The sequence below is a fragment of the Catharus ustulatus genome, chromosome 6 (assembly GCF_009819885.2).
Source record: "Catharus ustulatus isolate bCatUst1 chromosome 6, bCatUst1.pri.v2, whole genome shotgun sequence".
Classification (NCBI taxonomy): domain Eukaryota; kingdom Metazoa; phylum Chordata; class Aves; order Passeriformes; family Turdidae; genus Catharus; species Catharus ustulatus.
In genome coordinates, this window is record NC_046226.1 from 20,579,574 (window position 1) to 20,651,662 (window position 72,089).

Here is a 72,089-nt window from a genome sequence, read left to right on the forward strand (position 1 = left end):
TGGACTGCAAGGTCATGGCTGCTCGGCAGATGAGGACTGCATCCACCTTAGCTTTTCAACATTTGGTGAGGGATAAGTATTCTGAGGGGATGAGTATCTGTCTCCTCTTAGCTGCTATGAGACACATATTATTACTGAATTTAATCAACAAATTCAGAACAAGAAATGCACATTCCAGCAGAATACAGTTTTGCCCTGGAAGGCAGGAAGTGATATTTATGAAAGGTAGTTAGTGGCCTGTCCTATCTGTCTGGCCTCCCTAAACCATTCCCATATTCCTTTCACGACTGAGCTGTGTCCAAAGCCCCTCCTCACTGGGCCTGAACCTGATTTTCTACAACTTGACGCTGGACCTGTCACCTAACTGTGGACTTCTGTGATTGCTGAGACTCTGAGCTGACTCTGGGTGCATCTCCAACCAGGCTTCTGCTGATGCCTTGTGTAACACCTATGCTGAACCACCAGAAAAAAAGAGGTTACTTCAGATCTGCAGCCTTTTCAGAGGCTGATCAGGAGAGTCTCAGCTTACCCAGGATGGAGCCCCACTGCTGGAGTGGGATGATGGTTTCTCCACAGAGACATCAAGAGTCTGCTGTAGGTACAGTCCATGTCCTGCCACAGTGAAGTGCAGAGCAGCAGCCTCAGGAAACTGCCAGGATCCAGCCACAGCAGACTTGTTATGGGTCATTCCAGAGATACACAGGTGGTAAAGAGTCAGGGTGACATCCAGGCACAGTCAAATTATAGGGTACTGGGGATACCCAAAGACTTCATAACCCAGTTTTATAAAAATTCAGGTGTTTCTCCTTTAACTAGTCTATACAGGTTTTCCCATTCCTAGTCTTCCAGTGACTAGGTGACACTTACTTGTTCGCAGACCTGGATTTTGGGATCCCAGCAAACCCAAACCAGTACTGTAGATGAAACTAAACTTTTTGGGAGGTTTATTTGTTTTAACATGTAATGGGATGCCAATCCTGACAATATTTGCTAGTCTGCCTTCTTTTTCTCATCTGTCACCTGTCATGGCTGCAAACTCCATGGTTAGAAGATTCTGTTGCTCTGCCACTGTCTGAAGGATCACAGGCAATGAAGTGTACACCAGAAGAAAGCTCTATGCTGAACCGGTTAAATGAGCTTCAAAATCAGTTTCCTTCAGATACTTTGGCTCTGTAAGAACTTCACATTTGCATCACCTGATTCAGCTCATTTCTGTGACCTGACTTGTGCTCCTGTTACTGCCACTCCTTTGGACGTAGAGCTCACTGTCTTCCATAATCTTTTCCATGAGCGCTACTTCAAAGTCTCTATTCTAGGGACTAAATGGCTGTAGCTCATTCTTAGGATCCCAGTACACCCATTCAAATATTTTTAAAATATGTATGGACCATATCTGCCAGAGCAACTTGGTAACTGAACTGATTTAAAGTCCAAGTCTAAGCACAGATTTGCTTCATCTCTCCCCCACAAAACTGTCAAATAAAATACGGACAACTGGATTTTTTTAAATACAAGGTACCACATTCTCCTACTACCTTCCCCCACCTTCACCTTTTAATTGCTTTCACTAAATTAATCATGTCATTTTAATGTCTAATGAATACCATCAAAACCCATTAATAAGTCCAATAAATCATCTCAGAAGTCAGGTAATCTCAATTTGAACAGAAAGAGCAGATCTCCTAGGATGGTTCCATTATTATTCAGCACAGACTCACACTTTAAAGCTCTTGACAGAAATACAATGATTTTTTTTTTTCCAAAACAGACAGCCACAAATATGTTAAATATTTACTTTGTTGCCTTTGTAATTTTTCATTCTTTTGGATTAAATTCCACTCCTGCCTTGTGGGTCAAAGCAGTCCAGAAGCTATGCTGCTCTGAAAAACAGCATTGTTGGTTCTTATGTGACCTGTACCCTACACACACTTGCATTGACTTTAATAATTTAAATAACTACATGGCAGTTTTCTGGACTTTGGTGAAGCCTACAAAACTGAATCTTATTATTTTTTAATTTAACATAATATTTTCACAGAAAATAATAGCTGATTTTCTTTCTCTCCTTCTGTTACCCCTCCCACTTTTTTGGTTAGTAAAACCTGTACTTGGTTTAATTTGAGATTTGATGGAAGATAGTCTGATGGAAATATTTGTGTGGATTGTCTTTAATTGTAACTAAACTTAGAAACTGCTTAGAGTCCTACTTGTCAGAAGCACAACTGTACCTTAATTATTCCAGAGTCAAAAGAAGATTAAAATTTGCATGTGGAAACCAATGAACATCTTCAGCATGTAGGTAAATACTAGGTTTGGTTAGTCGACAGTTTGGTACATAGCATAAGTGATCTTGACAACACTGTGTTCTGCCTCAGTGGAAGGACAATGAAATTTCAGCTGACAAAGAACACAGGTAGTGGGAGCTTTAGGTTTCACTTGCAACAGAAATGGAATCATAGGACTGAGATATTTAACTTTGAAGACATCAGATTCTTTGTTCAGATGTAATTCTGAGCAGTGCATGTTGCCAGGGGCTAGAGTGAACTGTGAGAAAGAAGAGAGGAGCAGATCCAAGCTCCATGAGGGCTTAAATCCTCCAAAACTGCAGAAAATGAAAATATCCAAACAGCTTTTTGTGCTGCACCTGCAAGGAATACATGATAATAAAAAAACGTATCCCATACTTCACAATGAGCGACCTTTGAATCATTTGATGCAGTTTAGCAGCTTCCATTAACTCAAAGTAGGCTTTTTATTAAATCCTAATACACAATCATGAATTCCAGGCAAAACAAAACACAAAGGCTACAAAAACAAAAAGGGAATACAGGAGATTTGGTAACTGAGGGGAAGCCAAGGAATAGATCTCTCTGAGACTAAACACTAAAGAAAGATATTCTCACACCAATATGACCCAAAGGAGGCACTAGCAACTGTTGACAAAGAAACTATCCAGCACAGGCAGTCACCCAGTCCCACAATAAAGTGGTTTAGAAGACAGTAACATTCTGGCAATAATTAGTCTTACATTGAGTCTTGTTAAATAATTGGTAATTTTTCATGTGCTTAAAAATCTAGTTTTGTTAAAAATCTCTACTGAAATTCTCTATGACTTCAAAGGAATGATATATGGAAGGCAAGTACAGGTGCATAAGAAAAGAAAAATCTCTTGATTACTATATCTTGAAACAGTACATTCAATCCATCATAATGAATAAAATAACCTACAATTTAACAGCATACCAACAGCATTTTTAAGGAACCAGGTGGAGAATCTACAAGCACAGCTGAAAAGTTGTGTGGCATGTTTCATCAGGATTGATCATGAATATTCATATCACATATTTAGACTAATGTAAAAGGCCACTGTCAAGCAGAAAGCATGAGTCAGATCCCAGGAGCCTATTCAAAGTTCCAGGCTTCTTTTTCAATTTTGATATTGTTTACTTTGCACCTTTCAGTCATCTTGATATACAACCCTAGGCCTCATCTTGTTCTGCCCACAGTACAGATGGCCAGAATCAGCACCTAAATTCAAGTTACATTTGGTAGACATAGGATGGATTAGAGGTAATTAGGGCCTCGTTTTGTTGCAGTAATTATAATTCTGACATGCTAGAAAATTCTATCGCTAAGTCATTTTTATTCCTAAGGGGAAATAATCCCCACCCAATGATTTACTGTTGTCTCATACAATTTCAGCTTGACTCACACTTTTTTACAGAATCCACCAAAAAATAAAAATCTGTATATTCAGTATGGTGTTTATCTTGAGTACTGAACTACGGAATGTGTTTTAAAAAAGAGCTAGGACTTGTGCCACTGCCCCATAGATAGCTGGCAGGAAGGATACTTGTGCAGTGATGCAGAGCCGTATGGGGAAACCAGCAGGTAGACTGCAAGTCTGGAAATTACTTCACTGACATCACTAGACAAAAAAACCCCCTCCACCACCTGAGCAAATTCTGGAGTAGAGAAGATTAAAAGTTTGGAGACCAACAGGATAAACCCCATTCTTTCTGCTCTAGAGGGAGCAAGTTAAAAGCACTCTTATATGGCTATAGGGAATCACAGGCAGAACTTCCAACCCCTTCTTATGACAAAAGATCACAAGCCAGTCCACTTTATCTGAAGAACAATGCAGCAGGAATATCAGATCAGATGATTATATGGAAACTATTTTGATCAAAACCACAAGCACACACGAGCCAGTCTCCCTAACATTGTTTCTTAAGTTGATAGTTGCTGGCTGCATTTCCATCCTCTGATTTACCTTAGAATTATGCAATTATAGAATTTTTTAGGTTGGAAAAGGCTCTCTAGGTCACCAAGTCCAATCACTTACCTACGACTGCCAAGTCCACCATTAAACCATGACCCTGAGCAACACATTTTAAGTATCTCAAAGAATGGTGACTCAGCCACTTCCCTGGAACAGCCCATTCCAATGCTTGACAACTCTTTCAGTGAAGCAATTTTTCCAAATATCCCATCTAAACTTCCCCCAGTGCCACTTGAAGCCATTTCTTCTTGTCCTACTAATTATTACTGGAGAGAAGAGACTGACCTCCACCTCACTGCAGCTTCCTTTCACAAAGCTATAGAGAGTGATAAGTCTCCCCTGAGCTTCCTATTCTCCAGGTTAAACAACCCCAGCTCTAAGCTGGTCCTCATAAGACTTGTGCTACAGACCTTTCACCACCTCATTGCCCTTCTCTGGACACACTCTGGCACCTCAAGGCCTGAATCATAGGGAGGGGCCCAAAACTGAACACAGGATTCAAGGTTTGGCCTTACCAGAGCCAAGTACAGGGAGGACCATCCCTTCCCTTGCCCTGCTGGTCACACTATTTCTGATAGAGGCCAGGATGCCATTGGCCTTCCTGGCTACCTGAGGACAGACTCGTTCAGATAGCTGTTGACCAGCACCCCACGTCCTTTCTCACAGGGCAGGTTTCCAACCATTCCTCCCCAGCCTAGAGCAGTTTATGGGGTCGTTGTGACCCAAGTACAGAACCTGGCACTTTGCTTTGTTGAGCCTCTTACAACTGGCCTTGGCCCACTGGCCTATCCAGATCCTTCTGCAGAGCCTTCTTACGCTCCAGCAGATCAACATTCCCACCCAACTTGGTGTTACCTGTCACTGACTGAGGGTGCACTTGATCCCCATATTCAGACCACTGATAAAGACATTGAACAGGACTGGTCCCAATACTGAGTCTTGAAGAAAACCACTAATCACCGACCCCCAGCTGGATATACAGTAATTTCACAAATACAAGCTGCACCGTTTTGACCAAAATTTTGCTCCCACACCGGAAATGCAGCTAATACTCAGGAGCAGCCAATATGTGAATAATTTTCTGACATTTTCAACCCCGGCAGTGCAAACCAAGTCAGTGCAAACTGCAAAGTCGAGCATCCTTCCAGTAAAACCCTGCATTTACGCGGTTGTTACAAATTGGTTACAGTAATTTCACGAATACAAGCCGCACCAATTTGACCAAAATTTTGGTGGAAACCCGGAAGTGCGGCTAATATTCCGGGGCGGCTAATCTATTAACAAAATTCTAAAAGCTGCCAACACGGAAGTGAGAGCCCGCGGCAGCCAGTAAACCCCACCCTGCCACGATTCTGTTACTATTTGGCAACTTTGTTGCACGCAGGTCCTCGCTGCGAACGACAGAGCGGCTTATACTCAAGTGTGGCTTATTTATGGACAAAGAACAAAATGTTTGCCAACACCCGGTGATGCGGCTTATACTCAGTGCGGCTTGTATTCGTAAAATTACTGTAACTCCATTCACCACCATTCTTTGGACCCATCCATTCAGACGGATTTTAATTCAGTGATGAGTGCATCCATCTAAGCTATGGACAGCCTTTTATTATTATAGTTAAGAAAAGAAAGTTAGCTCCTCTCTTCCACACTCTTTTTTGTTACAATGCTAGAGATTAACTACTGATAAAACAGACAAATTAAAACAGATCTGTAATGCATTTGATATTCTGATGTGTCATGCCCTTCTCTGCAGTAAGCTGACACTCTACCACAGTATTTCCCATTTTTCACTGTAGACAGTTTGTAACTAACACAGTGATTTTAATTACACATTCCTCTGAATACAGCAAAGAATGTATATTAAACTAGAAACACTGGCAGCTTGCTCGGCCCTAGAGTAAACCGCTGCTTGCTCAATTCAGCACCATCACAGCTGCATGGCAATAACAGTCACTAGTGTTACAAAAAAATAAGAAGGGATCAAGGCCAAATCCAATCAATGTAACTGCCATGTATCCCAGGTACCTTCTAGATAATGTACCATTGAGTAATCTCTTTAAATCATTGCACAAGTTTTGCTTGTCCCTGAAAAAAGACACTTTTATGCTGTTCACTTTCCACACAAGTTCAGCTAGTAAACCTAAATCTGCTTCCATTACTCCATGCAATTTGGGAAACCATGGAGTAATCTTCAGGTGGAGACCAAAACTTACAAGGCAAAGGAAGTGTTCCACCACAATCTAAGCCTTGTGCTACAGAGGACAGAATTCTAGCTGTGCATTCAGAGAAGAAATAATAGTGAATAAAAAGGTAGAAATGAAGGGGCGAGGAACCTCTGCTTAGACACTGCAACCAAATCTAAGCATTTCCCATAGGTGTCATTATGGGTTCTTTATACTGTATTTTATTTGCCCAACAAAGCATAAAGAGAAGCAGAATGGATAGTATTTAGGATAGTAGTTGTTCGAATATGAGAGACTATGCCAAATACAGTGTTCCAGTCAATGTGAATCTCATGGCTCTTTATAATCATAGTGAAAATATCTCTATTGTCACTTCTATCTTCCCAAAATGTGCTTCCTTTTCTTCCTGAAAAACTCTAATGTGCATTATGGTAGCTGAGCCAAAACAGAATCAGGGAAGAACTTCAAGAGAAGAAATGCAGTTACATGTTTAGGATTCAATCTTGCCACAAATCTTCCTATCTTACATTGCTCTTCTAAGAAAAGTTCGAAAACACAACATCCACAATTTGAGTGCTGAAGTTGTACTTAATTTCTCACATTATTTTTTTCCTAACAATGATATTGAAGGAAGGCAACACCTTATGAATCTGCTGCAGTGACAAAAAATATATGGAACAACTGTTGGCATCTTCATGTTTCAATGATGTTAATTATGTGAAATGAAATGACAAATGTTTTCATGCAAAGCTTCACTAGGGAGAGATCGAATACAGACAGATCCAGCCCATCTTCTGAGTTACTGAACAGGCTCATTGGTTCAGGGAACAGACTTAAGTTCTGATTTTAATTCACAAATAGAAACGCAAAGAGATTGGGTTTCGTTTGTTTGTTGCTAAGTGTAAATTACTATAAATGAACTTAATGTAATTTCTTGGCCAAAATCCAGTTACAAAGAAAAGGAGTTGCTAATCAAGCAGTGTAGAATGACTAGAATTTAGAGATGTACAAATCTCAGCCAGGCTTTTTATCTAAATTATTTTGCACAGTACTGTAACAATACACTGGACAACAGTCAGTTCCATTCTCTGGGCCACTATAAAGATGATGCCTAAAATACGTGTTTAAAGCTTCTTACCTGTGAATTATTTAGTTCCATGGATTAACAACCCTAGAAATTAACAGCTTCTGTATGTTGTAGAACAAGCAGCACCAGCCAAACACAATGTAGGGAAATTCCTTTCCTGGCTTGTGAGTACACACAGGTTTCCACTTGGAGATACCAATACATGCCAATAGACAGAATAATTTTTTTATGTTAATCTAAATATTGCTTTCCTAATATTCAAATGGAAATGATCCATTTGATCCCTTGCAGCATTTACATTGATCTAAACAGATAATGTAAAGTGGAAAGGTTGCATAAATCTCAGACACAACCCTGTCTATTTTTCATTCAGAAGTATTTTGACATGCTACTGTGGATTGTATTTCATAATGACACATGCTGTGATTTTGGCAGATGATGGCTTGTACCCATCTGGCAAAACATGAATCACAGTCAGAAACACAGCTTAACTGTTGTTATGAATTTAGGACAAGTCAAAGCTACAGAATTAAATGAAGCTTTCAAATTTCCCCTGGATGAACTGGTCTCCTAAGCTTCAGTGTGTAAGTTCAAGCCTATGTTTATTATAGGTTCATTTAAACAGTACTAGCAAACATTGTGTCACTTCGAGATTTTAGCAGTCAGTAGGGATAGGTGACTACAGGAAGCAGAACAAAAAAATAATTGCCTTTGAGTCTATTCAGTAAGTTGAAAACCTAATTTGTTTCTTCAAAGCTGAAACTGGTCACAGAACCAGAGAATAATGTTTCCACATTATCTGTGGTATTTATGGCTTTCAATTAGAGACAAATGTGAAAATCAATTAGTTGAAATGGAGAGAAATAGTGCAGGTTCACACTGGCTTTTGAATAAGGATTTAACCACAATTTGGCTGCTACAACCCATATCTGAGACAAGTAACAGCTGACCAGTACCTTTTTCAGTCATTTCAAGCATGTAAAGGGCTTGCAGTACATTTTTAAAGGCTTTATATCACATAAAAAGAGAGATCTCTTTTTTCCTCTATACTATCTCCCTGGTTATTTCCATCAATGATGATATAGCAATATCTGCTTTTATTTGCTACAGGAGGCAGTAGACTGATTTTTTTATTTGCTACAGGAGGTGGCAGACTGATTTATCCCAGAGAAAGTTCTTGCTTTCTCCAGTAAATTTATCCCCTGAGTAACATCACAGATTTCATAACATTATATTAAGAAAAAAAACTGGCCTATCCTCATACTATATCATTTATTTGGTGTCTTGAGTATAAATCTAATTTCAGATTAGTTGGAAAACTAAGATAGTGACACAAAAGTTAACCAACAATTATTTTCCATTCACTTTGGCACATATTTTTGAATTTTTAAAATTATTCCTCATTCAAAAAATGCAAGAAAATAAAAACTAAATACTTTTTGAGTTACATGTATTAACACCACACAGCAATGGCATATAGTTAAACAGTATTTCTTGCAGAGTAATTACACAGCCATAAATGTTTTCAGAGTATTTTGCATAGGATATCTTACTTCTAGTTAGAGCACACACTAATACTTTCAACAACAGCAAAGAATGCAATAAAAACATGGGAACTGGAGTATGTTGGTCAAGTTCTAAACTTACTTGACTGGAATACTGAGATTGAAAATATACCCTACCCTTACCCTTATAGAAATGGACCCACTATTAAATATGGTCTGACAGACAGTGATCTTTTAAAGAAAGAAGACTGAAGCCTAAAATGTACAAAACACAGAGGCAATTTAGCTTTGCGCATTTAATAGGATGCTTCCTTCATCTTAAAGTAAGACCACTTAGGATTAAGCCAATTTAAAAAGGATACAGACTAAGCCTTCCAAATCTAAGATAAATCATTTGGAAGCCCAAAAGTATTCTGCACATCACAACAGGAAGAGGAAATTTGCTGCAGCCAAGATTGAGACTCGGGTGATATTCAGAAGCTACCAGTGAAAAATAAACATGGACCATTATTTATATAGCTTGAACTGAACTCCAAAAGCTAAAATTCAGCAGAAAAACATTAATAGCATTGAACAGTAAAAAGATTTAACTCAACAGGACTTTGCCACTGAAATTTTTACACCCAGATGAACTGCAATCTCTAGGTCCAGAGAAGTTAAGCTTATTCTTTACTTGCTCAATTGGGTATCTGGGGTAGAAAGAGTTGAGCAAGATGCTCCTACTTTCTCACATGCTCTATCTCCCACAACAGGACTAAGCTCATAGCTTAATCATGCTGTCCATGCGCAAGTCTGTAAAGAGGTGAAGTTGGGGGTCTTCAATAATTAATGTTCCAATTATGCCTTTTTTTTCAATGAAATTACTAATTTTTCATTTGAATATATTATTGTCATTGTTCTTACCCATGCGTTATTTGCACTGTGACTTGGTTTTAATTCTAAATTCATTTACTTCCTAGGATTTTCTAAATATCTTATTCCCCATGCTCAGGGGGCTGTATTTTACGAGTTTTAAAATTCTATTAAAACCAAAATAATTGGTTACTTGTAGTATTAGAGTGTGCCTGTAGGTATAATCTAGTATAAGTTCCAAACCCCTAGAAATCATACAAATTAAATTATGTATATACTGCTAAAATCCTGAGTCACAAAGCTTTACAACATCATTTTAGTATTTGCAACAATGAGTTGAATTCTCTTAATATTTTGCCTTGAGATTTAAAAAATAATAGAAAAGGCTGCAATTTTGCTTTATTGGGTACCTTTTCCACCTGCAGGTAAGGGGCAGTAAAGTTACCCAGGAGAGCAAGGAGAAGCTCATTGAACAGTCATAGCAAAATAACATCCTTTTAAAGAATTTTGCTTCAGCAGAAGAAGCCTAGAAGATAGATAGGAGCAAATAAAGCTGTTTCAATGTAAAGAGGTCCATTAAATGCTTGAATGGCCCTTCCTAATGAATAAAGCTCTCTGGGATGGAGTAGTAAGTCAGTAAAGCAGGTGCCACGCTGAGGGGCAAACAGTGGAATGCAATTGTCAGTTAGGTTGTCTTTTTCTGCCCATTCAAGATAATCACTTCAGTGCCCATAATGTATCTTTGTGGAAGTTATTGCCACAAATCAAGAGTTTTAAACCCTTTAGCAACAGCTGAAATTGTTCAGTTTGCAGACAGAATGGAGAACACTGAGGAAATACAAATAGCAGAACAGAGGCAATTCAGTTCTGCTACAGTTTTTCTGAGAAACAAATGGGCAGACCAGGATTAAAAAAGCTAATATTACACAGTGCTTTGTCCTTCTCCAGTAGTTTCCATCTGAGCTTCAGCATTTCCTTGAGGAAGGAAAGCATTTATTTCCCTTTTGTGTTTGGACAGCTAAAGAACAAGAAATGAAAGTTATTTGTTCAAAGCTGCAAATTAGTTTCAAAATTAGCTGAATTCATAACCCTCAAATCCAAATTCCCTTTCTCTAAGTTCACCAGCACTTCCAGAAGCGCAGCACTAATACTCTTATCACACCATATACACTGTTCAATTAAGAATACAAAAATTGGTTGATTGTTTTATGAAAAAAAAAAAAATCACAAAAATTTGTGAGAAGGCAAGTGTCAATAAATTTGTTAATGTTCAACAAAACTAAATTAAACTTTTAATTTCATATTGACATTTATATGTATAGGAAGGATTTATTTGGGCACTTTTGTTGTTTTTGTTAAAGTTTTTTTCAAGTGTTTAAAATCAAGAAATGAAAGCTGATTTTTCCACTGAAACAAAATAAGGCATACTTTTTAATTAATATCATACCTTGCCACTTTCACATTTCCTGCATAAAAAAAACACACACAACACTCATTAGTTCTCAGAAACTGTTGGGTTTGTATTAATAACTTGATTCAACTGCAGCTATTTTGTCCAATAAGAAAACTGGCATCATGAAAGAGCCCAATTCCTTGTGCTGTAAGTAGCTCCGTAAGTAGCTCAGTAACTCACTAAAGCACTGTGTGATAATGCAGTTCAGCAGTCTCATCCTAGCTCTGAATATTAAGGAGCTATGGAGCAAGACTGATACTGGGAGCCTTTGCCATAAGCCTAATAATTTTCAGAATCAATTCACCTTCAAAAAGCTCTCAAAAATAAGGCTCCCACTGAAAAAAAAGCATCTCTCATTCTACTATGATGGCAATCCTGTTCACAAAGGCAGAGAAACCTGTTGAACTCAAAGCCAAAGGATGCTTCTCACTTTCTTATATACAAACCATGGCCCAAATATTTTTAAAATCAGCTTAAAGTTTGTAATTTATACTTATTAGTCTAAATTAATTTGAATTTGTGTTAAAATAGAAGTAATTCCAGGTAACACCGTCAAGCAGGATTTAAATTCTGATAGCAGATTAATCTTTTGAGAATCAATTAATACTTTCTTTTTTGGTTTTGTTTATATTTAGAATGGTTCAATTGCTGTTTCTTGGGGAAAAGAATAATTCCACTCCTCTAATACATATTAGAAGACATGTTGGATAAGAACTTAAATTCTACCTCAGAACTTCTCTTGCAATCTGGGATTTATAATTTTACACTGCATTTCCATTTCTTTGTCTCCAAAATGCAAATAATAAATGTGACTATGTAGCTTGCATGGATTTATCAGCATACAGGATGCTTTGGGAAATCCTACTGACTAATCTATTTTTAAAATACACTTAACTCTACTTAAACCTTTTGAGCATTTATTTGATTACAGCAGAAAATCTTGTATGCGTTGGTATCAATTCTCTGTGACGTGCACATCCCTACTGCACCTGCATTATATCTATGGGTTTTGTTGATACCTTTCATCATATCAACAATTCTGTTAATCTTGCTATTTTCTTAAACCAGCATTTTTCTCATCAGCTGCTACTCCTCTCTTACATGGCACCCTGTTTTGTGCATAAACTCTAATTACTGGTCTCTCTTGGCACCTCAACACTTTTCAGACATGATGGAACTTCTGCTGTCCCACATTTCCTTTCAAAGCATAAGCTGGTTATCTTATCACAGATGAAATCTTTGAATGCTTTTAAAAGTAAATAATATCCTTCAAGCTTGGAAATTGAGAAAGTATGGCAGTGATCAGTGATTCACTGTGTAGGATTTTTAAACACTTCCTTTTCATCTTACTTGAATTATTTGATGTCTTTGAAATAAAGAAGCTAACATGAATTATCTTTCTGCCTAACAGCAGTGTGTCTTGTATTAATGACCAATTACACCTACACCCAAGAACAGACTTGAGCTAAGAAAAGTAATAGGATTTAAACTTGAAATTACATTGAATACAACTGTAGCACTTTTGCATCTCTCACTAATATGAGATCTTACAACTGGTATCATAATTCTATATTTAACACAAGGCAACATCTTCTAAGTTTAAAGTTGTATTCAATGATCTTAAGGGGTTTTCAACACTAAATTAGTTTATGATTTTTCCAAGAAAAAATGTCAAGTAGTGTTTTTTAAACCCATGACATGACCAGCTAATTCTTTCAGGGCATCAACCAGAGAACCCAAGAAACTGAGCTTTTGGGCTTCTGGGTTCAGTTTTTCCTTAGACTCACATTAATTCCCTAATGTCACTTAGTGTGTCTCTTTTCTCCTCTGTGGAAAGAGGACACTACTTTGTCAACACACTTCTACAAGTCCTACTCGATAGTACTGGTATCTTCAAGTGTAAGGCACACAAAACACTTTGGCCAGCAGTTGCTGTTACACAGAAGGAAGGTACACTGCAGTTCCAGATGCCTTTTAAGATGTACATACTTCAGTAATTTTTCTCCCTCACTGACTTACTAAGTCTAATACAGACTTAAATACAGACTTTTTGAAATACTGTGTCTTTCTTTCTCTATACACAGGTGGAATCTTTATTTCCTTTTCAATGCAAAAATACTTGTGCTCTCCTTGACAATAATTTGGGAAAAAATACGTATTTTCCTGAGAAAGTATGGAGTACAGAGAAGTATTATAAAAGAGTATTAAACCAGGGAAAATGGTAGTTTTGTGCAATTTTAAAATGAAATTAAACATATTAATTATATTATCATTAGAATAACAAGAGGAATTTGTTTCACACAGATTCCTATAGGAAAATGGTACTTTTTACCATAAGATTCTTTCAGTCTAACTCAGAAAGACAAATTAAGAAGTAGCAGATTGCTATTTTTTTCCATGAACATTTTTTTGAGTTAATAAACTTCAGTCCAGCACAAGGTGCTAAATTCAACACTAGAAAATCCATGACAGCCTAACTGATCCAAGATATACACAGGGCTAGACAGAATGATCCTTCCTGGGTAAAGAAAACTATGAATACATCTTATCTCCAGCACCCCTCCTAAAAACTCACCTGAGAAGACATGGCTCCTTCATATTCTAATGAAATTTTTAACTAAAAAAATATTTAGCACAGATTTTTCCCAATGACAGGTCACTTAAATGACTGGATTGTGCCTCCACAGATTCCAGAGCATCTGTTGATAAAGGCCATCTCTTATTCCCATGCTGTCAACTTAGTAATGGAATCCTTATTCAGACAAAACTCCAGCTGTTCTCATGGAATAAGGCCTGAGTGGGGAAAATTACTCACAGTCCTTCTGTGAACAAATAGACACCTACATTTCTCTCCTGAAGCAGCAGGCTGCACTGTATAAACTGCATCCATTATCAGACAAGTTGAGAGTTTTGCCTGTCATTATAATGAAAATCGTCTGGCAGCCTTAGAGGCTACACTGACATGTCACTTACATGGCCCGAAAATAAGTCTGAATGCCAGGTATCTGCCAGGCTGACCACCATTAGTGCTGTGTAACAAATGAAAAGTTAACCAAAGCCTGTTTCTGAGAATATATCCAAAGGAAAATATTTCGTTGTATTAAGATGTTATTGTGGCTGTAATGTATTGCCATCCTGCTTTGACTTGGACACTGAAGTTTGGAAGGGAAGCTGAGGAATTTCATTTGCAGAGAGTTGGTCTCTACAGACCTTAGAAAAACTTGTCAAAACTGAAGCTCTCATTCTCACCAAGAACATATTTTAGCAACTCGAAATTTCCAAAAGCCCAAATTCTAAAAAAATTTTCCATCATCTTGGAGGCCCTTCTGTGGAGTCTCTGCCCTGTTCATACATCCCATGCTTGTGGTTTGTCAAACAGGAAAGTTTAGACTACACCTGCACCAGAATATACCTGATGAGGGCAGTTCCATGCGTTTGTTTCACCACAGCCTTTGTAATCTTTCAGTGATGTGCTCAGAGAGATTCAGATTCTGCTCCTTTTTCTTCTAGTCACACTAATGATGGTATTAAGCTCCCAATGCATCCATGGTTCCTGAAAGATAAAAAAATCTTAATTTAGAAAATAGTTAACAAATCAAACATCCAAAAATATTGCTGGATCTACAGTTAGTTACCACTGGAATAAGAAAGGATGACAGTAGTTTAGGGACACTTGAGGACCCACTGAAAAATTGAAAAAACAATTATGTCAATATTTTATCTTCTTACAAAAATGAGCCATTTTCAGCAGTTACAGGTAACTCCAAATATTTTCTCTGAGAATGTTTTCTCTCTTATTTGCTTTTCTTCACCCTTCTCCTCTACATCTAGGTTATGTCCTTAAATGGTCAAAGTTGAATGGCATGGGTTCTGAAATCTGATTCTGTCTGAGTTTCAACAATGGAAATGAAATTACTTTGGCACTCATAAAACGATTTCATTGCACTCAGAGCAGTCTTCAGATTCACCACAGACACATTCCAGATTTATAGTGCAAAGAGGCAAAGTAAATAGATATCTTAATCCTGGGATAGGGATACAGTAAAATCAGCTCCTTGGGTAATTATTATAGTGGTGAGTCAAAGCAGTGGAAGATTCATTGCAGTGCAACTCAGACAATTGACATTGCATATTTAGGGACAGAACACTGTCGTTTCAAACCCAGTTCCTGAATCACACTTAGATTTAAAACAAATCACCTTAAATATACAGGTGTGTACAGATGTAGATTTTATTTTTGCGATCACCCTTCTTTTTTATTGCCAGAACCTACAAACATGACATATCAGCCAAACTGCTTCTACAGAAGGTGAACTTTGCAGTACTTTTGAAGGTAGCACTTCTGCTACATTTTCAGTAGGACATTCACCCAGCACGATTGATTCCATGCATTCATACTACTTATGTGTGGCCTTTCCCTGAGATCAGTCACCCTACCTTCATTCACACTGATACCACAGAGATTCAAGTCCAGAAAGAACACACTCAGAATTCAGACTTTTGCGGCACCGGAGGGCAGGCTGAAACACTCCAGACAACTGAGTTGGAGGGCTAATAGCAATGAGACTAGAAAATTATCTGAGCAGTACAGTTCTGAACAGTCTCTGAGTCCATCATTAGATCATGTCCTTAAGCACTACAGGTTTAGCGCTGGACTTCACAGTGCTGGGTTAGCAGTTGGATTCAATTATCTAAAAGCTCTGCAATTCCATGAATTTCTTTCCTACTGTAACGTTTGGACAACTGAACATAACATCTATAGGACACCATATCCATAAATTTTCAATGTTTTGAGAGGGTAAACACATAATTCGTAGCAGGATTTATTGATCCCTGCTTGTGGCCTAACCATCCTTTTCTCACTTACTTGTTAGTAGAATTTTCAAGGACAAATTCAGCCCCAACATAAACAGGGAGAGGTACCTATTGAGCTCTGCCAGGCTGTTACATTTTATCCACATAATTATGATTTCATGGAGATCTGGCTATTTCTGCCTCAGATACATCTCTATTACAGGAATCCCTGAAAGAAATGTCATTGCTAAGAAGAATATGTTTTGACTTTTTTACCTTCAGTTATTCCATAGCTGCTAATCAGTTACAACTTGAAACTACTGAAGATACACAAACATTAGAAAGAAATAGAGCATCAGGAGTCAATGGCATGAAACATGAAGATAAATTTAAAACAAAACAAAACAAAAAAGACCCACCAGAAATCCATTAAAGAGATCACTTTCACAGTGATCACAGAATTGTTTCCAATGCTGATCCATCTTGTGTGATCCTAATATTTCAACAGGAGGAATGAACATCTGAGGTTTTCACTATAACACACACACATTTTTGACAGACTATTTGGACATCCTTTTTGAAAAACTGGTATCCTCTAATTTTAACCAAATACTATTTTGTAGCCTCCAATGCTCTACATCTATTAAACAGATAATTTGTAAGTTTCCTGCTGACACTAGGAGTGATGACATGAAATACCACTGAAACTAAGAACATGTGCATGGTTTTTCATGTGTCTGCAATTTAGCCCAGCATTTCCAGAATCCCAGCCTTCTCATCTCCAATTAGCAAGTATGCCAACAGAATTATCTCCATTAAGACTAAAAGATCTAGTTTGATGGTGAAATTAGATTTACTAGATTTTCAAAACAGTATTTTTATAAAACCAAAGCACTCATATGCCTGCTTGTGTGAGCAGATGGAAAGCACATCTGTTTTACTTCCATCAATGACCTTATTTTAAAGCAATTAACTATTCCTGCATAGTATGTGAGATATAAGCAGTAGAGCTACATGCAAGTGCACCAAAACAGGGAATTAAAACCAGTGATTAATCAACAGGCGGATTATTTCCATTGCTGAAACTGAGAGATATGAAAGAACAAACTGCAAAAGATGAACTTTTTTAACCATTTCCATTACAAAAAAAGATATATATTCTAGTTTTATTATAAACAAATATATCTGTATTAGACTGAATGAATAAATAAATAGAAACTTATTAGTTTCTTACAGCCTAAGTCTTGCAACTTCACATGTAAAAGCCCAAGCCTCAATACCAATCCAGAGTACCACAAAATTACAGTCTTCAGGAAAGAGCCAGGCAGACATAATTCTCATTTAATTTTTTTCTAAGAGTTTCAATTTTTCTCCATTTTCATGAAGTGCTCATGATCTGGTCCTGAAAGAGGGCAATTCTTGTGATTATATAAACTTTATAGAACAGAACCTTTAGCACTTAGACAATATATCAACTACACAAACATGAGAGTGGGAAGTGAAATTTTATTCTCTGTAAAACTGAATGTTCAAAAAGCAGCTAATGATAATGCCCAAGAGGTAGGCAGACGAGTAAGAGAGAATCATGAAAGCACATAAAATCTCGAGCCTTTAGTCTTGTTTTCTTGGGCTATTTTCCCACAGTTAACACTATGCAGCATCAAGGATTAGCAATTCTTATTTTATTGTTCTTATTGCAACCTTTACCTCTTAGACTGAAGAGGAATTTAGACAAGCTTTCAGTATACTTAATGGAGAATAATGCACCTCTTGGGATAATTAATAGCATCACAAGAAATCCTTGAAAAAACATAAGCCTGCTTCCTATGATGAATTCAGTTTTCCTTCAGTATACTTCAACAGAGTATGCTGAGCATTAAATGAGTTTCTGATCACCCAGGGCAAGGTCAGTGAGACTGTCACTGGTGTCCCAAGCAGAATAATAGAGCTATCAATAACAGTTAGATCAGGGTTAATAAGTGGAAGATAATGAGAAGGAATGGGAGGTCACATTGAAACACACTGCAAATGCTTTGGTTTACAAAGATGTTCTCTAGCAGGGCTGGCCCTTATTTCCACCTTGTCCATAGACAAAGTCTACTTTTAGTATGCTTTTAAACTGATTCAATCTTCATCATCTTCTTCATTTTTCTTTCAGCTTCAGGCAAATAATGGCCAAATCGTGCTGCATAATTGAGTTGCCCCTGTTCAAAAAAGAAGGAAATCTCTTTTCAAGCCTCCCCAGTGCTCTGCATGTAAGAACAGTGAAAACTTCACCAGTAAGTTATTTACAGTAATTTCATGACTATTAAGGCACACCCTTTTGACTAAAATTTTGGCCCAAAGCCGGAAGTGCGCCTTATAGTCCGCTGTGCCTTATATAATGTACAAAATTGTGACATCTGCCAACCCAGAAGTGGGAGCTGCAATTGGGAGGCAGCACCGCGGGAGTGCCGAGTAGCGATGGGGGGGCAGCCGCGGGCGGCCCCAGGTGCCAGGAGCAGCGTGGGCAGGGAGGCGGGGGGCGGGAGCAGCGCTGGCAGGGAGGCGGGGGATGGCCCCAAGCGCCGGGAGCAGCGTGGGCAGGGAGGCGAGGGGCAACCCCTGGCGGCCCCAGGCACCTGGAGCAGCACAGACAGGAAGGCCCTGGGTGGCCCCAGGCACCGGGAGCAGTGCTGGCAGGGAGGCGTTACTACTTCGTTACTTTGTTGTGCGCAGTGGCCCGCAGTGCCGGGGTCAGCGGGGCCATAGCTGATAGGGGCAGGTGGGGCTGCGGTGCTGGGCGCAGTGGGGCTGCAGCCAATAGGGGCAGGAGGGGCCGACTGGTTGCAGCTGATAGGGGCAGGTGAGGCCAGCGGGGCCACAGCCAGCATGGGCAGGTGGGGCCGCAGCCGATAGGGGCAGGCGGGGCCGCAGTGCCATGGCCAGCGGGGCCACAGCTGATAGGGCAGGCGGGGCCACGGTGCCTGGGCCAGCAGGGACGCAGCCAATAGGGGCAGGCGGGGCCGGCGGGGCCATGGCCGGCATGGGCAGGCAGGGCCAGTGGGGCTGCGGCCAGCACAGGCAGGCGGGGCCACGGTGCCATGGCCAGCAGGGCCACAGCCGATACGGGCAGGCGGGGCTGCAGTGTCATAACTGGCAGGTGCAGGCAGGGCCGCGGCTCTGGGGCTGACGGGGCCGCAGCCAATAGGGGCAGGCCGGGCCGCGGCTGGCAGGGGCAGGTGGGGCCACAGCCGTCAGCCGTGTGGGCGGAGCTGGGGGCGGATCCTCGCTGCAAAAAAAAGTGCGCCTTATAGTCCAGTGCGCCTTATATAATGTACAAAGTTGCGAAATTTGCCGACTCCCGGAGGTGCGCCTTATAGTCCTGGTGCGCCTTATGGTCGTGAAATTACTGTAGGTAGTTCAGTCTTAGTGCTGCACTGTTGTTTATACCCCTCATTACTGCATTAGCAGCGAGCTCCCACAGACACAAATCTCCCACATGCCAGTCAATGCAGAGGCAAGAGCAGCCGAGAAATAAAAAAACAAGATTGGCAGCTGATTCATTGGTGGAAAAGAGGAACAAGACCTCAGAGAATAGTGAACATAAAGAAAGCAGCACTCCCTTACACATACATATTTACATACAAATCCACAGCTAAACTCCGCTGCTCTTTGCACTAAGTGCAAAGCTACAGTATTTTTGAGGAAGTATTTTTAATCAATGTGGGGATAATTTACTTATTTTAGAACTGCATATAGATAGACATAAAATTCCTGATATGGACTCAAGCCTAGCTGGACCTATTTGGTGAAGAGAGTCTCCTCACTTGAATATTTTCCAGCAAACCTTCGTGATCCTCTCACTTCCTGATAATTGTTCATGCAACGTCCCCAACCTTCCACCTAAAACCTTACCCTCTCCTGCTTTCATACCACGTGGCTCCATCCTTGTTTTTTGGGGGGCTAAAAACACAAAGTTAGATGCATCAGCTGCATTTTTCAGGGAGAGAATTCTATGTTATAACATGGTCAGTTTTATAAAAATCTGTGTCTAAATCTGCATAGACCTGGCAATTAACTGGAACACTTATAAACAGTCTTTCAAAAAAAGAAGCTATAATGCTGCTTCAGACCTGGATGTCTTCTTCTTGATACAAAACAATGAAACACAGCAGATGAGACTACATATATCTGTTGCCAGAAGATCTGGTCTAGAACTGACACATAAGGCACACTGGATTCCACAATAAACAGTAACTGGATGGACTTAATTGTTGTCAGCATGGAACACTTTATACAGGTATTGGTAGTTTTGTTTGGTTTGTTTGGTTGGTTTTTTGAGTTTTTTTAAGAGAGAATGAATGAATGCAAGTTTTAAAGTTCTACTTGTGTAAAGGAATTTATCATCGCATAATGTGGTTTGTGGGCCCAAAACCATTTTTTTTAAATTGCATCTCCTGCTTTCTCAAAAACACATTTTCACTATGGTACTTTACAATTTTTTATATATAATAAACTTGTGATTTAAAAGTCACAAGACTGTTACTGGAGAGGATATAAGCAGATGTTTGCACGTATAAACAAAGACACAGAAACCAAATGTACTCCTACACAGAACATCAAGGGGGTTTTTTTAACTTTCTGGTATTTTGGCAATGTCAAAGGATTATAATATCCCTACACTGATGCCACCCAGCGCAGGGATCTTCTTCTCCCTGAAAAGGTCATTCTGCAGTACACTTCTCTTCCATTTCACTGTGAAAGTAGATTTCCCTCAAAAAAAACCGTTTCCCAAACATGGCCCTAGATTGTGTTGTTCTAGGACTGCATCATCTTTGGCCCTACACCAGGCTTATTCAGATAATCAACAGACCTTTCAAACAGGCATCTCGCTCTTTCCCACTCTAGTCTGGATGAATTAGAATGACAGCTTGCTGGTCTTCAGGGAAATTAAAGTGTCAATCCTAATCCTGTAGAGCTGTAAGGGGGCACTTCTCCACCAGCTCTCTTCGTGATGCTGTCTACACAGTTGGAGTCTCTTCTCAGAAGAGAGAGAAGAGCAATCAATAGTGCCTCTGAAAAAGATGCCATCACCAGCACGGTAGCACTTAGCCACTGCAGTGAACCACACGCTTCTGATTAAGATGCCCAGGCAGGGGCCGATTGATTTGTCTGGTTGCACAGCATACTAACCATGAGCCTTAAACTCAGCAGCTTTCCTGCCCTGTCACCCTCCACCTTCCTCACCTCTCTACTCCTTGGAAAGGAAGGAGCACATACTGGTGAATATGGTGCTTAAATCCATTCATTGGCAGAAGAAATTCCGATAGATGATCTCACTCTGTGACCTCAGTGACTTGAAGTAATGAAGTGCATGGCTACAACTCCTGGAGACACATAAGGAAGATATAAAAATGGCCTGGTAGATTACATTTAGCCCACCTCCCTGGAGACTACTATAAAACAGTATGTTCTTTAAAGTGACTAGAGTAATTCCTCAGAAGACTATTCCAGATCCTAGCAGGCTCCACTGTGGGTAACATGGGGTGGTTTCTTTGGTCCCAGTGCTATTCAGTTTAATCTTTTCCAAATTTGATGATGTCATTATTGCCTATAAGATCCACTTCATTGGACAATACAAAGTCACTAATTTCTTGCAAGTGGTGCTGGCAGTGTTTTTGGTCTCAGAAATTTGCCACAGAAATAATTCTAATTGTCATTAGTTATTTTCTACATAATAAAAAAAATGTAGAAATGGGAAGAAAGGGGTGATAAATAAAAGTAGGAAGATAGCAGGACCAGAGATATAGTACTGACAAGCAGAACCAGCTGACTTGTCTGATGTGGTGAAGGCTCTATTTAATATCAGGCTACTTCCATACTGGCATGGGAAAAGCTCAAGAAAGGCTATCATTTATTTTACTGAATCAGTTCTGTCACAGCCTTGCATCAAGACTCTAATACTTCTTAAACGTCTGTGCATACAATTTGGTTACAGCCTTGCCTAAGAACCAAGCAGAGTAGGTATTGTGCAGAGTATTTAGGAAGCAGCCAAAGGATCAAACAGCCATTTTGCTTATTTTGCCTGGGCTGACTGCTGCTGCTGCTGCCACCACCAATTAAGAAAAATTAAAGATAAAGGAGCAGTAATTTTGGAGCAGTAGTCAATACAAGATTGATTCCCCCCATCAATCACTCATAGGAACACCAAACCTGACCCCTCACAGCTGTCTTTCCAGCACAGCACAGCAGTTTCTTTTTTTTTTTTTTTTTGACTCAGCCTCTTTTTCTTGTAACAAGAACATTCAGCCATAACTTTGTGCCAACACTTCATCTTTCTGGGGAGGCATCACTTAGTTCTACTAGAATGTTGAAAAGTGCCAGAGCATCAATGCCTCTTTCCTTCATAACTACTTCAAATGTGATGACACCTTCCTGACAGCATAAAGGAAACATAGTACTTCAATGCAATCACTTCTACGCCCTAGCAGTTGGTCCCTATACCAGCATCCATTGCACCACTTAAAACCAATTGAAGTTCTCAGAAAAGTGCTTAAGCAAAACCTAGATTATAAGTGTTTGGACTTTTGTCCCCTGTGTTCTTCGACAAGATGGCTCAGCATGTGTGTTTCCAAATCTTTTTGCAACATACCTCTTAGATGCAATTTCAGTTACTAGCTATATTTTTTGACATTACTCCTTCCCATAGATTTGCACCTTTCAGAGACTATGTCAAATTCCTTCCTATTCTACACGTCAGATTCTTTCCCTTCTTACAGGATAACTCTGTGCATGTTGCCACATGCCTGGCAGTAACACAGGTAGCTATGGAAATGATGGTCTCCCTACAGGCTCCTTTCAAATCAACCTGACATCTTATAATCAATAAACACATTTTTGCCTTACGTGGCTATCAAATCTTGTTCTTCTAGTTCAGGAGAACTGAAAGTGATGAACATGGTCTACATGCCACCTCTCTCTCCTTTTTTCCTTCAACCTGAGCTTTTCCTTACTTCTCTTAGTAGTCTCAAAAAACCAAAGAGATGTGGGGTTTTTGATTATTAGTATCTGGACTTAGTAATATTTAACATTCTTTATATTGGTAGCACTTTTTAGATCAGCAATTTCTGTCTCATGTAAAACAAAGTTAGTGCAGCACTTAGCTGACACTCTTTCCAACTTAATACATTACTGTTCACTATTACCATTTCTGTCTGCTGCTCCTTCAACCATACTTCAGTCCAGGGTTCATAGCCCTGAGTTCATATACAGAGCTAAATCATATTTAAAATGGACGTCTTCAGCAATTAGGGAAAATACAAAGGAAAACAAGGCCACTGATTTTTGGGAAACATTATATGAACTAAATCCAGAGGCAGGAACACATCTTTATATCAGTACTATTAGAATATCAAAAAATAGTTTATAATTATACCCTTGGGAGGCATCCCATATCTCAACCACCAGGTGGCAATTTCATCCCATTATATGTTCCATTAAGTAGGCAATGGCCTAAACTGTGTGAAAAGATGAATGTGTTTTCAGTTGATGTAGTCTGTAGAGGGACCAAGAGATTTCCATGACAGGCAGGAAAAATGGCTTTTCATCATAGAGGAGAGCTGATATCTTCACATAAGTAGAATAGTCATCCTTTTATTTGTGGGTATCTAGTGAAAATCCCTAGCTACTCACCTGGGAACAGCACTATATAATATTTGGCTATAAGTCCTGACCTCACTGAAATTATAAGGAATTTACCTCCCACTCAACAGGGGTTTTGATCAAGAGAATATGAAAACAACTCTCAAGAAACTAAACCATGTTCCTTATCTGTCCTTTTCAAATGGAAGTAAAACCTCACTTTTCTGTATTACATGGATTTTGAAATTATTACATGGATATTCCCTGACCTATAACATTTTCTCTGCAAACACCATATTCCCTGAAGTCTCTGCTATTTCTCTTCAATCCCAGTGATGTTTGTCTTCATCTTTCCTCTTCAGTTGATCTTCTAGGTCTGGGGCTAAGCAAGAAAGAGAATATATTTCCTTCATGAGCCACATCAAGGAGTGGATTTCATCCTCTGAATTATTCATTCTTGATCTTTGCACAGCACATAACAAAGTAACTAATGACATACTTTAGCAAGTCCATGTGGCAGCAGCCAACTGTTCTGTATTGCAACGTCTCACATTCAGCCCTGCTTTGAGCCTATTTCCAAAAAACAAATGGAAACACAGAGACAAATTTAACTTTGTTCTGAATTCACTAGTGTAGGTGAGTTGGACTGCTCAAAATTAGTAATGAGCTCTATTTCCTATTTTGTTTACAAAGCATACTGAGTATTCATTTACTTCTGATTTTTAACTGTTTCATATTCAAAACTACATGGCTTTAATATCAAAAAGAAGAAGATTCACATTTTATAGACATCTGTATATGAAGCACAGCTTTGTATATAAAATATACAGAGATTCTAAATCATTTATACTTGAGTTAAAGCCTGCACATTAACTGACTCTGTTCAGCTGCCAATTTTAAATTCTCCAGCAATCTGGAAGGGAATAATTAATGTACCTATTTCATATTGATGTGGAAGTTTTGATAAAAATACCCCACACCTACAGAGAAAAGGGTACAAAATAGCTCACTCCTTTTCAAGTCTCTTTTTCAAACAGGAAAAAGGATATATTGATGTGATGAGGCTATTTTCAAACCTTCAGCAATTACAGATGATTCATTCTGCACTTCCTGAAGTGTTCCTGATCAAGTTTGTCAAGCACAAAAGTTGTCTAGGAAGCTGTGTTCTGGCAGCAATTACATATTTTCCGCTGATGCTGAAGTAGTCAGTATTTTAGAGGTATCAAGTTGTGAGGTTTATGTGTTTCCCTTTGCTGTAGCTATGACTTGGGCATTCATGTATAAACCAGCACTGTAGAAAGCTAGCCTGGGGGGGGGAAATCTCTTATCCCCTTATTATATTGTTCCCATATTTGAAGTCTGAAGCCATTGTGTATGACAAACACCTGCAAGCTGAAAAGGGAAGCATTCTTCCAACTCCATTATCACAGGAATTCTGTCACATCAGAACAGACTAGTTTCATTCTGCTTTGGTAAATTGATCCACAAGCTTAACCTTTGTTTGAAACCTCTAGCGCTGTAACAAAACAAGTGCTGTGCTTATAGCAGAAAAGCCTTGTCAATGTATTTTTCCAGTGGGGCTATTTCACAGAACAGACTAAGAAGGCCCTTCCCTAGGAGAAACCCAACAGACTGACAATATTGTCACTTCTTTAAGACAATTGTACTTTTTTTTGAAAAGTAAACTTAAGTTGTTTAAATTTGTATTGGGTTTATGTGGCAAGGATTTAGTAGCAGCGTCTCTGTGAGAAACTCCCGAACTGCTTCCAGAGTTGGAAGAAATGGTGTTTTTAGTTTTGTCTCTGTTTCTCACTATCCTACTCAATTTTTAATTAGCAATAAAAGAAACTAATCTTCCCCACATGTTTTCCAGACTGCAGAACGTCAGCTTGGAATGTGATTTCAGAAGCTGCATCCCTACTGACAGAAGGCCCACAGAGGCTCTGTGGAGCTTGTTGCTCAGTTTACAGCCATGACACCCTGGTGACTCAGTTTTTGGCCATGTTCCTTGTAAACACACCTTCCTTTGACAAGCAGCAACCTCCTGAATGACAAGCAGCACCATGGCTCTAGAAAGACATGGCTAAGCACATGATGGTGCTGGGTTGGCAGCTGGACTCAGTGATCTTAGAAGTCTTTTCCAACATCAGCGACTCAGTGATTGCATGATTCTATGATTCTATGACATTTTAACCTGACAGCCCAGACAGAGCTGGGAAAAAGCAAAAATGAAATGGTCCCATATCAAAGAACCTTCTGTATAAATTAGTGTCGCATTTGGTCAGTGTCAACTGCAAATATTATCCACTTGCATTTTCTCAAAAGCCATGAAGAACCTACAGATGCATCTTATATCTGCTTTGGGACACACAGATTTGCCTGCAGCCATTGTCTGCTATCTCATGAACCAAGACTGATGAAAACATTTAGCAACCAGTTGAGTAATTGAGAAAACTTACTCTTGGGATAACTCCTTAAAAGTGTTGTGTTGTTACTAGATACATGAAATATTATGCCTGTAGCAAGAACTGCATTATAAATCCCTTCAGCTCCAGACAGGTGATATTAATTTTTCACACCAGTGGCACATTAATGGAGAAAAAACACTTCCACATTCCATAGATCTGACACTGACAGCTGTACAGAAGTATATATGCAGCTGGGTCTCCTGTTCAGTAAATAAAAGGAAGATCAAAGCATGTTCACTAATTGAGAGGAGGTTGCCAAAGGATATATTGCATGTGTTTTGTCTTTTGATCAGATGTGTGCACTATTCACTTATTAAAATAGAGAACTTTAAAGTAGAATCAAACCCCCAAAAAACTTTATCAATCTCTGCTTAATGTTGATAATATATTAAGTTTTTGGCACTAGTATAGAGAAGAAAATACTTTTTGCCTACATGCAAAAATGAATCACCACCTACACAAAATTCATAGGCAAGTTCTAATGCATAATTCGTGATTTTAAAATGGTTTTGATTCATAAGGAAATCCTACTTTTGCCCCAACCTTTTCCTCAGTATTCTATTTTAGAAAGGCTGTGAAATGCCTATACAGGAGTACCCTGAAAAACACAGGTATTTCAGCCTAGACTTCAAAAACTTCTCTGTTTTGTGGAGTAATTGTTGCATATTTTTGCTGCTTCACAGAAGGAAGGGTTATCTTCTGAATGCATTTTGACAGCATATTCTGATCATTTAGTATGAAAAAAAAGTAATGGTGCTGCCACTCATAAATATAAATTAAAAATATATTAGAGATGTAAGAAATGTATCTGTACTAAATACCCATATAGATACATTTTCTACACTACATGTACACTGCTATAGAGAGTCTTTGATAGTCTAGGGAACTTAAGAAACTGTTTCAACAAATCCACGCATGCCTCTGCAGTTATCACATGCTTTAAAAAAAATTTCTGCAGCCTTGGGTTATTTTTAGACACACATATCCTCTGTAACAACAGGGAACATGCTAAGAAAATACTGAAAGTTTTACATAAACACTAAAATAGTTAGTAAAGTAAAACAAACAAACAAAAAAAAGACAATTCTTTTTACCAATTTCCACCTTTTAGTCATTTTATTTAAGAATTTTAGTATACAGCTGAAATTCCAGGTGTATTCTCAGTATTTTTGTTTAGCAGAAGAGCTCTTCAGTCAGAGTAGTGCTTTCACACATACATTCCCAAGCTTCATGAAAGCACCCCCAGCATTAGGTGAGTTTTAAAGAAACAGACTAGGGTATGGAAGTCACAAGAAACTAAATTTTGCATATTATAGCCATTAACAAGAAAGTCTTTCATTATCCAGAGACTAAATGTGTCTGCCGATGCATAATCTTGAACAGACTTCTCCTCCTAAAATGTGTTTCATACAGCACAAAGCTTTCTGACTTACAAGGTAGGTATTAAATTTGTTAAGGATGTCTATTTTCTGCCTGTTTTAGTTGAAAAGTATTGACTTTTCGTTTATCCACATCATCCTGCTCCAAATGTCAGACACCTCTGAGGCATAAAGAAGAAAGTTGTAGCTTTCTCAAATTCATTTAAACGTAGTCTTTAGAAAAGAGCTTTCAACAACACAGCCAGAACCTACCCTGCTACAGTTCTCACATTCTCTCTCTTTGCTAGAAAGGCCTCTCACTCCCCCTCTTGTGATTGAATATCAGATTTATTTTGGACTGTGAACCCATTTTACTGTCTTGGATTAAAACAGATAAGCAGCAAATATAGCAAAATTTAGTAACAATCTAATTCACACTCCTTACCCAACTGTTTCACTTCCATTGATTGCTTCTTTTAAGAGAAAGCTTTCTGCTCCTCAGATTTTTAATGAAGTTCTTACACACTTTTAGGGATTTCCTATTTTGATTCCCATCCAAAGAATGTTTCCTTTTAAGATGCTACAAGTTTTTTCTGAAATAGTTGCTATTCAACCATGTGAGAGCACAGTCTATGTTGCTTTCTCTGTTGGAGGGGAAGGACTGGATGAGTTTCTTTAGAAGTTTGTTTCTTTTCACACAGTTGGACATGTCTTCCTTCAGTAAACTCAGGCTTTAAAACAGTCTGCTCTTACATCTCCATTTTACACCCAGCAGTAGCTCTTTTCAAAATATAAACCACTATACAGCCTGACAAAAATTCTCTACTCTTAATCTAAAAGTTTCTGGTATAAGAACATCTAAATTCAGCAGCAATTAGTCACAATGTTTTTGGAAGTATCTTCAAAATTTTCTAGAAAGAGTTAAATGCTACCAGCACACATCAGTATATCTGCAGTTGTTACTTGCATGTTTACCCAGGAGGTTTTAAAAAGAAAGCTATATTTTGTATTTCAAAAAGAAAGCTATATTTTGTATTTTAATTAATAGTAAAACCTTTTTCTATTTTTTGGGAGTTTTTTGGTTTTTCTCCTTGGGACTACGTTCTGGACTAGCCACTTACTTCAGTTGCCTATGATGTGGATCTTTCCAGTTTCCTGACTTTTACAAGCAGACCACAACACCTAATCCACAATAACTCATATTTATTTCATGACTGGAGAGCAGCTGGCAAATCAAACAAAAGATAAGCCCTCTACAGTATTAGTAAAAGGATATTTATAAAGCAAGTCTTTATACAGAGCTGCCAATTATTATAATAGTATAGTCTGCTCCTGGACCTAACAATGTTCACTTGGCATTATTCTGTACATTTTCTGTTTCATAGAATAACTTTTACCAAAGTTGGTGGTCCCTGTACGTTTTCCAAAAAAGGGGTATTTTTATTGTATACTGATTTCCAAAAGCCATCAGGCTGAAATTTACCTTTCTGGCCTAAGCCTCAAACCATGAATACTGCTAAGCTGAGGATTTTTCTGAAAGTGTTTTTGTTTCCATTGTCTGGTAGTGTTCTTCCTAATAATTGGCACCCGCAGTGGCTCTCCAGGTTTTTTTAAGCTTATTTCCCTTAAGAGCTGCACCATAATCCAAGACTGAATTGTTCAAAATGGCCAAAATTGATTTTTCCTGACTCAGAGTAAGCCCTTTGCTTTATACACACACCTTTCTGCCTGACATTTACCCATACTTTTTCAGTCCTGCTGACACACACAACATGACGTGTTGATTTTCTGGGATCTCATTTATGAGTTCTTTTAAATAATCACCCACTGGATGGTACAAGTCTCCCTTATGATTCATGAACATCACATCACCTGTCAAGGTATTGGCAATGATCTTGCATTTCTATAAAAGAGTGCTAAGTGATTGCAAGCAGGGTGAAATGGGCTATGAAAATGTTTTTATAACTAGCATGTAACTGTCTTTGGCATGCTTCAAAGGCAGGCAAATGATTTCATCACATCTACAACTGTATAATGAACCCTGGTAATTACTGGGGGGAGAACTGTAAAGGTATTTACTGCAGTCAGTGGCAGTCCTAAAAAAAGAAAATACTTATTATTCAGCCACATTTACTACATGAAGAACAGTTTTCTAATTGAAGAACAATTTCCTAATCTGGCATTTTGTGGAGTTCACTGATTAAATTGTATGATTTCGTTCACCTGCCATTCTGATCATGCAAGTGAAAGGAGATGCCACATATTTTAATGCTGTCAGTTCTTAAAATAACAGAGGGAAGGAAAGGTGCCATCAAAGTTTTGGAATGTCCAACATAATAACCCCTAATTTGGCTAAGAGAATGAAATGGAATATTTAAAAAAACAAAAAACAAACAAACCCAAAAACAAAAAACAAAACAAAACAAAAGAGATGTCATAACCAGTTTGAATGTATAGCACAAAAGAATATAATTACTCCTTTTTGCAGCTAGTACATAGCCAGCCACTAAGGGTTGTGACAGCCAATTCTTTTTTAGACAAATGCCCAGTTTCCCACTCCAAGCCATGCTCTTCTTCTAATGCTCCCAATAGGTTCTACTGGCACATTCCCATCTTTTGAGATGACCAGCCTTCTTCAACTGGCCTTCTTCTGTATCTTGTAATAAAGAAGAGTATTATCCCACACCTCTTTATAGTTCTGACTCTGGTTTAGAGTAAGAGGAGAAATAGCCATGGAAAAATTAATAATTGAAATTCTATTAATATCCTGTTCATTTAATCATCTAAAAAGTACTTGCTCTCAGTTCCTCACCCTGAAACTCATAAAATATCTTGACTCTTTTGTCTACAATACACAGTAGCCACTGAAAAGTTGGAGATGAACGCCAGTCTGAAAGCTATTCCTGCTTTGAGGAGGATATACTGTGATGCTCTAAGAACATTAAGCTGTAAATAGCTGTGAAGATAGATGTCTGGGTCACGCACTGAAAAAGATTATGGTGTCTTCTTAACAACATAAATTTCCAGTTCCTTCTTTTTACAAAGTCTTTATATACTAAAAGGCCTATTTCTTGTGTAAGTCAAATGTTTCATTTCCACACATTCAAGGTATTACACTTTTCCTCCCCAGTACATGGATGTCAACCCTACAGCAGCCCAGATTCTTTCCAAGCACTCTGATATAAGCTCCATAGTACCTCAGACTGGGTAAAGAACTGCCAGTCCATGAAGATCTTCATAAAGTCCAAAATGTGTTGCCTGTCTTCTGCAAGCAATGTCATGAAGAAAATTTCTTTCTACTGAAATGCATCAAAGAATCCATCCCCACGAGCTATCAGTGCTCATAAAGCCTCCTTTCTCAGGTATGACTGCTTGCTCCGTAAGAAAAATGACGTAACTTTAAATGTGGTTATCAGACACTTAAATTCCTTGTGTAACCTAAACGAGTTACAGCCAGGGATGTTTGAAGCAGTTCTTGCTGCTTTTTGAAACAAATGGCAGTGAACTCTGCACATGCAGTTACAGCTGCACAGTTTTTTGTGTCTGGCATGACTTTTGAGATCACTTTACTCCAAACTTTTTCCTATCTGGTCCTTGATAACTAAGGTTACCATGAACCTAACTGAAATTTGGGGTATAAAAAGATTCCCCTTTTACAGAATCACTGTAGCTTTTGATCTGAGAATATTTTCTAAATGCAGCTGTAGTGCTGATTGCTAACTTTTTTTCTTTTTTTCGGTCTAGCTACTCCAGTGTCTCCTGCAGCTGTTTTCCTGCTGCAGCTATTTCTGCATTCATTGCAACCCCAATACAGAGATACAGAACAAAGCAAAAAGTACATGTCCCTAAAAGTATTATTTGGACCTGTTACATATCCCTCTTTTTTGTGGATGAACATGTTAGAGGGGACAAGATTTCCATCTATGAAACCTCAACTACAGAGGCAATATCAGATTGAGTTGAAATTTTATATTCTTTTAAAGATACTTACTAATCCAGTTGAATAAATCCATGACAGAAAATTGCCCTTTCACTTATTTTCAAGGAATTGGTCAGCCAAAATTTCAAAAACTATCACTGTAGAAAATAACCTTGCAATTACTTATTATGTCTAGTCTTCAGAAGGCAGTGGGGTCAGTATATGCCTCACACTGATAAAGTCATAGAATAGAGAATCATTGAATATGCTGAGTTGAAAGGGACTCATCAGGATCATCAAGTCTGACTCCTTGCCCTATGCAGGTCATCCCAAGAGTCACACCATGTGCTGAGAGCATTATCTAAATGCTTCTGGAACTCGGACAAGCCTGGTGGTACTTTGACCACTTCTCAGACTGCTGCAGTGCCCCACCACCCCTTCCGGGTCTCAAATCTAAACCTCCCTGACTCAGATTCATACCATTTCCTTGGGTCCTGCCACTGGTTGCAACCTTGAGGAGACTGGTATCTGCCCCTCCACCTTCTGTTCTCCAGACTGAACAAACCAAATTACCTCAGCAATTCCTTATAAGGTTTTCCTTCCAGATCCTTCAATATCCTCACATCCTCTTTTGGATGCTCCCTAATCTTTGTTATATTGTGGTGTCCAAAACTGTCCCCAGCACTCGAGGTGAGGCTGCCCCAGTGCAGAGCAGAGCAGGAAAATCCCCTTCCTTGCCTGGCTGTGATGCTGTGCCTGATGCACCCCAGGACATGAGTGGCCCTCCTGGCTGCCAGGGCATTGCTGGCTGAGATTCAGTTTGCCATTGATCTGGACCTGCAGGTCCCTTTCCACAAGGCTGCTCTCTGGCTTCTCATTCCCCAGTCTATGCAAACAAGCAGGGTTGTCCCATTCCACATGCAGAATCCATCACTTTCCCTTGTTGAACTCCATACACTGGGTGATTGGTCTCACCAATTTGTCAAGTCCTTCTGACTAGATCCTACATCTTGCTCCAGTTCTTCCCTTCTTCACCAACAGTCATTGTAAGGCCAACTCTTCACTTTCAGCCTCGCCAAGCTTTTATGTCATGAGGAGACAGATCTGCCCTGGGGAAAAAACCTCTCTCCATTTTTATGTTCTTCAGCAGGCTGTCTGCCATTATTAGCAACTAGGAAGACACTTTTTCAGAGGGATTTTCAGATCATTCCCTCGTCAGCTTCCCCCAGGACAAGTTATGCTAACATGTCATCTTCAGAGCCTTTCCTACTATGTTGGGGTTTTGGTCAACAAATGCCCCTTAGCTTTTCTCACCCTTGCAGACAAGCTCCAGATCTTGGGTTTTTTTTTTCCTAGAAAAGTTGCCTCCTGAGGCCTTCACCAACAGTATTTGCTCTGTTTAAAATGTGAATTATGTCAGTTTGAAGCTTCTAGACTTGCTGGTGTTTAACACATCTAGATATTTACTTGCCTAAAGTCAGTAATTCACATAGAATTGTCTTCTTTATTTCCTTTCCTTCGACCACCCTTGGCATATCTTTTGCACAAAGCACAAGCTGCATAGTCTGCCTTGCAGAGGCTTTACTATTATGAGTAACATTGAATGGCCCTGATAATTTCTTCTTTTTTCTTCAAATTCTTATCAGGGTATGTCTCAACAAATATAAGAGCAAATATCATGATATAGATAACCTTTTATTTAGCAGAAGCTGCTAAGTTGAGAGTCCTGGGAATCTTATCCTCAGCCCAGAAATTTATGCTTAGAAACAGAAAAACTTAACACACACATGCAAAAAAACCCATCTACTTCTTATCAAGCACTGAAGTATCTTAAAAAATGAAAGCCTAAAATCAAGTACATCTAAAATATGGTTACTTCAGCTCTTGTATATATTTGTCCACAAAATTTTAAATATTTCCCTTTCTGAGGTCTCATTTTATTTTTTTACAGTTTTTCAGCACCTTGAGAGGAGTCTGATTTTGACAGAATTATTATTATTACACCTTTATTACATATCTAAAATAGATTTCGATTTGCAAGCACTAAGATATACAATACGGTTGGGGGGGGTTTAATATGTATTGATTAAAACATTTAGAGCTAGCAGAGAGGAATTTAGAGAAAACAAACACACAGAATGTAGTATCAGCACACAGGCGACAAACATGCAACCTTCACCATAGATTCTCCTGCAGGATTTCAGAATTTTTTCTTTCTACACTGCTCTTAGTCACAGATGGTCTCTGGAATTCCAGAAAAAACTCGTGTATTTTGGTTAATAAGTAAATAAATGTTTTTATGGAGTCCTATATGACAAATACTATTAATAGCACTGGCACATCAAAGTGGCAGATTTTTCTGGAGAAAAGTGTTACAAAAATTAAATTGCAACACTGCTGAAGGCAATCTTGCCCCAGAATTGAAATAATCCACTGTTAGAGAGAAAAGCCTTAAAGAAAGAAAGAAGCATTGATTAGTGAAGGTAGGCATGCAGAATTTTTTGTGCCTGAACACATATAAATGTAACTGAACAAGTAGTTATAATCAGCACTCAAGCTTTTTAGAAACCCATTTTCAGATAGAAGAGAATAAATAAATGTAAAGGTTGAGTTTTCCTATTCTGCAGCAGGAGGGCTGCTTCAAACCGAGGTGCAGTGCAGTGCAAAAATGCGAAAAGTCGCAGAAATATGATGATGGTGAATGGATGGTGAAGATGACCACCATCCCCCATCACTTCTGCAAGCACATTTTACTGCAAAACTGACAGCTTTTTTCCTTCTTTCTACTAGAAAATCCATTTCACAAAATGTACAACTCTGTATTACTCTGAAATGCAGAATAAAAATTTACACTTTTTTTCTTTCAGAGAGGGACTAGAAATGTGATGATTTTAAAAAGAGAACAGAGACTCAAAAAATCATAAGATGGCAGAATCACTGGTAGAAGAAAAAGCCTTCAGTTACAGCCATACTCTCAATATATTTGTGGCAGAATAGCAATAGCTGATCACTTCCTGAAAATTAATATCAAGTAGAAGTTGGTTGGAAGGGACCTCAACAGTTCTTCTGTCCAGACTCCTAATCAAAGCAAGGTTAACACTGAAATCAGACCAGGTTGCTTAGCTGGTATCTAAAAACAATGTGATTTCTTCCCTTTTCAGTTGTGGGAATGCTTCAATTTGGGATGGCTTCTAAAAACTTGAACTAAAATTGACATTGTTAGTTATGGGAATCAAATCCATGCAGGCTCATATTGAGTACAGTTTAAATGCTACTTGGTTATCCAATATATGACTTTTTAAATTTAATTTAATTTGATGTGCCTAATGCATACACAGATAGAAACCAATTACAACCAGATAAATATTATTTCATCTCAGAAGTTAAGTTTCATTACAACTAATATATCTGTTTCTTTAGTGCTTCTAGGTTTTCCTTCAATTAAATGCTTTTTTGATAAATCATTTATAATCTCTGTTACAAAGTATTTATCCTTCATACTGTGTTAAGTCACTGTGTTCAATCAGCTCAACAACATTAATTAAAAATCATAGTGTAATAATTCATGTTCTTCTATGACTTTTAAGGAAGCATAATGTCAGGTTTTTTTAAACTAAACAAACAGCCTGTCACAAAGAGTCATATCCCATTGCTAAAATAACACTAAGAGCAGTTTCCAGGTCTAGCCTAGCATAGGAAAACCATAGGTTTTGTTTCAGGTTTTCTTGGTGAAATGCAAGTCATGCAATTAAAAATATATTGGCCCAGACAATTTCTGTCCCACAAGTATTTGTACACAGCTAAATATGGTGCGTAAGGGAAGGTTTTTCTGAAAATATTCCACAGCTATGAAAAGCAAACATTCTACAACTTTTGAAGTACTTGAAATTACTTTTGTTACCTGTCCCAGGTGCAATGAACCTTGTTTTATCAACCTTTAGCAAACATGGGGCCACTCAATCTCTAACACAACTGCTATCACTACAAACATTATCTGCACTTCACAGGTAGGTCATGTGCAATTTGCTTAATGAAGCTGCTAAACTGAGACTTGAAACCAAATGTCCAAAGTCAGAGCTGTTGTCTGACTTCTTTTCATACTGTCATAGTAGGTTTTGTAGTTTCACTGCCACACTACATCTCACATGTAACATTAGCATCTGACATATCAACTATTTCACTTGGCCTGATAATCAAGATGTACTGAAGGAACAATTTGGTCCATACATTTGTCAATAGCACGTTTTCTTGTCCATCTGTATGTATGGCCTGCTCCATTTAAATTCACCAAGAAAAGTTTTCCCATCTTTCCACTCCTTCACCTGCTTTTGGATAGCAAAACAACTACTGCTAGTAATCTGACAGCAGATGATGAATGCAGGGAAGGGCAACTTGTCTGTAGCTAATAAATCCACTCATGTTTTTCCCTTTCTTTGACCAATCAGTTTAAAATTCATTACCTTGAGCCATACCACTTCTGAGAGCACTCTCGGCACAAATTAAAGAGCCATCCATCCTCAACCAAAAAGAGGGAGTCTGCTCAATGCTCAAAGTCACAGCCACCATAGCGACCAAAACACAGGATCATCTTACTATACCATCAGCACAAGGACTGTTCATAGGGCCCAAACACCACCATATTGTCCTATTTGCCCTGTCACTGTAAGTTTTAATTTAAGCCTCACAGAAACTTCAACAGCAGAAGGCATATAAACTACAAATATTCACAAAGTTCTCTGAAACCTTCAAGTCCAAACATTGCATTTCTTCCCATGGTATGCAAGGGTTTCAGACCTTAAAGCAGCAGGTGGAATACATGGGGCAGAGTCCCCATAACTTTGCAATCATTGTTGAGCCTTCTGCAGTATCTTTTCCAGCATATCATATTTAATTGAGACAAAGGTCTTCCTCTCATGTCAAATTAAGAAAGGGTGATACAGTTAGTTTTCCTGAGAGACGTGTCACTTGTTAGCAGAAAGCTTCAGTGAAACAATGGTTTGCAAGCTCCTCTGAGGATACAGTTCTCATCTTGTGCCTTTTAACTGTCACTTAAAGCACCTACAGTGCTCCTGAAAAAAGATGCAGTTGAATAGCTCAGCTGGGTGAGCTGTTCATTCAAACCCACATCGAGAGGAGATATATTCATCCCAAGGACTCACAAAGGTCATAGATCTCATGCTGACTCCCGTCAGTCTCTCCATTTCATTCTTCTAACTAGGAACACTGCTGCTGCAAAAGGGTGAATGAATCAGTCTGTGGTTCATGTCTCCTGCCTCTCTTCATCCAGTAAAGACGGGGCATAGCTGCAGGGATTCCTGCTTTTTGGCTCTACATGAATATGACCAAGTCTTGAACTGCAAGGAGAAATCAGCTCAGTATTGACTCTGTCTGGCTCCTGTTGGACTTGTTCCTGGGATGCATAATAACCCAATGTTAAAAGGAAGAAACTATACTTGGAATGAAAGATGGCATAAGAATCTTTGTTTCAATGCCTTGGGACGAGAATAGCTCTCATCACATTCTGTTTGTCTTTACATAGATGTAGCTACCTCTCACTTCCCATGAAAAATACCCTGATAGCAGTATCTAAAAGGCTTTCCAACAAGCTTGTTGCAAAGCACAGCTGCCCCTGTATCCTTTGCTTTCTCAAAGATCCTAATTCTTGCACTGGATTTCCTTTCCCACTGAGAGTGTTGTGAATCTGAGATGCTGCCATACGTTTGAAATATCATTATGGAGTTCATCTCCCAATCTGCTTCTCTCTCTCCTCCTCCAGATTTTTTGAACTGATCTGCTGTCAAGTGTCTCGTTTTATATTTGTCTTGCCTTATCATAGGACAGGTAACGTTTCTCTCACCACACTTCTAAAATGTGTATGATTTGATCCCACTCTATAAATGTTTTAGAATAACAATACAACTAAAGGATGCTTGCACATCTCAGCTGTCAGGGAATCAAAGAAGAACATTTTACATTCTAAATATTAACTGTTAGAGTCTTCTATTTGTATCATAATTGAAAACCATTATCATAATTGGTTAGCAAAACCACCAAAGGCACAGGCCTAAAATGGAAATGAATGAAGCAGTTGTGGAAATGACATCTTAATAAGAATAATGAAATTCAAACTCCTACTGCAAGTACAGTGTATAATCCATTACAAGGAGATTAGACGAGATATAAATACCTGAAGGATATAAAGTGATTGATCTGACATGTCTGGTTTTGCAACCATAAATGTCAAACAACAGGTATCTGAACACTGCAAATTGCCTAACTACAGTTTTTTCATCGAGGGTGAGAAGGTAATCTAACAACTTGCCCTGTCATGCAAGCTCTTATTCCATTCTGGGTGCAGCATTTTAGCTGGGCTTTTTCCTCCTCCTTTTAATCTAGAAAGTACTGTCAGGGCCTGAGTAATTTTTTTATTAATTCCCTGGATCTGAAATTCAGTGGATGAAGGTTCAATTCCCAGTCTACCCATAGTGTTAAACTCTTTATAATTCAGTTTCCTGCCCATGAGATGTAGCAATAAACCTGGCCTTTACCATTTACAGGTGGAGAAAACATCTGATAATCTTCATGATATGCCAGAATACTGTATCAATTTTGGGTACTGTTATATTCAGACCCTACAAAACCTCAAAGACAAAGAAAAAGGGAGCATCAAGACTGTATTGAAGAGCATGGGAGCTGGGGAAGGGTTGACTCCTGAAAGAGGTTGCTACTCCCAAGGTACCCAGTTGAAAAAGTCAGGGTTTTAGTAGACTTTTTAGAATCTCCAGAAATTCCCTGTTTTTAATTGATTTTTAAGTGAAAGCAATGAGGATTGACAAATTTTATAATTCCCTCCCTGTTGAGCTAGGGAGAAATCTTCATCCACATGAATTACTCCAGTGGAAATAACCTATCCTGATGTTTGTATGTTTCCTATTTTTCTTGTGGTCCATGGAGGCAGCTCAACACAAAGATAGGACAGGCATCTGAGAATTCTAAGGGTGGGAAAAATCAGAGATTTTTGTTTATCTTCCTTTACAAAACCTCCCATTCCTTGCTCATGCACTAGAAAACATGCAACGGAGCAGGAATCCCAATGTTTAGACACCAGTTAGATATTCCTGATTTCCCCCAAATCATCTAGACGCTCCAACAGTGGGTCGTCATAAGGGCATTTTGCAGCAAAGCATGTTTCAATTATAGATACTTAATGCTCATAATTGAAGAACACACCACGATGAGGGTAGCAAAGTTAAAGGGACAAAAAGAAGGATGATGCTCCTACTATACATTTTCTTTGGACAGCCTTTAACCTGAATAACTTATGCTGGTGGTTTCTGTAACACAAACACCAATACTGCACTTTAAGTGCAGGCAATCATTGAGCATAGCTCGGAAAAAAAAAGTCTCAACCTTAGCACAGGCTCAAATACACACATAGCTTCTTTACAGAAGGTACATTTTCAGTTTAACCATGCTATATTCTATCTCACCAGATCTTGGCAAATTTCTGTCTTGGCTGGGTTTCGTAACACATCAAAGGCTCCTGATTCGAAGGATCTATTCCATGAACACAGCAAAAGACTGGAAGACATCTAGGATAATTCAGTGAACTTGGATAGCCATGTACAAGCGATACCCTTCAGATATATACAGATTGGGAGTACTTAGCTAAAAGTAATGTCATAATCTACAATAATCATTAATGGTAAAACCTGAAATCCAGAGTCTTACTTCCTTGTTCAGTAGTAAATAAACCCTTTGATCTCCAAGACTGTCTCTTCTACTCATAACAACCTTACTAGCAGATTTATAGTCATAAAGTAATTACAGGAATTAACTAATTTTTTTGAAGGTAAACTTGCACCAAGTTACACAGGTTGCTTTAGAGACACTTAGAGGAAAAAAATATTACTTTATTTTTTTGAAGTCTTTCTAACTTTACTCCAAGCTCCCCTGTGCAATTTCCTTCCACCAGGACTGGAGAAGTACTTAATATTATAGGAAGGAACAGTCTACTAAAGTGTGGTCTGCTTTTATGCTGTTCATTTCAGGCTGTCCTCACTTAAGCCATGTGCACTTTATAAAGATTTCATTAATGTCAGAGCCATTACATTTGTTCATAAGCTAACTGGAAATATTAAGTGCACTGGAAAAAATAAGCCTAAGTAGAAGAGGCCTTAATATTTGGTTTTAAGTAAGCTCTCTTCTCAAGCTGTCACTTTTTGCAGGTTATTGTCTATACATATTCTAGAGAACAAGCTGCAGGAAGGTTGGAATAGGAAGATACCAGGACACCACTCCTGGGTAGCTACAGGTAACGCCTAGCTAGCTGTGTTAGCAGTAGCAAATGGTCGTTTTCAGTCTTTCAGTGTGGCAAGTGTAACTCTTAAATAGCTTGAAGGCAACTAGTCTGAAAATTGCCACAGGTTGGAAGCCCTTTTTATGTTCAAGAGATTAAGCAGATTGGAAAATTTGGGTTTCTATCCTTGGCTCTATTAATGGGTGATGCTGAGTCATCCCTTAATGGGTTTTTTGTTGTTATTGTTGTTTTTCCACCAGAATTACTCACATCACCACATCCTTTCTTCTGCCTTCTCTAGTTAGATTATTGCTATGCAAGTCAGATGCTACACCCTCTGCATACTTGAAAGTTTCCTGATGTACTGGGGATCCTTTGTGGGTAGACAAGTCAAGTATCACAATGCATGAAATAAGAATATTCCTCATTCTCAGAGTTTTTTAGGCATAATCTGATTGAGCACCATGCACCAGGTGCAGCCTCAGTAGAGCTACTTGCCAGCTCCATTCCTGGCTGCTCCAAAATTTGCTTTGCTGCTGTGTTACTTCCTACCTAATTAGGATAATCTCAAGGAAGTTAGGCATTGGGAGGAATGAAGACTTCAGAAAATATAATTGCCTTCGGGAAAAAAAGATTCCCTTGTGAATTAATCTTCATCTGCCTGGTTTAAATGTCATAGCATTTTATTCTCATGCCACTCACCCTGGCTCTCAGCTTTCAATTTCTGCAAACTGTTTGAATGAGCAGCATATGCTGACACACAACGATGTTGGGCCAGTTTTTACATCTTTGACTCATTCACATGAATGTTTTCTACCACTGTTCTGTATGATACTTCTAAGGTATCCAATCAAAACAGTGGGCCAGCCCACTTAACTACTTGACAGAAAAGACCAGAGAAGCTGGCATGTCCCCTTAGAATTCCAGACTTTTGCATCTGAGTTTAACAGATAATGAAAATAATTAAAATCCAACTGGTTTTGTTTTGTTGGGGATTTTTTTGTCATCCAGTAGTCTCAGTGTAGCTAGCCAGACCAGTGATGTAGCTTCTTGTAGTACTTACAGACTTATCCCTGTATTTCTGCTATTAAGCAAATACAGTTCATAACCAGCCACTCTCTGGACCGTTGAGGTTCATTTCATTTGCAGATTGTTTCTGCATCAATTCAATGTTACCATGAGCCTGGTACCAGCCTCTGAGTCCCCTGAGCTGGTCATTTCTGCAAAACTTTACATGATGGACTGTGCCACTTTTCAATAACGTGTTCATGACAGGAATTTATAGTGCTTTTAAATGTTTTGGCAACATATTAACAGATGTTAGGTAAGATCTTTCTCCAAGCAGCCCCAACCACAAAATTCTTCTTCAGTGTCAGCTATTTAGTACTAGTGTTACCCACCCTATTTTTCGTTTTCTTTGGCTCAGCCATAACAGACTTCTCAACTCCAACTGCAGTTTTATTTGATCTTATCTGAATGTGAGGAGAAAGAAACTTATACAGACATGTACACAAAAAATTCTCACCACTAGTTTTCATACTGGGACTAATACTTTCCTTCTTATGGAAATGCATTGATCAATATCCCTCAACTTAGCTGAACATCATGTTTAAGAATGAGTTTACTTCAATGTCTCCTTTGTTTCTGGTCACATATTTATCTTAAGGATATTTCAGTTCAAAATATTATTCCAATATATTCCTACAGATATTGTTTCATCAGTAAACTCTTTCCACTTTTCTCACAATAATTTGTCTATTTTGCTAATTATCTACACCCAACATATTGATTCTTCATTAATTCAATTTCTGTTGCCATCATAAAACAAACAAAACAACAAACAAAAAAACAACCAAACAAAAACCACCAAAAACAATAGTTATGTCTACTTTTCATATAGCATTCTCCCACTTTTTAATCATTTGGGCTTTTTTCCTGGTGTTTGACTTGAAACATACACTACAAGTCTCAGTACTTATTACTACAGTCTTCCAACTGAAACATTCCGTGCTCTTGAGTTCTGGTGTTAACTGAGAGTAGTATCCTCAACTTTTATTTCTTCATCCTTACTAATCTTTGTCTGTACCCTTAAGATCAACACCGCCATCATTATTATTAATGAAAACCTGCAGCAAAGTATTCTGTTTTGAGGGGTATCTAAATTACTATCTGTCTCATCCTCATTAAAGAATGATTCAAATTTTCTTCTCATTTTCTCTTAATGTTTTAAGAACTTGTTGCTGCCCTGTGCAAGACCTAACTCAGCTTGACTTCTCCCATTTCCGTCTTTTCCTACACTTAACAGATTGTTTTGCTGATTTGTGATTTATTCTATGTATTTTTAGATATGTTTCACTGGTTTGCTTGAATACACTTCAAATGCACATTTATCTATTTTCTCTTTATTTCTCCTCATCCTATAGTGTTCTGTGTTCCTTGACAAATAATATCCAAAATTCAGCACTAAAATACACTACAAGATAGTTCTGCTGATGATCATTTTAGGTGACAATCACGTCTAAGCCCTCTTTTCCATGCCTGACAATCAGAATCACTACTGCGTACACTACAAAGGCAGATTCTCTAGTCATCTACAATGATTCCTATTTTATGTAGAGGATGAGGTTGCCTAAGACTAGCAAATTATTTTTTGTATTCCTGCAATGAATGTAGCTCAGTGTTTCCTGTGCAGATCTCAAAGATCTCCTCAATACAGTTCTTACCATTCAGGCAGACTTTCTATCTTCCACCTTCTTTACACATTCAGCTGTCACTCTCTTTTATACTCGTGTTTATCATTTTCTAAAGGCACTCCTGGGATGTAGCAATGTAGTCAAGTTTGTATATCTATAAACCAGACTCAGTCTGAATTGTGGGGTTTTTGTGCATTTAAAATATTTCTTAACCTTTTTTACCACTTAAGTTGCTAATCAGTAAGAAAACTCAAGACTAGGATCTGTCATCTTTTTAATTACATACATGAAGAATTTTGTGGATGAGTCATACGCAGTAATGTCTTAGGACTGTTGAACGGCTAATTCAGTTTTTTACACTCAGGCTGGTCAGTACAACCTTTATAGATACTACTTTCACTTCCCACAAATTTCTTTTTCTAAGTGAGTATTAATAGGCATTTTAACCTGTAAGAGATAATCCAGATAATGAAGATATGTGGTTAATTATGAGGAAAGTCCAGCCACTGTGCTTAGGGTAATGCAGTGGGATTTGCTGGTTACTCTGCCTTAAGGAGTACTTTAGATTCCATTTAAATTTTAATATTACTTTCAAATCTCCTTCAAAGTTGTTTCTAATAATCTGAAAACTTTTAACTACAACTGCATACTTTACCTCTTGGCATTAGACTACAGATACACATCTCTAAGTGCTAACCCTCTGAACAGGGTTAGAACTTATACCAGGCTGAGTGCTTTCATTCATCATTGTAAGCCTGTGAATGACAAGCAGTACATCCTGGGTGGTAGCAGCTGAGAACAATAATTTTCTATTAATTATAAAACCAATATTGATGTTGTAAGACTAAACCCCAGGTTTCTGCCAACCTTTGGAACTATCAAATGCAATTCAGAACTTACTCTTGTTGAGAAATACATTTAGGGTAGTTAGCTCTATTTTGCATTTTGGTGAAGTCTTCGGTTTCATTGCAGCTCTCTCAAACACACAGATCTACAGATTCACAAGCATTTCTAAAGCTCAATCAGAGAGTGTATGTAATTTTGTATCTTTTTCTTATTATGTATGCACCCTCTTAACAACAGGCTCTGTCACACCCCGCAAAAAAACAAAAACAAAAACAAAAACGATTTGTCAGGGAGAGGTAATTTCTGACTGCAAAATCATTCACAAACGTCTTTTATTATGTGAGACAACTGGTCCAGAAGCCACTGCCAGGGGCCCAGGAGCCACACTGCTTCAAGGTGCTGTCTTTATAAGATAGATGGAGTGGGAGTGTTCATGGCAAGGGCGTATGCTTGGTGAATCAGGGATAATTCTGCTTTTCTGCAGTCAAGACAGCATTCTGAATCCAGCAAGAGTAAAGGGCCTCACACTTACTTTGTTGTTCGTTAAACAATTTCTCTTCTGTTTGTTTTGTTTGGCAGCTAAAACACTGGCACTGTCCTGACTCCTGCTCCCAGATAATGCCTCTGATTTTCTGTGTGCAGTTGTGTGTATGCCTGACTTGTGAAGTTATTAATCAAAGAATCATACACAGAGTGGTTAGGGCTGGAAGGGACCCTGGAGATCATTTAGTTCCAACTCTTGCAATCTGCAGGTTGTTTGTTCAGAAGCAGACGTTTTAAGTGACAGAAGAGTGAAGAAATCAGCTCCTGTAAGCTCCATGTCAGGTAGAATATGGCCTGGAGCCTGGAACAGTATCTGAATCTAATCCTGGAAGACGTCATCCACGTGGCAGAGTCAATGGCTAAATCCCTTGCTGCTGTGGTCACTTGAGAGGGTAAAATGACCATACTTCAAGACCTTGTATTAGCTCGTAAGATTACACAAATGCCATCCTTTTGTCCTGTGGGATCCTGTTTCACTGCATAAATAAAGAAAATTCATTTTCCCTTTCATTATAAGCCATGGTGCTGAGCTGCAACATTTAAAAACAAACAAACAAAAAAGTATTCCAGAGGGAAAAAAACAGTTCTTCCAGGTTTCTCTGCTCTAATACTGAACAGCAGCTTCAGAGGAACAAATAATCAATGAGGCATATGGAAACACCTTGGTTTGTAAGCACGTATGCAAGGAGAGGAGTATTTGGAAAACCAAGAATAAATCCAAGTGCTGTATTTTGCAGGGAAATCTTCTGAGCCTCCCAAATTCTCTTGTGCTTATGTTTTGAGGGCTGCATGTACAAGGCTTCTATCTACCACCCATGTGTCGAAATGTAACAGGAAATAAAATGAAAAAACCTCATGGGTAATTGATATGGAATACGTAGGCGATCTGAAGGGAAAATCAGAACCAGAAATGTGCCAGGGAACAAAACAAAAAAAAAAAAGGGAAAAAAAGAATTATATTTAAAATGCCAGCCTCCTGTGAGCCCGTCTGCTTCCTATCACTTATTTTGCAACTCTGGGTTCCCACAGTGGACTGCTGCTGCCATCTACTGCCACCAGCACTGCCAGAGGCTGAGCTCCCCCTGCAACCTGGTCACAGGAATCGAGGCCAGGGAAGATGGCCAGGTGTGAAAGATTTTGAGTCAATAAAGCAAAAACAGTTTCCAAGGACAGAAAGTGTCACAACCAAGATTAAAAATTCAAGCACAGATTTTTCCATTAATGATTTTTCCATTAATGATATAATGCAAAAACTGTCCCCATCTGAGGAGGGAAACCTAAATGGACAATCTTTTGCTTTCAAAGGGGAAGGGAAAGCGTCATTTGGATCTGCAATTCAGTCATGTAGTGACCTAAACCTACAGTCAAGGTCTTAAAGGTTATTAGCTCAAATGCCATGGCTGACAGTCTGTGTTCAGCTTCATTAGATGATGAAATGTCTTGCACAGCAGCAAAGCGGCACAGCTAAGGAAGGACAAGCAGCCTGGGGCTAAGTCCAAGTCTCCTAATTCAGTCACCTGTGTTACTCCTGTTCTAGGAACAGAGGGCTTCAGATACTGGTAATGGAAGTCCTATATCTGACCTTTCTTAAAGTTCACACCAACAAAGACTCAGAGAACAGACCAGCCCTCAATTATTGCAGATATTTCTAAATGAAATCTGGAAGAAAAGCATACTCCACTGTGTACTGAGACAGACTATGGAAGGAACAGAAGAAAAATTTGGCAGGGGACCTACAGCACATCTTTTACTATCCTGCCAGAGATATGCTGGATTTCATAAGCTCTGAATTTCACATAGTCCATTGCAGGTGGCATCAAAGATCAGACCCAGACTTCCCTGATCTCAGATCATATTTCTTCTCTGTTGGTGCTATACAGCCATCTTCATTAGCAATACAATCTACACAGTGGTTGCAAAGAACTGGGAAATAAAATAAATTAGCCTTTCCCCTTCTCTGTGCAGCTCTGGTGAGACTCAGTGTTTGAGTCAACTGAGTTAAGTAGTCTCTAACTTGAATTTATTACATTACCTGAAATGCAGAGTGGAATAATTTTAAGTTGATATATCTAAGCACAGTGATAAAGTCATGCTTTTAATCCTTATACCAACTGTCTTTCATAGCTAGAACACTACACCATGTGGGCCCTTTCTATATGAATTAAAATACAAGCCAGTCTGTATGGCTAGCATGCACTTCTGGTACTACGACTTCATAAGAATGCAGTATCTAAGCATGCCGTTATCTTTATTATACACAAAGAAGTACTAAAAACTAAGTTATAACAGCAAGGATGCTGTTCCTGAGCAGTGTGATTGAAGCCCAAGCACTGTCCACACTGACACAACTTTGAGGTATTCCCAGGAATAAACTCTGTCTTCCCTCATCTCCTCTAGGAGCTGATATACCAAAACACGCCTGATAAGGGTCTTTGTAGCCTGCCTTGCTCTACACTTCAACAGCCAGATTCTCCACAGAGCAACTCTGCAATGAAATAGGAACTAAAATTCAACAGAAGCTTTCTGGGTAAAAGAGAAGACACAAATCACACTGGAAAGCCCTTGAGGTTTGTGGTGGTGTTTTTCTTACAAATTCTCCTTCAGGACAGAGTGTTTCCTTCTGAATCAGTTGGCTGAATATTTTACTCTTTGTATGGAAGCTGATGTGAGTAGGTAGCCTTCCTTAAGACACTGTCAAAGGCTGATCAAAGAGTGACAATTTGAATGAATATCTGAGGGCCAGCATAGTTTTTTGATTTTTTTTTTTTCTTTCTTTGTCTCTTGCTCAGGCTTTGCTTTTCTTTAGGTTCCTGATAGAGTGTGTCTGTCCCTCATTTCCCAGTGGTCAGAAGTTCCTTCCATACAAAGTTTCTGGAGAACTAAAGGTGATTACAACTCTTTTACTCAGTGTTTTACAGTGTTTCAGGAAGACATATGGGAAAACTTTGTTCTCCAACAGTTTGTGTGAGCAAGGAGAGTTTTGACCTTTGTCTGGCATAAATCCTAACTCAAAAGAGAAGAGCTCCTAACTCCACAGATGCTTGTTCCCTCACAGAGCCCACAGAAGTAGGGAGAGGGTTGTCTGGCACTGCATCTCCTGGCAATTTATCTCTTGGCCACACTACTGAACCACAGAGACACTGAAGCAAAGCCTGCTTGCAGGATGCAGGATAAATCCAGTATAAGAGTGATACTGTTCCAAAAGCCATGCAAGGTAAATTGTTAAGATTGACAAAGTGTTATCATTCCCATTTATAGTTAAGAAAGCAACACAAGGTCATAGATTTGGCCTCTGCCTTTCCTTAATGACACTTACACTGTATGACACAAACTATACATGTGCAATTCCAGGAGACTAATACTCAGTGCTCAATAATGAACTAAAATATTATGTGGAAATGAGCCAATAATCAAAGATAAATAATCTAGCCAATTAAACTTGCCAACAGAATTAGGCAGCTACTTTAAATTATCCCAAACATAATGATGAGTATTCACTGTTTATATCTGTACAATATGTGTTACAGAGAGTCTTTTGGAAATCTCACTAAATGCTCTCCATCAACAGGGAAGTGTCTATGTAGCATTCATTTTCTGCATGGTTTGAGTTTTTGTCTTGGCTTACACTTGAGAGCTGAAACGAGTCCTCGCCACTGCACAGCCATAACCTTTTTTTTCCTTTTAGAATCTGTCACATACAAATGCAGGAAAAACATGTGATTTGTGCTTACAGAACATACACTGTTACCCCATGCACATCCACTAGACCATCACAGCATTCCTAAAAAATGAAACAAATCAAAGGCCATCCAACACTAAACCTTAAGATCAAATTAGCAGAGAGGGGGGTCTTGCAGGTGTTTTTGGAATCATGAATCAGAGGAAAAATAAATCAAAACACCTTGGTTTTCCTCTTCACGCCATGGTGAAAAAAACATGGACTATAATCAAAGTGCCCAGGGCATAAACAGAGTTGTTTTTCAGAAGGGATTTTTTCTGCTATTTTATTTATCAGTTTATGTTGTTTTGTCATTGAATTTACATAAAACTGGGTGCCTTTATAAAAGAATGTGTGAAAAAGAAGTTGATTAATGGGGATACCACAGATCTACTTCTGCCTCTCCCCTCATATACAGTTTTGACTTTTTCAAAGCCATTTCTAATATTATTTGGTTTCAGGAATAATGAATTTATGAATTCATAAATTCAGTAAAGGTCATATTCTTATGAGTTACTAGTGGTTTTATTTTAAGGGGCACTTTGCTGCCATATTCCAACCACCTACAATGTTTCACATTTATGCCTTTGTTGAAAATAGAGGGGTATTCCCAACATATTAATCCATACTTAATAATATTATTTCTGTTGCTCTTCTACTATATGATGGGCTCTTCATTCTAGCTCATGCTACTGCTCTGTTCAGTGAAGCTCCTGCTGTGTTTCTCTCCAGCTATAGATGCAATTCATTGATAATTCATTGATATGATGATCCTTTTCCCGCATTCTGTAAATCCACATTGCTGCCTTTCAGACAGTCAATAAAGACTGCCAAAACTTTGAATACTGAAAATGAAAGGTGCACAGCATATTCAAACAAATGTCAAAAACAGACATAAAACCAAAATAGTCTACTTCCACCCAATAAGCTTTGCAGCTTCCTCAGAGCTGCAGATGTCCATTAGCCCTACATGATGATTTTACTTCACTGCAGAAGTGACAAGGCAATAACCTATTTTCTTCTCAGCACCTCTCTGAACTTCATTTTTCTCTAGGTCACATTTATGAAGGTTATGGCCCCATGCAGCAGACATTGGGAAATTGTCTTATTTGATCAATACTTGAGACAATAAAAATTCTGATGAGAGCATACTACCTTAACACACTTGTCCAATTTAACTTGCATTTCATGCAACCATTCTTAAATGGGGCATCCAAGTGTTGTGTTACAGCTTTGTAGTTGGATGTGATATTCAGGAAGCTGAGTGACTGAAAGAAATCCCTTAAACTAGTTTTATCACAAAACATTTCAAAATATTTTCCTTTTCCCAGGAGCATGCTCTCCCTCAGATTTTTTTGCTGGCTATGAGAAAAAGTCACCTTGTGCATGAAGTACTTTTAGTCAGTTTGTAGCATGACAAGTTCTAGCATAGAAAATGCCTGTTGAATGTACTATTCACAATCATTAATCTCAGCCTATATCTGTTTCAAAGAACATGCAAGTCAGACTAAAGGTCTGTCTACTACCTTTCTGAGTACATTGAACACTATTAATTTAGGGTGGTATCACGCACTGCTAACTCAACTATCTTCATTTCATTTACAATTATTTTCAAACCACATTACTGTACATAATATAAATCTGATATTTTTAATATTTTTTCCTCTTCCGTGATACAGATTTTAATTAGATAACTGAAATTTTATTTAGGTGTAAAAAGTCATCTACACACAAGGAAAACATCAGTATTTATCACAATGAAGTATATGGCTTTACAGCAATATCTCTACAGGGCACAGAAACATATCTAAGACATACAGGTAAGAAACCTCACACAAATACCTTATTTACAGAATGCAAATAGAATGGATTTCTTAAGCTGGCTGGCAGAGAAACATGAGAATTGTCAAAACCTTAACCAGCTACTTGAAAGTTCTGTTTTTGTCACTGACTGTCACCAGCTGCTCCAAAGAAGTTGGCACATACAAGACAGGTACCTCAAGCCTAAAGGTTACTGTGAAAGGCTAAAATGTAAAATTGTCTCAGGCTCCAAAAAGGCTTGCAGGGCATGTCACAACAAGACAGCAATAGGATATGCAGTACTGAGTACTTCTACTCATTGCCCTGTACCTCAGCCCTCATTTCAAAGTGTGGTTGTTTGGTTTACATCTTGAGGAAAATGTTTGAATCTCCCACAAAAAAATAAAGCAGTGAAACCGGTGGTACTTAATAAAAATTCTAATAATTTTATTCCTAAAGTAAATATTCTATTATCATATATTGAGAAGCTATTGCCTTCAGTGATAACCTACCACAGTCATTTTCAGGGTGTAATCACTGGTGTGGGAAAAAAATCTCTGCTTTGAATTTCTCAGTATATTTCAGTATAAACGTTCAGATAAATTTCTGTATAGAAACATTAGGAAAACTGATATTTAGGACAAGCAGAAATATGTGCATCAGAGCAATAAAGAGGAATGCTTTTGCTGGATATGTGTTTTACCCAGGGATACTTTCAACAGTCTTGCATTTTGCACAAGACAGATACAGATCCCTATACCAGCTCTTCACTGGCTCATCCCTTATTTCACACTCAACCAATTTTAATCTCTTTCAATTGCTGCAAATAGTAAGATAGACATTATTTCCTGAAGTTATATTTAGGTAGGGTGTCATCTTGGTTCTTTCCAGTGAAAAGTAAAGCAATTAAAATTGTGCTGGAGATCAATACTCGTGTGCTCTCATTTCAGACATGAAAGACCAGAAAAGCAACCTTTTTTTTTTCTTTTTACATGGCTGAAAGTTTATTTGCTTTGAGATTAAAGTTATGATTTGTTTTTTGCTAGTGATTCATGGCCAACTGCAGTACCTGCCAATCCAGTTGGTATTTGCTTTTCCTCACCTCATCAGTACAATAAGCATTCTGCAAAGGAGCTTGATCTTCAAACTGATCTCTGTGAGGCAGCAAGGATTCAGCTCCTTTTGCTGTAGCTGTGTTTGAGCTACAGCAAAAACAGAAGAAAAAGCTCTATATTCATCAGCACCTATAACTTGAAGAAACTAAATAAGAGATAAATTTTCTGCTTTATAGTCCCTTTTATAATTATTATACTTAAACTTCATCTATAGTGTTTTGTTCTTTAATGCTAAAAATTACATGAGAAACCTCTCTTCTGCAAGTCAAGGGACATAAGGTTTACATAAAAAAAAAATAGGCAAATTGTATCAGGTAAAAAAAGGCCTGGCACACAACCAAAATGCATTTCAACTAATCATTTACGGCATTAAAATTTGTAACATAACCAAAGATATGTTTCTTAATGCATACATAGATTTGCATGTGCACTTGCACAGGTGTATATAATATGCACACAGACAAGCAGAGACAAAAGTTGCAACTGATTTCCAAAATGTGACACAAATACAGGGACAGAATCAGCCCGGTCTCTTAACAAAGAGGAGCACTTTTGATCTTATGTAAATTCACTCAAGTCAGGGGAATTACACCGGAGAGAGGTTTGACCCAGAATGTCAACAATTTTGAGAAAGTACAGATTTATTTATTATGCAATTATTCACACAGAGGGACTTGCTTTCTCTTTTAAGAGGATGTGTCATGCAGTTTGATGTCTGCTGCTTTTTATTCAGAAACTGCTTTCTCAGTTCAGGCAAAGGCAGAACACGCAGTGTCAGGGACTTACATATTTGATTTGCCTGTGTTTGCAATAGGAGTATAAAGTTTTCAAGCCAGCATTACTAAGATATGTTGCATGTCCTAGGACAGTGGAGAAGATGGGTAAAGAAAAGACCGAGATTAATTGTGATGCATCTTCCCTACACCTTTTCCTTTCCTGCTCTTTTGTTGGATCTCATCCTTCTCTTTTCCTTCCCTTGACCAATACTTCTATTTGTTTGGCTACCAGCAGCACATATTCCCTCTAACGCATAACTAAAGTTCAGTAATACAGGATCAAGGAGTCCTTTCTGGCACCAAGGCAAACAGTCCAGGCTGACATGTGTGCCTTTGATTTAGAACTGCCTTCCCTCAAAACATATTGGCTGTACACCTGCTCTATAGTACTTTCCTCAGATTCCCCTTTCAGCTAAGGTCCCACAGCTGAATTGTAACTGGTTTGAGCACTCCTTCCAATTAAGGGCCAAATACCAGACACTTACACAGTGGGGATGGCTTTAGTTTCTTCTTTGGCCCTTATTTATTGAATACCATGCACATACTGATTTTGACTATTTTACACTCCTACAATCTCAAGTACAGTAATTTCACGATTATAAGCCGCACCATTTTGACTAAAATTTTGGTCCAAACCCAAAGTGCGGCTTATAACCAGGTGCGGCTTATATATGGACAAAGAATCAAAAGTTGCTGTTTTAGTTTGGAGGACAAGTGTCTGCTGAGAAAGGCAGGAACTTCTCTTTGAAATGGAGAATGTAAGCCCTCTCCCTCCAAATTATTATAATTTTGAAATCAAGGGCTCTCAGGCAAAAATATGGGAATTAGGAATAACACTTCTTTTCTAGGGAAATTAAAATAGAAATACAGTACTACAAAAAAACAAATTCCAAACTCTGACAAAGTCAGAGTACAACCTGACACCCTGTCAGGCAGGGTGTTGGTAGCAGTTTGATTAAATGGTGGCTGCATCCTCTTGCAGTGACAGATGTCATTCAGCTGAAGCAGTGCTCCTGTAGAAGGTGGTTTCCCTCCGGAGGTCCAGTGGTGATGTGGAGAAATCCGGTTTTCCTCTGGAGTCCAGTGGAGAAAGGGGCTCCCTTAGTGTCCCAAAACCCCAGTTTTTATTTTGGTAAGAAATGTTGGGCTCTTCCCCCTGGCTGGAGCAACTTCCAACGGGATGAAGTAATTTTATCAGTCACACAGTGGGACTCAATGGGCCATTAGCAGAAAATTACTCCCTAGAGGAAGGATGGGTTGTGAAAAGATAAAGAACAATGCCCTGCCTAGTTTCAATGGATGGCCCACTAGCAGAATATCTGCCGTTGAGATAAGGATCACTGCCCCCACCTTCAACAGATGGTGATAGACTAGATACCTTTTATCACACTCTGTATTGTAATGTGCTTATAATCAGGCGCGGCTTATATATGGACAAAGAATGAAAAGTTGCTGGCACCCGGAAGTGCATCTTATACTCAGTGCAGCTTATACATAGTGAAATTACTGTAGCTTTCTGAAACAGATTCACTGGATGTCCCTTCTTGTGTCCCACCTGGCAGCACAGCTGCCTCTAGCCAGTAGTTACTGCAACTCTTAACTGGATTTCCTTTGCTCAAATATAGAATTAAATCTGAGGAAAATTACTATCAGTGCCTCTCTTTCTTCTTTCATACTGAGTTTATTACCTTTTTTATACACCTAAGTCCAAGCCTGCCCCACTTCATCCTAGACTTTCAACCAAATTTGAAAATTACCCTCACCTGCCTCTGTGTTTAAAGGAAACAGGTGCAGAGATAATCTCAGTAATCTCAGAACTGCACTATTTATGGTAGATGTCTGCATTTTTCTTCTAACAACATGGATGCCTAAAACAATATTATTTGATCATAATACTTGATGAATAAAACTCAGATAAAAGGCAGCCCCTAGCAGATATAAACTGGCTCCTGCCATGTCTCCCAATGCAGGTAGATATTCAGTGATTCTGGATCTCTCCATCAGCAAATCCTTTCTCCAGGACCAAAATCCACATCATGTATAAAGATTCCAATCAAACTTTTCGTACATCTCTTGGCAGCCAGTTCCTGTAGGAACAGCCTCAAGATCCCTGTCATCACTCAGCATATTTATTACTCAACTTACATATCAGACGTTTAGAGGTAAGCATTAGTGACAAAATCTCAAGAAACTGGTAACAAATATGACTTCAGAGGTCAAACAGAGGGACAAGACCTCCCTTAAAGAACTCTGTGTCTTGGTAGATACCATCTCTTGTTTGCTGTCTTTCAAAGAATGGAGTTATTTAACGAGCAAAATGCAGGATATATGCCGTCTTACAGACACATCAACAAGACTCACTGTCTTGATATCTCATGTTAATGTGCCTGTTGTGCATAGTGACCAAGCAAAGTGCATGTTCCTTAGACTACGGTGATTGCCAGTATAAAGAGCAGGTGTCAGCATTCCTCAAAAATTAAATGATGGAGACAGTAACTGAGGTCCTGAGGGTAACATTGCTGAGCTCCTTATCAGGACTCAAGAAAACACAATGCAAAATAGTCTCTAGGGAATTCTAATACAACCTTCACCAAAAAAAAAATGTTGGTTTTGAGTTTAATCAATAGCTTAGAAATTACATGTAAATTTACAAACTACTACATTCATTATTAGTGTGTTATACTATTTCTTCTCCTTGTAAGCTGAAAAACAAGTGGTGATTTACAAACTGGACAATCAGTATACCAGCATATGTAGGGACACTTCTGATTGTGCCTGCCCAAATAAAGGGCTTTTGTCTTTATGTGATAAAAATTTCAAAGAGCAGTAAGCAAGGCTTCATCCTGAGCCTCAGGGACTGTATAGTGCCAATCATGAGATGAGGTTAGAGAAAAATTGCTTACAGAAGCATTGCAATGAACAGATTTATTCTCCAGGAGTGCCTCTGGAATATATATCACAGAAATTATTGGTCTGTATCATCAATTCCAAACTTCCAGCACAGTACTTACACAGTCCTTTAAACTGTCTGGGACACAGATTAATCTGACCACAGTGACACATAACAATCACTGTGGTCTCTAACAAGCAAAGACAAAGAAAACAAGTTTAAAAAAAGTTATCATTGCATAGGGACTGGATTGATACAATGGCAACACTTTAAATACACTGTCCTTATGGAGTATTTTACCTGTGATTCTGGAGCATTTCTGTGTACTAGTCTTCTCAAAGGAGACACAACTACCTCCCCCACTCTCCAAGACATGTAGACATTCTCAGTGATCAAATTAATTTAAAAAGCAGCCCATAATTAAGATTTTTTAAAACTTAGATTTTGTATTATTAAAGCATAATGGGGTCCCCTAGGTTCCAATTAGGAAACTGATTTAAAAAATCTTTGAGCTTAAAAAGCTGCAGGTAGGGAGTTCTGCTCTCAGCTGCCTTGAATTAGCATATTGATGGCACCAGAGCCCTAGCTGGAAGGAAAGGCAGAGACCCCGCAGACATTTTGCCAGCCCAGTGCTTTGTGAGCACTCCTCCCCCAGTCCAAGGAAAGAATTACTTACACAGCCAGGCCTGACCAGCAACAAAATGTTACAGTAAGAGAAATGCACTGGGAAAAGTATTTGCTGGTGCTGGTAGTGGTACTTCAGGGAAAAGGTACTGTGACTGGAGCAACATGAAAAAGAACAAATTCTTAACCAAAACAAAACTTATGAGGTTTCTGGCTTGTAGCTGTAAGTACATTAATCAATGACCTTGATCCATAACAGAGCTATGACTTCAGTTTCAGCATACGGCAAAGTTTTGGTACAAACCCAGAAATCTGCTTTAGAAAGGCCCTTGAAATCTGGGTTAACTTTCATCCTCTTAAAAATTTAAGAAAACTAGCCACACGTGTTTCAAATGGAAACTCACAAAAAATGGGTTAGTAGGATATTTAATTTTTTGTTCAGAGTTCTTAAACATTAAGCTGATGCTGGTAGAGTGCTTAAATCTAGTTTCATCCCAGAAGTCAGTTCCCAGACCACTCAGGCACATACTGAACCCTACAAACTTTTGTGAGCACTGTGGACCCCACCAATGGGAGCAGTGGGAATTTCCTACCACAGGTGCCCAGCCTATCCCTTCCTGATCTAACCAAGCATCCTCCAACCAAAAGCAACGGAGAAACTTGCAAGGCACTGTAGTAGTAGCTATTAAGGAAATTGCTTAAATAAAGTGCTTAGGAGACACAGTATGAAGTTCAGTCTTGGAGAGAGAACGGAATGAGAAGCACGGGGAGGGAAGGTCTGTCGGTCAGAAGCAGAAGTCTGTCAGAGCACAGAAACAATAAACTGGTGGCACTTATCAAAGCTTGCAAATTGATGACTCTTACACGAGAAGAGGATGAAAGTGACTCATGCTTTGGTGGAAATGGGGTATTTTTATGTTAAGAACATCACTTTTGCTTCAGGCAGTTCATTTGGCAGGAGACACTGGAGGGTTTGCACATCATTAAGGATTACTCTGGTGGATAAGGTTTAAGCAATTACAAAATTGTGCCAAGATTTCTGATGATCAAGGTGAGGGGAAAATAATTGGGAATATGGGTTTTTTAGTATCTTGCTTCATTACTAATAAAAAAAAAAATATAGCAGTGAAAGACTACCTTGGCATTTTCTTTATCTTGGATAATGTTGCAGTCTTTAGGCTCATGAACACTGTGCACTGCATAAACATGTGCCCAAATGCAGAGGGAATCTACCTTGGCTCTGGTTCAAGGACTCCCTGTTCTCTGTAGCTTCTCAGGTTACAATAGCTCGCTTTCACCTGTACTGTTTTCTTGCAAAGAAGGTTTTCGAGGTTTTGAAATGGCTCTGCTCCCAAAAAGAACGTGTGAAGTAAAGGAATAAAAATGCAAAGCCAAGATAGGCATGATTATAGCTCCCATGACTACTGTAACTCAGATGTCTCCAGCACATAAAGTACTTTGTAATATTGAATTTGCTGCTAAACTTAGGCCTTAACTGCATTTTATGTACAGTACATTCTAGTAGGTTTGACCAGTCAGCTTGTAGCTTGTAAAATGTTTTGGGTGAGCTTTACATCTGTTTTCCTATCTGTTAGTCTCTTGACCCTATTCTCATCTCCATCATTACTTCTGTCATAGGTCCTAGACTAGATCCCCCTTTAATTCCTCCCCTGGGGAACTGACCAAAATCCACAGCTAAGGCAGTACTTCTCATCTGCTGCTTCTTTTGAGAGATGTTCTTGTTTCCTAGAGTGGGGTATGCCTGTGCTGAGAAAATGGCATTGTGTCTCTGTGACCATTTAGCTAAGCTTGTATAATTACTAAATACCTTACCGCATGTGTGGGCCGAAACAAAGCCATTTTCTGGTAAATGCTGCTTATGAATCCTGAGGTTTGTAGATGCATATTCAAAACTGCTCAGAGACTACCTAAGTGTTCTGCACATCAACACTTTTTTTGGAAATGCCACCTAAAACTATCAAGTGATGCCAACAGCTTTAATTCAGACTCTGAAAGTCTCTGTGTATGTGAACTGCCTCTCATGAGTGGAAGGGAAATGAGTGCATGAGTTCTTCTTTCACATCCTGTCATGCAAGGGCACCCAGAGACCTCCTGCCTTGTACCTTTGAGTGTAAGATTTTAAAAAAAAGGAGAAGAAGACATAGTGTTGCCTGTTATGCTACAGACAGCAGAAGTAACACAAGAGACCCTTCACATAGCACTGAATATTCAGGAAAAGCCCATTACTGGAGTGCTGCTAACTTTAATAATTGGATATATGTTCTGAAGAAGATGCACAGAAACAAAACAGTCATCCTGGCCAGACAAAAGGTTAGTCTAACTTAGTATTATGTCCCTGGGCATCCCATAAATAAAACCAGGCAAAGCACAGAAATAAAACCAGGCAAGCACAGAACCATACTTTTCTAAATACTCCCTCATGATTCAGATATTTGTAGCTTTGAACTGTGCCTTTAAAATATGCAATCTATCCCTCAAGAGGGACTCAGGTCATGAAAGGAGAATGAACAGAAAGCTAGGAGTGAATGCACATATTGCCACAGCAACAGCAGTTGAACTCTTGAATCTATGCACAGGGGAGTTTCTGTTTTGAGGCAGGAGGAGAGGACATACTCTCATGCTAACCTTGTAGAGACCCTCATGATTACACAGGCCAACAGCAGCTCTTGACAATTTCCTTTAGACTTATGAACTCACCTAAACTCATAATCTTTTTCTTCCATAGATAACCACTAAAGTGAGGCGGCAAATAGTTTCCTCAAATGTGGTACATTCACCTATAGATTATTATTTTGAATAAAATGCATTCATGTCTTAAGTGCAGTTGTGTGGTCTAAGATTCTGCTGACTTAGAATGCCAACTGCCACTGGAGTTGGTTAAAAAAACAAGAAAGAAACTATTCCAAAAAACTGTATTACAATAGTTTTGCATTTATGATGTAAATCAAGTAAATATCCTAAAAATTTCAGTGAATATATATATATGTACAGTAATTTCACAATTATACGCTGCATCTGATTATAAGCTGCACTTTCATTTGCAGCAAGGATGCTTGCACAACTTTCACAGAGTTGCCAATTAGTAACAGAATCGCGGGATCGTGGAGTTTACTGGCTCGACTGAGGCTGTGCGGACTTGCATCGGCCCCACTTTTCCCCCGCCACGGCCGTGCAGGCTCAGATCGGCCCCTCCAACTCTCCGCCAGGGCTGGGTGGGCTCGGATCGGGGCCGGGCGGGCTCAGATCAGCCCCGCCGTCCCCCCACCAGGGCCGTGCGGGCTCAGACTGGCCACACTTTTCCCCTGCCGGGGCCGTGTGGGCTCGGATCGGCCCCTCAGTCTCCCCGCCAAGGCCGTGCAGGCTCAGATCGGCCCCTCCAACTCTCCGCCGGGGCCAGGCAGGCTTAGATCGGCCCCACCGCCCCCCTACCGGGGTCGTGCGGGCTCGGATTGGCCACGCTTTTCCCCCACCGGGGCCGTGCAGGCTCGGATCAACCCCGCCTTTCCCCCACTGGGGCCGCGCGGGCTCCGGCTCCGGCTCGGGGCCATGCGGGCTCGCACTTCCGGGCTGGCAAATTTCTGAACCTCATCAATATATTGGCCATACCTGATTATAAGCCGCACTTCCGGGTTTGGACCAAAATTTTAGTCAAAATGTTGTGGCTTATAATCGTAAAATTACTGTAATTGGGAAAGGGCAAAACAAAATGATGACTTGATAGTCTGCTCTCAGTTTTTTTAAGGTTCATAAATTACAAGAATTCAAGTACAGTAAAAGTTTCCTTTAAGCTAATTATATGGAAAGCCAAGGAATACACACAGTTATGCAGTTAAATAAGGATGTAGAACAAAGCTCTTTTATTTTAACAGTGTTGTTCAAGATCAAGAATGGAAAACACAGGTTAATCAGGAAGAATCAGAAGAAGAAATCAGAGTTTATTCAATCAGCTCTTCACAGTTGCTTAAAAACAGTTCTGCAAAACAATCCTGAGAATGAGTATCTGATATTTTTCTATGTTGCATCCCTCAAATTTATATTTAATTTATCATAAATAGACTGTAATAGCTGGAGTGCAACATGGCATAACTAGTGGCGGCTGGGTTATCAAAGAATTAGGACTCCAGTTAGTGATATTTATGGACACTGGAACAAGTGCCTTGCAGAAATCTTGTCTACTTTAACTCTAGTTTTATAGCAGTAAATAATGTTATCACCATGGGATATTATTGCTGATTTACCATCCTAAAGCTGATAGTGCTTCTAAAATCACTTGAGAGGGCACACAGAAATCCACAACCCCTGTAGCACTGTGCCAGGGCACTGACTCAAAGGGAGAATGTCCACATCCTGCTACACTCCTTTAATCCAGCAGACACCCTGCAGGCAGGCCTGCAAACCTAACAGGAAGCAAAATTAGTGTAATGTCCTCCTGATGGTCTATTCAAGGTAAATACTGGAAGCTGAAGAACTGTATCAACAGACAGAATTTTCTTGGGCAGATTTCTAAAGAGCCTTACAGTATGTCCTGTGGGGGCCTGTGAAATGTGCTGAAGACAGCTCCGGAAAAGGCAATCACTCCACCTAAAAGAGAAAGCAGAGGAGGAATATGCAAGAATTGTGCAAGGTGAACTGGGGCCACTAAAGCCCTTTCTTGGAGGTGTATGTGTATTGATTTAAAATTGCAGTTTATTTCCATTGCATAAGCACTGTCTATCTTGCAGAACTACCCTGGGGAGGAGCAAACAACTCTGTATTTTAACTAAGTTTCTTAAGACTAAGTCCAGAGATGCAGAATCAGATTATTAATGGGACTCAGCTAGAAAGCTCTGGCATCCTTGTCTCAGTGCAGACATGCCCCCATATATGGAAACACAAAAAGAGAAGCCAGAGAATGAAAATGTCATTGTTCTATTTGTTTCTTCCTCACAACCTGTCTTTTACCACATCCATTATATACTATGTCATACATTGTTATCTGAAAAACTATAAATACTTAACACTGAGGAGTAGGAACTACATTTTGGTTCTGGGGGTGTTTGCACCTAATACAATGGAGTAATTAGTACTCTACACTTTAAAACAGTCTATTTGTTCCTCAGGCCACTGCTTCAAGCTGCTCTAACTTCATTTTTGCCAGCCAGTTCTGCTGAGGTCTGAAATCTGCTTAATATGCATGTTTGCTCTGAGCCAAATCACCTGATACCAGAAGAATCTCATCCCTGCCCAAATGCAATGAATTGTCTGTTACTGTCAAGTTATTCAAAATTTTGCAATGACAGCACCACTGCAAGCAGCTTGTTTTATTAGTTCCCAATTTATATTAATTCCATATGCTGCTGTGTATTAATATCTCTCGTCTCTCTTTTATTTTTAGAAATAAAAAATATGATTTATCAGCAGCCTCTTTATCCTGCCAGTATATAATGGCACATGGGCTAATTGTTAAAGTTCTGAGGGAGCTATACTAAGGGATCAATCCTTTTATTGCTGCAGTAATGAGCTTTTAATGGCTGGCTGGCTAGACCTTCCAGCGTTCTCAGGGAGGCAAGCTTCAGCCATATCTTTCTTTCTGCCCATTAATCACTGGTCTCTCATAACTGTATATCAAGGCAAACAGAACTGCACTATTGAAAACAGGGAGTAAAAACCAAGACTCCTTGCATCTCATTATCTCCACTAGTACATACATACAGTAACACTGCAGTTAATTTCCTTGCATTGTTTGAAAAGAAGCCCTGGATGGCTCATGGCCATGGTAAAGATACATCAGGCTTGTCATCTTTAGGTCAGTATTTCACATCCTGGCCTGTGAAATAGTGACCAGTAGTCATTAACAAGTGATGACATGTCTAAAACCTCACAATCTGGGGAAGCTGCCTCACATCACTGACAGCTGTTACTCTCATAGCTGGTCGCTGGAGAGCAATAGCATATTTACAAAAAGCAGAAAAGGCCTTGGCTGTGTGCAAGCCCTGCTCAGGGCTAACACATAAACATCATAACAAAAACATCTTTCTATGATCAACATTGTGTTCAGCATAAATCCAAAACACAGACCCATACTAGCCATATCTTCATCATACTGTGAAGAAAATTTACTCTACTTCAGCCAAACCTAGCAGTGTACCTTGTCTCAGATCCTAACAGCACAACAGTGGAAGAGATACACATACTTCCAAGTGATAGATTTATGGATCCAGTAAAATGGAAAGTGATCAAGTAAGCCACTTTTCTGCAGTCTCTGGGTAGGGCGGTGGACATGCACTATTGACACATCAATAGCTATGCTGCACAGTTGTACATTGTGTAACAAGGAAAGTATTCTGTATAGTCCAGCCAAGATGTTAGCAACATTTGTATGAGCCTGCTCCCTCACTTCGCCATTGACTACAAGGTGAGAATTCTGTGATTCAGATCCTTTTTGGCCAAGGTACTTTTTATCCATTTGAAGGAACCACACCGTATCTTGCATGCAATAGCAGCACCGGTTTGATGGGAGATCACACACAGTTCTTTTATGTTCTGTCTTAAAAAAAACACAGGCCAGGCTAAATTACTCTAGGCTTACTGCACACAGAGTAAATTATACCAACACATCCTGTGTCACATATTATTTCTATCAAAGTGCAAAGATTTGGAAGACAGTAACTGATGAGTACAGTGTGTTTGAGGACCTGGTGCTGAGGGAAGGAAACAGCAATCTGGCTGTTCCACAAGCAGAAGTGACATCTTATGTCCTTGTAGCTACTTCATCATCTCACACACAACACATGTAACATAGAATCATAGAGGTTTGGAATGGAAGGAGCCTTAAAGATCATCTGGTTCCAACCCTCCTGCCATGGGCAAAGACACCTTTCACTAGGCAGTTTGCTTAAAGACCCAACCAACCTGGCCTCAAACACTTCCAGGGATTAGGCATCCATAACTTCTCTGGGCAACCTGTGCCAGTGCCTCACCATGCACAGTGAAGAATTTCTCCCTAATATCTAGTCTACTCTGTTTCAGCTTCAAGCCATTCAACCTTGTCTTATAGTACATGTCCTTGTAAAGATTCCCTCTCCAGCTTTCTTGTAAGCTCCCTTTAGGTACTGAAATTCCTTCTCTTCAGCTGACATGTAGCTATCCTTCAAGAGGAGGACACAAAAAAGATATTTACAGCCTACTTTTTCAGAATAAAATCTCTTCTTTGAATGCAAAGACTACTCTAAATACTGCTGAGTAGGAAAGAATCTGGAAAAAAGCACAGTAATTACAAAAATTGAATGATTCCTCATTAGAAAAGTTACGTTTAGAGAAGCTAAAACTGCAGTTAAATCTCCTGTCTTATGTACTCAAATTAACTTCTTGGTGCTACCTCTGCAGATTTTCTCTTGCCTCTGACACAGGTCCGTCATGCTCCTCCCCACCCCCCAAATTCTAAACAGTTACAAAACAGCCAAGTAACTAAGACAGGAGAAGGTAGAGGGCACTTGTGAAAACCTTTTTGAGTATTTCATCCTGTATATCTCTCATTGCCCATGTAGTCTTACACATATATTCTCATCCCAATCCCTGGCACTTTTCCTCAGACAGGAAAGGATGCAAAGAAATCTGCTTGAAGCTACCCAAGAAAGGTAAAGGCAAGGCCTTTTCAGGACAGTGAAAGCACCACAGTCCAGTCTGCTCCCTTCAGTGTCTCTATTTCGGATGCAGACATACAGAAGCAACCCTTTGCATCCTAAGAGGCAGGACCTTTGTGATCTACCTCTTCATGAAGCAAAGACAGCAAAAGACAGTTCTGAAATGATACATTTACTTCTAGTTTGTTCATTCAGAGTTTAAATTCTTTGGTAACAGACGAAATATTTTCCTTTCGTTTTGGTATGTGAAATGACATGATAGAGACTGAAAAGTAGAAAAATGCAGCATTTAATTTTTTTAATTCACTGACTTGAGCAGCACTTCTGCCAGTGTTATGCGTTTGAACACCAGACTCCTGGTTTAGTGGCAGTATACTCTTTAACTATTGCAGCCATCTGCTGGCTTTCCTGACAAATAGCCCCAGTGCCTGAATCAGACTCTGGACTCACAGCTCTTGTAATCAAGAGTCAATCTATCCAGAAAATACAAGGCCTGTGTGCCTGTGCAGTTAGTTTGGGATGTCTGGAGCACATAGACGGATACACAGATGTGAGCTTCTACACACATGCTGTTTTTCTCAGTGGAAATGTGGACAAAACTAACGACATGGAATCTGAAAATCATATATTCGACTTTTACACAGATTATATGTTTGGGCTCTTATGCTTTCCCTTGCACTTCTGGAAGAAGACACTCTCATGATGACCTCAACACTGAACCAGCTGCTCCCTGGCATTTTTATAAAGACACCCAGAAATTCAGGGGCTATTCTGAGGGGGACAGAGGGTTGAATTCACAGTAGTTTTTCTTATTATCCTGTCAAAAAAGATAAAACCAAGGATATTTATTTTAACAGAAACACAAGACTTTGGCACTGTGGGAGACAAGATTAGTAAACAAAATTTTGCTCTAATTTTCTAGAACTGGAAAAATGCAATTTTTTCTTTTTGTACTTTGAAGGATAAGTAGTAGAAACAATCTTTTTGCAAGGACAAATAAATTGGATATTTTTACATAAATACTGACATAAACATCTGAAGGATTACTTCATTTAAAAATTCTTCTGTTCTTATTTACATGCTTTCTTAATCTGCATGGAGTTTATCTCTTTATTTCCATCTTCTATCATGGGATAAGCCTAGAATCCACCACACTCCACTGCCCTGACTAATGGGACAAACTGACACTAAGCCACTGCTAATGAACCGGATTTTAGAAATGAACACAGTTAACTGAATCAGAATTATCCATGACCCAATTCTGTAACATATTCTACCTTTGTCATTTACTCCAGTGCAAAAAGCACAGAAAACGAAAACTACACCAGATGGGAACTGATGTACAATGTTTTGCACTATTATTGCTAGCAACAGCATAATAAAGAATTGTGCTCCTACTTTCTAATTTGTTGGCATTTTCTGACCTGTTTGTCTGAAGCTAAGCAACTCAAAAAAAAAGGCAGCATCCAATCAAATCCCTGTCATCTAGAGGGCAATCTGTCTTTGGCTGGCAGCCATATAAATGCATGGCTGGAACATCTATTTAGTGAGTCAGACACGGACCATTAAGGAGCCCGAGCCTGAAATGGGAAGAAGAGCAATGTAAGCCCCCTGCTAGCCTTGAGCTATGGAGAACAGAGACAGTCTAAAGGCAATGAAATACATTGCTAGTGGAAGCCAAGGGTTGAATAAACAAGTCCTGTTCCACCAGACTTTGTTTCTTAAACCTGCTACTTATTGTGCAGTAAATTGGAAGTCATCAGGATTACCAAGTTTTCCGGGTCAGACAATGGAATAGCTGGACACCAAGTGTAAAATGCTGCAGTTCAGAAAGCAACACCTAAACCCTTATCTGACCTAGTAAATTAAAGAGTAATACTTGCTTTCAGAGCACTCACTACACTTCACTTCAGGACAACCATGCCCCTACCCCAATTTCAAATACATAGAGGTGTATCTTAAAACAATTAGCAATTAATAGAGTTGGTATGCAGTGAAGCAGCAGAAAAATTAGTGCCATCAATCATCTTTCAATAGCTACTGCAATATCAAACAGAATTCTCATCTTTGTATTATGATGCAGCGCAGAAACTGAACCAGTATTGTTATTAACTGAAATAAAACCCAGTCTACAGGATTTCAAACCTCCTTTGAAATTCAGTTTATTAAATGCATCTCCTATTAAGCCACTTTCATTATTTAAACATCATGCAATAAAAATACCTCAAGATTAAAACTGCCATCTAAGCGATTTATCTGTAAGTCACAAGCAAAGTGGTCTCACATATCACTTCCAAGCACAGATTAAAATGATTTGATGATGGCATGATTTGCACTCTCTACTTGAGAGGAGTTTGGTCCTCATATATAGGGGATACATTTCAAACTAGGAATAAGCATCATTATATGGAAGATTCTCTGTGTTAGCACTGATATGCAGAGTGAAACAGTACCCACTGAAGAGGAGAACCTGGCGCAGGTAGCACAGACTAGTCATCATCTCAAGCTCATGTAACTGGTGATTACAGGTCAGAAACAAGATGTACTGACATATTAGTCTCATAGGCCTGAAGCTGATGCACATGAAAGATTTTCTCTCTTTTCTAACAGAACCAGTAAAATCAAAGGAAAATAGCAGGCTGCAGGTACAGAAGAAACAGCAAGTTTCTTCTCACATAGTTAAGCTACTGAAGTCACTGTCACAGAAATGGTAGCTACTATGTATTTACAAAGACTCAGAAGGCAATTAATTGGACTAAATCCCAGAATGTGTATCTATCGTGATTTAATAAATACAAAGATACTACTTCCAGATGATGAAGTTCTAGAGCTAAATATGGTTGGAAGCTGGAAGAGTGCACTAGGGAGTTTTTTCTACATCTGGGTTAACCCAGTTCTTATAGTCACCCCAGGCACCCAGATCTAGCTAGTACACGCATTTTACATTCTTATTCAGGTACTAAAGGGATAGACACCATGTAAAAACTCCAGTTACTTTGAAAAAAAAATTAAAATGCTGGGGCATTTATACTCACTAACACTATGGGAGACAAAACTGTATTTACTTCAACCTTTAAATTCTACTGCCAAATTAATTTTATTCTGTGTCTCAGACCCACCTCTATCTCATCTGCAAATACATCCATTGTTACTTACAGATTATCATATTTATTGGTGTTCATAGCACTGAATCCAAGATGAGTAATTGCAAAGTTCACAGTCTTTCCCACTGAGAGAAGTGGGTCAGTTTTCAGTTCTCCAACTTACTTTCAGGCTTTCTGCAGAATTAGACCAGATTGAATTGATTTCCACTTTCCTCACTTGCAAATATACAATTTATAAGCAATAGAAATACAACTGCATTATCTGTAGTTGTATCTGGTTGCAGTTCTATCTAATCTGGTACTGAAATATTGTTGTATGACAGAAAGTAAATCCTGTGGCTAGAGAACACAAGTCCATTATGATAAATTTATTTACCTTTTAAGAAATCTTGTGACAGGTTCTACTGTTTTAGATGGGTAACTGTATCACAGAGTGCTTGAAGAACAAAATTCCTATTTCTCTATGAGACCTTCCCTTTTCATACTAAAATGTGCAACCCTGTTTTGCCCTCTGATAGAAAAAACTTTCGCTATAACCCTTTGGGGCAGTATGTATCAGTCTAAGGTTTATTCCAGTCATGGACTCTTTTGAAGATAAACAGATAGAATTTAGCAGGTCAGCAGAGTAGGCCAGTGAGGAGTAGAAGCACCACTATCCATGTCAAAGAGCAACTAAAACCATTCAATGTTGGGGAAGGGACTACCGGTGCCACCATGAGGTTTGGTCCTGCCTTAGTTCATTAATAAGGCAAAGAACTATACAGAGAGAGACTAGAACTGCACATGCAGATTATCTTGCTTTTCTTACAAATACTGAATTTATGACAAAAATATAGGGAAGAGAATGAGAAACAATAGTATCTGTGAACAGTATCAAGTGAGTCTCCACAGAAAATCCAAACTATGTCTGCATATTTCTGAACATGAAACGTGTTTTCTCTTTACACTTCATTCAGAAGAAAACAATCCATTTTAGCTGAATGACTGGATTTTATAACTGGACTCTAGAAGAGCTCCTTAAAAATTAATTAATCTATTTTCAAATCAGTAGTAACAATTAGTTCTTAATGAGTGCTTGTCGTAAGAAAAGATAGACATAATCTCTTTTAGATTAAGGTGATTTCTGTACCTACTCCAGCATGAGGCCACTGTGCAACATCAGCAACATATCAACTGCTTGAGGAAAGGTTTGCTGGTGACCTGCAGCAAGGGCACAGATAAATGGCCAGATAAATGGATAGATTTCAGAGCTCAGTTTAGAGGTGATATCACCTCCCATCTTTGCTTTGCCAGTACACTTCATCAAAGGCCTGCAATGAGGAAGTGCTTATAGTCTGTAAAGGAAACTGTCATTTTTCAGCCAGCACTTGACAGACCCAAAGGGTTTGCCCATTGCACTTCACTGCAATGCACTCATTGAAAAGGGCTTTCAGGAACAAAAGGAGACTGTAGTCACTGTGACCATACCCTACCTGGGCTAATTCTAGGAGAGGCCTATCTCTGTGTGGCACTTCTTGCACTGCCCATGGCGACAGACATGACAGAGGGCATTTGACCTTAACAGATAATGCAGATAAATAGAGAAAGAAAACTAACTGAAACACTGAGTCAGGCTGAAGTGAAGCCTGGTTTCCACACATCCATGAATGTTCCCCCTGGATGTGAGATATTTAATGCTGCTTCAGTAATGCAGTTAGCACAGGGCAGCCTAATACCAGTGCTGCTTGAAAAAGAACTGTTAAATTGTTTGATTAACAACTTTTAACAATCATGCTTCTAATTTCCTCATTTCACTGGTGTTTATTTTATTGTACTCTTCCTTCCTTCTCTTGTCAGGCAAATATAAGTAGGAGAGTTCTAATTAGCTAGGGATATTGCTTTATAAAAACTTTGCTAATTACTTACTCCTGCTTATAAACCCTGGGGCATCAGCTTCTCATGTGTCAACAGCTTCCTGTGAAGTCTCATAATTTTGTCTGTAAACCTTGGTTCATACTAGAAAATTACATCATCACTACATATGAGAATTTTGATAAATACTTGAAAATTGATGACTGACTCATATAGCTTTATGTATCAAAAGAAGGTCACTCAGAACTAGCTGAAGAGAGCCATTCATTTTTTTCTGGATTTGTATAGGTATTTTTTAAGAAAAGGCCACACAACTTTATCACATGAGAAAATTTCCAGTTAAGATTTTACATGGATTTTTTTTGGTCAATTCAGCTGTCTTAGATTCAGCTGCCCTTTGGTCTTTTAGCTTTAGGGCAGGATTTTTCAAAATAGGTCAAAGAAATGCAATGAAACTCACTCTGCTAGTTGCTCTGTCATCATCAGCATGATGTTATGGATCACAGAAGTTGACCTGGCTTGCATTATGTCCTTTGGTTGCATTTTTCCCTCATCTCCTCTTATTTGGTGACTTAAATCATTATTCCTAAGAGGTATTTTGCTATAATTGTCCCAAATGGTTCTACTTTGCCGCTTACATCGGAACAAGAAAAGCTTTGCCAACAGAGACAAGAAGGTGCTTCTGAAGGCAACAGCTTTGCCTGTGGAAGTTTCTCTGAAGTTGTATGAAAGAGACACAACCAAAATGGTTGAAGAATCTAAAATACTCCATTTCTCAGAAGTAGATAACTCATACTTTACAGATGCTTTGCATCTGATGATGTGGCACATGCATCAGTGTGATCTGCTTGGTAGATTGTGGCAGGACTGAACAAGCATTCACAACCTCAGAAAGATGCCACAAGACAACTAAAAATCTTTATGTGGTAAGAGCCATATCCGAGCCAAATTGTTTGTATTTTAAGTCAGGTTGTGGTTTCCCTTGTGTGAAAGCTGGTAGAGGGAAAGGATTACTATCTGGGGAAGATCAGGCAAAGGCTTTCATAAGCTTTCACTAATTCAGGAATTCCATGAAGTGCCCTTGTCTCCAGAACCTGTGTATTATTTCACCTCTAAGATTAAGACTGAAGCCCAGGCCAAAATCAGACAAACAGCTTTCAGCTTATCTTTGAGTAAAGGATGGCAAGCAGGAAATCTGGTTCAATGTTCTTTCTCAGGGTATAGTTTTTTAACCACTATATCAGTAATCTTCAAACTTACCACACTATAACACATTTTTTTCCCATGATAACCATGTACAGCCAAAGAACATAAGACTAATTTTCCTTCTTATTGAGGAGTTACAGCCTCACCACTAACTAGTTCAAAGTAACTGTCACCATGACAAGAACTACAGGCACAAAACCTAAAATGTAAGTTTTACCTGTACATACGGGGGTTTTTTAAGCTGCACTGGCAGCAGCAGATTGAGAAAACAGGAATGGTGCACTTTAACTTCAGAAAATGCTTACCACAGTTTAACTATGTCAGACAGTAACTGAAAGTCAGCTGAGCTTTAGGGGAGGTACAAACGAGAACTTTTAAAGATATAATACACACAACTGACATTTAAAAAGATAAACACCAAACAGAGCAAAGGGAGTAAATAAAATAAGGGTTTGGCAGCGAACGTTTATTTGTCTTAGAGGACTTTTTTTTCTTTTTTTTTTAAAGAGCACCATTCACATTGCTCATTTTCAGTTTTGGTTCATCCCTGATGAATTATTTTCTACTTACTACCCTTTTTAAAAAATACTAGACTATTTCACAGCAGTAGTCCCAATCACTGTAGCAATACAATGCTGTGTATTATGCTATTCATCTTTAAAATGCTCCATAAATATTGAAGACTAGACCACAACATGAAATCTACATTGAAAAAAGGCAGCCTGCAGTTATTTCAGCCAAATCAGCCAAAGATCCTAAATGTCTCCACCCAAACACTGCAGTTACCCATTTACATCCTTCTTGTTGCCAAGGGTTCAGTGTAAGTAGAAGTATGGTTTAACCTGAGTTTTGATTCCTTATTTGTCATCTGTATGAGAGCTAAGGCCTCTTTAGAAATCTCAGACGACAGTGAATACCACACCAATGAAAACTGGACTTTTACTTTCTAAGGTGTCCTTGAAAAATCCTCAACTGGAAACCCATATACTAAAATGGTTTTCCTGAATTGGAACTGCAGCACACTGGATTATGCTAAAAGCTTTAGAAGTATCACCATGCAAACACATGTCAACATGTACAGCTTAACAAGTTTTTTCAAATATTTTTTTAGAATACTAGATCCATTTATGAAGTTTCAGAAGAGGAAACAGAGAAAGAATAAGAAATTAACATCTTCTAATCTGAATGTTGCTTCTAACACTACTATTTCATTTCAAGAGTGCTATTAAGAGGTTATTTCTCATGAAGACAATATCATGTAATACTCAATCTGCTTCAGTTTGGTTTGCAGCAGCTGCTTACCCAGGACTTTGGTAAGGAACAAGAGACTTAGGAGGCACTTTCTTTCTGCACTACATTACACACTTTAAGGTGGAGAGAAAAATTTTGATATTGCTGTAATATTGCATTTTGTCTACATAAATACATTTGGTATCAAAGATGAAGATATCATATTTTTAATTCATCTATCATCACAAGATATATAGTGCCATTTAGATCTCTATTGCATCTTCAAAAAAAGAACAGAAGAAAGATACAACTTTACTGTCTATTTTAGTGTGGAAGCACCTACAATTACATAGATGTTAAATAATTGCAGTTGACTAACCCTGTTTAGTTATACATTACAATTTTAGGATTAATTTGAAGTTAATTATATGTTCTTTTAATAATGAACATCTTTGTATTTCACAGACAAGGTACCAAAAAAATGCTTTTATGACTATTAAAGCCATGCTGATGTCCAAGAGATACCAGGTAAGTATCTCTATGAAATGCACACAACTATTCCCTTTCTCAGTTTCAAACATTGGAATAGGTTCTCATAATCACAAAATGTCAAGCAATATTTTTCTGGAATACAGATACAAGTAACACTACTGTTGTGTCTTCTCTTCTGATGACTGTGCATTAAGAATATCTTCACAACATTATTTTATTTTATGGACAACCACAGCTTCAAGCTCTGGTGCATTCTGCTTTTAACAGGCCTTCTGTTGTATTAAGCAATACAAGTAGTAAACAATTATATGCAAAATCAGGAGAAACATTCTCTAGACACTCCCAGTAAATCCATGCATCCAATAATTGTGCCAAATATAAAGAATAAAGCAGCAAGATGGCTCAGCTACCTACTAGTTTATAGTAATTTTAGGAGAACTATTTGTGTGAAAGTTGTCAAGAGGGTTTTATTGATGGCTTGGCAAAACAAACATATATTGACTTCAAGAAAAACAAATTATAAAAAACATTGCATCTAGCATAATTTATCATCAGCATGACCTCTCAAAAAAGTTAGCCAGACATCTAAAATTGCTTCCATTTATTGTGAAAGCTGTATTACGAAACAATACTTCATCTTCCAATTCATCTCCTTTCTCACCTATCAGCTTTGTTTGTACTCAGAATTTTTGATTCCTCCTCCTCCCACTCTGTGCTTCCATTCTGGTGAACTCAATAGTTTCTGTTGTCAACACTTGTGAGTATCCTTTTTCTAGATGACTGTGTAATTTAATTGTTTTAGTTGAGACATAAAAGCAAGAAGGACCCTTTCTTTAAGAGATTTGAAAACCTTAGCCCTCAGATGAGCCTCTTGAGTCATTGAGAAAATAAGACTTTTAGTTTGGTTGTTCTGGGAAAGGCAGAATCAGAGGACTGTACTTACAAGAGCTGTACTAAAAACCACTGGACAACAATAAATACTTCAGTGGAGGGCAGGGTGGGGTTTGTTTGTGATCTACAGTTCAAAACTGTAAATGTGCAGGAACCTGTTTAAATTAGGAAAACTCCTGAAGGGATCCAGCAGAGTGCTACCCGGCGCTTGGGATCATGTTACAGCCATCAACCTGGGAAACACTCCGGTATCAACACCATGTGAAAAAAAGTTCAGTAACTGAGAAGCTGAAGCAGAAGCAGAGTTGAAAAACAAAGCAATAACATTGTTAAGTGTCAGAAAAATTAGTCAAACATGGTCACAAAGGCTGTTTTGCAGAAAGTACAGGATTGCTGTCTGGAGTCTGGCTCCAGAAGAGAAGAGCAAGAGCAGAGCAAACAAAACCCAAATGACTGCTCAAACAAAGAAGAAAGGGTCAGAACTGGGAATCAGAGGTGACTGTCCAGGTCACATGGAAACAATGAGCAGCCCAAAGCAACCGATGGGTTTGTTCTAACACCTATTTAGAGGCAGAAGATCACACAGCAGTTTTACAGACAGTTCTCAAGTGTTTAAGATCACTGGGCTCTTTGCTGCCCAAGCTGAAGCCCAGACAGTGACAGAAGAGTTCAGTTGTCCAGCTGAAATCTAACAGACTAATAACAACCTTTAAATAAATCCTATGACTTTCAGAGCTGCACAGCAAACACTAGTTTTTATGACCTCATTTTTACTCAGCCATAACTGAAAACTTCCGCCGCTCCCAATGGAGGTTTTAGAGTCATGATACAGACCTGAATGTTG